Below are 69542 nucleotides of genomic sequence, written 5' to 3' on the forward strand. Positions count from 1 at the left end.
TATGGTGTGAGGTATGCATTTGGTTTCATGCCTGTGGTACTTATATAATCGTCAATTTGAGAGGATTAAGAGTGAAGGGGTGGAGTCTAGCCTGTCAATCAGGTGATAGCCAATGAGGCCTCTGTGTGGCCATGGCCTCCTGAGGATTCTGGGAACTCCATTATTCCTCTTTGGAAGCAGAGGCAGGAGTCTCTCTCTCTCTCTCTCTCTGGGTTCACTCAAGACATGCCTGTGAAGAAGACTCATAGAGAGAAACTGATGGAGCCAGATCTCTGGAGCCCTGCCATCTAGTACTGAGCTGCTTACAATGCCACTGGATCCACAAGACTTCCCACCCACTGCCCTGTGATCTTCCTGCATTTGGTGTCATTGCATGTGTTTCGTGAGTCTGAAGAGGACTTTATAGATTGGTATTGGACATATGGGCCAATATCAGACTTATGGACTTGATCTGGACTGGGTTGGGATGTTTTCTTGATATTCAATTGCTCTTTTATATAAACCTCTTTCTTATACACATGTGAGTGCCATGAATGTGTTTCTCTGGTCTACCTGGACTAACACATGTCACTGCAAACTCCGTTTTGCTGCACCATATGGTAGAACGATGATCTCATCCCATTGAACGGGTTCTGGCCCTTTTTCGACGGTCTGCCCTCCCTATCCAGCTGGATTTCAGTTTTCAGTTCTGTTTCCTGGGTCTGTGTCACTGGCCCACTTTGCCCTTTCACCAGGACCAACCTGTTTGGACTACACTGTCTTAGGGCCTCCCTCTCTGTTCTTCATCCTCAATAATGCATTAGCTATCCAGGGCCTCATTAGGACCCCCTACCTGGTGGTGTAATGGCTACAGAAAAAAGGGGGGGAAAGCTAGCATTTCCGCCCCCAAATAGCCACGCCCTCTGTAGAAGCCGGAAGTGACGCCTGTGGTCATCCTAGAGTTACAGTCTTGGAAAGGCTCTGCGTGACAATTCTGATCTGATACATTGGGGTCGTCCTGAGTCCAAATCTGTTGTTACGCCCCTGGTCTGGTTTGAGTCCGGAGATGGGTGGATCCCAGTCTGACTCATAGCCTTTCTACAGGCCTGAGAACTGCCCTAGACAGAGCTTTTGAAGGTGTAAATCTTTACAGAAGCGACACTGAACCCGCGGCGCCACCTCTGTAGGGCAGGGTAGAAGTGCCCCTGTAGGAAGCTACGTCTTTCTCCCGCGGATGGCTGGTGGTTTCGAACCGCAGACCTTGCGGATCACATCCCAACGTGTAACTACTACGCCATCAGGACTTCTGGCATCCTGTGCACATCTGGGAATTCAGTTTATTCAGAAGGAAAGAGGATGTAAGCCCGTGGTTCTGACTCCTGCGTTTGGGTGGGGAGAGGCGGGGTTGTCACCCTGTCTTCCTGGCGCTAAGCTGGGTTTCCTCCTGGGAGCTACCCGGGCCAGGGCCGCTGCTGATGAGAAACAGCTGCGGGGGCTCGGCAAGCGCCCAGGCCCCTCCCCGGCGCCGTAGGACCCCGCTCTGGGGGTGCGCCCCAGCCCCCACCCTCCTTTCCGCAGCCAGGCCCCTGGCCCTGGCACGTCCGGCGCGCCTGATGCTTTCCAGATGCGGACCTGGCTCCCCTCCCCCTCCCCCGCCGGGCCTGGCGGCAAGTGGGGCTGAGATGGAGGGGTGTGGGGAGGAAGCCAAGGGAGGAAGTCAAGGTCCCCTCCCCACTCCCAAGTCACCACAAGAGACCCAGGCCGGGGTCTCTATGCCCAGCCTGGTGCCCCATCCAGGCGGTCCAAACTGAGTTGGGAGGAGTCAAAATTGAAAAATGCACGGTCCTTTCCAGACCTCCGCCTCTTCCCAGGGCCCTGGCGGTAGCCTGCCAGCCCTGGTGGCCCAAGATCGGTCCAGCGACAGACCACGCCCACAGACACGCCCCCTCAGTGACCACGCCCCCGCGGCGCCCGGCTCCGTCTAGCTCCTCCCTGCGGCCACGCCCCTGTGGCCGTCTCTGCAGGTCCCGCCTCCGCAGGCGCGTCCGTCCCGCGTGCAAGCCGCTCGTCTGCATGTCACCTTGTTGCCCCACCTGCCTCCTCCTCTCTGTGTATTGTGAGGCTGGCTTCCTGTCTTTGAGGCTACACTCTTGTGTGTCTCTACCTGTACCCAGTCTCTATTTGTCTCATCTTTGTGTCTCTGTCGCTCTCTGAAATTCTTTCCCTGTCTCTGTCTCTACATTGCTTCTCAGTCGGTGTGCACTTCTCTCTGCAGCGGTCTCTTGTGTTTCTGTCTCGCTCTGCGACTGTCACCTTTTCGGGCTCTCTGAGACCCAAAGTTACTCCCCTTCTAAACGAGTATCTCTGGGTTCCTGTCTCCCTTGTTCCCCTGGACCCTAGTCTAACTTGTGTTTTCTCCCTCTAGTCTTTAGCTCCCTGCACCTCTCTTGGGTCTTTGCAGTCCCCCGGGACTTTGGCAAGGGCTGGAGGGGCGGCTCCGCGGCCCGCGGGCGCCCCCGTGTGCCCGTCAGGAGTTAGTCAAAGCAGACAGACCCATGGGCTGTGTGTGTGACAGTGTCTGATGGGGTGGCTTGGGTTAATGTGACATAGAGAGGTGATGGGTGACACCAGGAAGTCATGCGGATATGTGTAATGCTGGGGAATGTGTGCGACTCCCAATGATTGTGTGTGACATTGAGCGATTGGGTGGGACAAGGAGAGGGTGGGGGGGACTGTTGGACATTGGCGTGTATGACTCTGATGATGTGTGTGACACTGAGATGAGTATGTATGACTGTCAATGAGATGGAGATAACATGTAAGTGACTGCATGTGACAGCCGAGAGGGTGGACACTTGTGACACTGAGATTGTGCAGTTGGGTGTGAGAGAGGCCACACGTATGACTGTGTCACATGAAGCGATTCCGCATGACAGTGTATGGGAGGGAGGTGTGTGTGTGACTATCCTGGTCAGATTGGGTGATCGTGATGTGGATGTGAGAGAGAGAGTGTGAAATATAAAGAAGTGAAAGTGAGCTTGTCTGTGTCACCCAGGCTGAGGAACTGACCAATAGATGGCCTGAGAGGGCCGTGGGAGAGACATGGGGAATCTGGGGGTGACGGGCCAGGTGAATGTGAGACCGCATGCAACAGCGACACTGATGGTCTGTGAGAAACTGTCATCACGTGACCCCGAGATTGTGTGGCACTCAGCGTGTGGTAGTTACATAATCTGGTGTCAATTTGAGGATTCAGAGTGAAGGGGTGGAGTCTAGGCTGTCAAACAGGTCACAGCCCAATGAGGACTCTGTGTGGGCGTGGCCTCCTGAGGATTCTGGGAATTCCTGTATCCTCCTTGGAAGTGGGAGGAGACATTTTCTCTCTGGCCTCACTCCCTGAGTGTCACTCTACTGACAAGACACATGGCGCTACACTGATAGATCCTGTGTCCTGGGTGCTGGAGGAGCCATGTGGAGACCCCTGCCAGTGCTGAGATGCTTCTACCACCACTGGATGCACAAGACTTTGCACCCACTGCCCTGTGATCTTCCTGCATTCGGCGTCATCGCATGTCTTGCGTGAGTCTGTAGAGGACTTTATAGACTGGTATCGTACTTATGACTTGATCTGGACTGGGATGGTTTCTCAATCTTCAGCTGTTCTTGTATAGAAAGCTCTTTCTTATACATATATGAGTGTCTATGAATTTGTTTCTCTAGTCTACCCGGACTAACACAAAGTGATTGGTGCAAGTAGGTGCTTCCCATTGTGTTGTGTCCGTGTGTGAGAGACTCAGATTGCTCCGGACAGTGCAGGGATGGATGATGGGAGTGTCTGTGGGAGGGTGTGGGATGTGCATCTAGGTGAGGCCAGGTATGTGACCCAGACAGGAGACTGTGCTATGGAGCCGGAGAGAGGCATGGTATGGCTGTCTGTGGGTGAGCCTGCTGGGTCACTGTTGGCCACACAGGTTGTGTGGAACCCCAGAGACTGTGGGTGCTGGGAGATGTGCGTGGCTAGGGAGTCCTCACTGGGAGATGGTGATGGGGTGTCAGTCATGGAGAGATGGTGTCTGTTTTTGTGGCCACACGCCTTGTGAGATTGTAAGGGGCTCTGGGAGAAAGTTGACAGATGGCGTGTGGCTATGAGTGACACCAAGAGATGGCAGGTGTGTAACAGGGACAGACGGTGGGTAACCGTGTGAGAGGACAGTGGGTGTGAGACTGTGTGTGACAAGTGGAGGCAGACACATTGTATGGTAGCATGCTCACCTCAGCTCCTCTTGATGGACCACGTGGAACTGGGAGAAGATCCAGGGAACCTTTACTATCTTGGGACATTTGTAGGTAGCCTAAAGGTATGCATATTCAGGAGTTACATGCGTCACAAGGTGGGTGGCATCTACATTAAGGTCCCTGAGCTCACAGGTGAGGAAACCTAATACCTGCACAGGGGAAAGGTATGAGGGGGGTTGGGTAACACAACTTGGCATGGTGGGAGGAGAGAGATGTCTGCTTCTACAGGGCGATAGAATCAACCATGTGCTCACTTTAAGGCAGCAGAGCTGTTCAGGGGAGAGTCTGTGGGAACGATACTTAAAGCAGGATCATGGACTTGGACTTTGTCTCTAACTTACCAAAGTGGAGGCTTTCCTTACTAATGCTGGAATACCAGCTTTCCAGATTCCCTCTGTTGTTAGGGAATGTAGTCCTGGTCCTATTTCCCTCAGTGTTAGTTTACCACAATGTGTGACTCTGTGGAAGTCACTTGTGGCTGTCTGGACTCCATCAAACTATAAAATGCTGAGTGATGCGCCTAGAGCCCACTGCCTTCCAGATCATTCTGATTCATAGGGACCCTGTAGGACAGAGTAGAGAACCCCCCACACCACACACACATACACATGGTTTCTGAGGATGTCAATCTTGGCCGAAGCAGACAGCCTCACCTTTCTCCCATGGAGCAGCTGGTGGATTCAAACCTCCAAACTGCCGAGTTAGCAGCCGATTGTTTTAACCACTGCCCCATCTGGGATCTACACAGAGTGAGTGAGTGAGTGAGTGAGTGAGTGAGTGAGTGAGTGAGTGAGTGAGTGAGTGAGTGAGTGAGTGAGTGACTGTAATGGGTCTGAGGCTGAGGAAGAAGTTTACCAGGAGAGGAGGTTGTGCATGGACTGTGGGCACAAGCCAGCCCTTGAGAGGGAGTCCTTGGTATGGAGGTGACACCACAGTGGTGAGCCTAACCTATCTTGTGGGACAGGACAGGATGGGGCGGGGGTAAGGCACATGTGTCTGGAACCAGGAGAGACTGATGTAACCTGCATATACTAAATGCAGGGTGTGGTACACACGTTTAGAAAAAGTGCTTCCTCAACCCCCCTCACCCCTGAGCCTTTGTGAGAGAGACAGAGCTTGAGAGGACGGACAGACAGAGACCCAGAGAGAGAGAGAGAACGAGAGAGAGAGAGAGAGAGAGAGAGAGAGAGAGAGAGAGAGAGAGAGAAGAGGGCAGACAGAGATGGAACCCTGAGAGACACACTGATCGCAGCGGCAGAGTGGCAGCAAGTGGAGGCGGGCCCTTAGGGGCAGCGCCCCGGGGGAGGGGGCGGGGCTGGGGTGGGGGCAACACATTCTCTCCCGCCTGACCCACACCTGCTCCACATCCCAGCCGGAGCAGCAACAGGTAGGAGCCTCAGTCCTGAGGCTGCCCGCTAGTCCCTCTGATGGGTGGGTGAGTGAGTGAGTGAGTGAGTGAGTGAGTGAGTGAGTGAGTGAGTGAGTGAGTGAGTGAGTGAGTGAGTGAGTGAGTGAGTGAGTGAGTGAGTGAGTGAGTGAGTGACTTCGTATTCCTTTGTCTTCCATGGTCAGCCTGTCACCTCTCTGTCCCTGCATCTGGCCCTGGTTCTCCCACTCCTCGCTCCACCTGTTTCTCCCCACTCCCCAACCCAGCAGTCCCTACATCTCCATCCCCTGGCTCCCCTCCTCTTTCCCTCCCCTGCCTCTCCATCTAGGCTTCTGGATTCTCCCCTCCCTCCTCGCCCATCTCTCCGCCTGCCCTTTCCGCTACCTCTCCAGTTCACCCTGCGACCCTCTCACTCCACCTGACCCCCAACCCCTCCAACTCCCTCCCCCTGCGCCCCTCTCTTTCCCTCCGCAGTCCCTGTCCGTCCGTCTTGGGTCTCGGTCCTCTCCATCTTCCTACTATCCCTCTCTCTATCCTGGGCTCCACAGGGCAGGGCGGGGCTCCCGCAGTCCTCTCCCACCCTCCCCGCGGCTGCTAATGAGCAGAGGAACCTTTGAGGTGGCCAAGGCTGGGGTGGGGGCTCCCTGAGGGGGGTGGAGGGGGCAGCTGCTGCCAAGGGCCTAATGAGGCCCCCTCTGTCCCCCTCCCGCTGAGATCTTAATTCTCTGTTCTCCCCGGAGCAATGGTTAATTGGCCTGGGGAGGGGGAGGCCCCCTCCCGGCTCCTGTTCTAACCCTGGGGGGTGAGGACACCTGGGTCCCCGGATCCTGATCCAGCACCTGTTCCCCTCCCCATCTGCCTTCATCTATGGCCCCTCCCCCTGCCTCTCGGTACCCCCACCTGGGCCTCCCTCTACCCCACCCCCACCCCACCCCCACCCGCTCTTGGCTGTCCTGTTCCACCTGCAGCCTGCCTCTCGGACCCCGCGTCGTTGTCCTCGATGTCAGTGCGCCGCTACCTCCCTCCCCGTCACCCTCATTTCCCAGCCCCACCTACCACCTGCCTCTGGGCACCCACCCAACTCGGTGCATCCCTTCATTCAAGCCTCTGGACCCGTCACCTCCTCTCACTTCAGGGACCTATCCTATCCCTCCAGGAGTCCCCTCTCCCGGCCCCTGGGCTCTTAACCCCTTCCTCGCCGCAGCCATGTCCAACAACATGGCTAAGATCGCCGAAGCCCGAAAGACGGTGGAACAGTTGAAGCTGGAGGTGAACCTCGACCGCATGAAGGTGCCACCCGGAACACAGGGGAAGGGAGGCGGGGCCTTTGGGGATGGGGCGGGGCTAGATGATGCGATGCGGGAGTTGAGGTGGGGGTGGAGAGGTAGGACCTCTTCCGGACTGTGAAGGAAGAAGGGATGTGTCAGGGGCGGGGCCTGAGGAGGGGCGGGGAAGGTGAGGCTAGGGCGGGGCCTGTGGTGGGGAGGGCGGGGCCTGTGGTGGGGAGGGGTGGGGTCTTAGAGGGGGACTGGGAATGAAGAGGAGCTAGGGCAGCACCAGGGAAGGGGCGTGGTGTGGTGTTAGAATGGGGCTGGGAACGGGGAGGGGCCTGTGGGTGGGTGAGGCGGGACCATGAGGGGCTTGGTTGGGCAGGCCCAGATGAGGGGCGTGGCCCTGTAGTGGGTAGACCCAGGGGAGGGACCTGGGATGTTCCTGGACTTGGAGAGGAACCCAGAGGTGGGGGGGCGGGTCCTTAGAATAGGGCCCCCCCACACACGGCAGGGACGGGGCCATGTGTTTGGGGATGGAAGGCAAGGACTGATTACCCAATCAGCCAGGTGAGTCTGGGCTCTGGCCGGGCATCACACAAACGGGACTTGATGCTAAGCAGACAAGACACAAGCGAAAGTGAGTGTCGCAGGGCGGAGTACTGGACGGGGGTGGGCACCGGTAAAACAGCTGGTGTGCTGGGAATGTGTACAGCCGGAAATAAGGTTGGCATGGGTCACGCTGTGGAGCGTTGGGCACCCAAGCACAATATTGTTTCACTTATGAGACCCCAGCCACTTCAACCCCTTCGTTGGCATCTGTTTCCAACGGTCTTCTGGAAACTCCTGACCGGTGGAGTCTCTAGGGAGTAGAAGAGAGGAGGAGAGTGGGCCGTAGAAGCTAACTCTACATTCACCTCACATGCAACTGCACCTAACGCGACTTACTGGGCCGGGACTGTTTGGGGGAGACCCTTCCAGTGCATGAGTTAACATGAAGGGCATCCCAGTTCATTAGCACCCAAGACCCTCATCGGGAGCCCTGGTGGAGTAGTGGGTCACTCATGGGGTTGCCAATGATTAGGTCGGTAGTTCGAACCCCGTAACTGCTGTGCAGGAGAAAGATGGGCTGTCTGATTCTGTAAAGATTTATAACCTCGGAAACCCATAGGGGCAGTTCTACCCTGTCCTCTGGGGTCGCTGTGAGTCAGATGGCAATGAGGTTTGACGTACCCTAAGGCCGCCAGTTGGGGGGGGGTAGGTCTCAAGTGGGTGGGGCTTCATGGGACACCCACCTCTGCACCCCGTATCTGCAGGTGTCGCAGGCGGCAGCCGAGCTCCTGGCCTTCTGCGAGGCTCATGCCAAAGATGACCCGCTAGTGACGCCAGTGCCAGCTGCTGAGAACCCCTTCCGCGACAAGCGCCTTTTTTGCGTCCTGCTCTGAGCCTTCTTGGAAGCGTACTCCCACCTCAAGTCTGAATCCAATAAATGTGATAATTGTGGACTGGACGTGCCTGTCCTTTTGTAGAAAAGGATAAGCTGAGGCCGGTGCAGAGCTCAGGGTGGGGTGGGGTGGGGGGTGGCACCCGCTTGTCCTCATCCTTGCTGAATGTGTGAATGTGGATACCCCAGGTGTCTGGGTGCGGTGGGGTCGCGTCGGCCTCAGCGAAACCACCATGCTGTTGAATTCATTTCAAAGTCCCAGTATTCCTAGGAGGCAGCGGACTAGTTGCATGGTGCCCATTTTAACGTTGGCGGCCATGAGTGAGAAGTCCGTTACTCAAGGCGCCCCACTTTGGAGGTAAGGAGATCCGACCTGAGTGGTGATCTCAGGATCCATCCGCTGGCCCCTCCAGGTCCTCCTTCCTGCCAGCTTGGGGATTGGGGGTGGGCTGGCTTCTGTCTCCTCCCACATTTCTCCTCACCAGATGATCCCACCACCGGCTTCATTTACATCTGACTACCCCATCTCAGGACCACCAGTGATGTCTAGCACTGAACTCTATTCTCTCTTTCTCTCTTTCTTCCAATCACTCCTGCAGATCCTGCTTCCTACTCAGATACTGGTTAGGGCGTGGCCAATCACAGCCCAGTGTGTGTAGGTGGATGGAGGGCAGGGGTGGGGGGGTGGGGAAGACCTGCCCCCAGACAGGGATGACCCACAGTGGGTAGATCTGGGGCCGCGGAGAGCTCAGCCCACTGAGGAACCAGACTCACCTGACTCATCTTGGATGTCCATCAGGGAGGACTTCCTGGAGGAGGGGCCATCAGAGCTAGACAGCCAAGGGAATACAAATTGGGTACCAGGGAAAGAAAAGGCTAGAGGCAGAGGGAGGAGACAAAATCATGTCTTCATGTCACCAGTCAGCCTGCACTTCTGTGTTCTTGGAGGGCAGCCCTGGTTCCTGCCTGGAAACCAAAGAAACCCCAAAATAAAACAAAACCCCTAAGAACTGGGTGAAGAGAAAGGATTGGCCATTTTACATGCAGTGATTCCTGCACATTCTGTTCCATCTTCTGCACCGCGATCCCCTCCAGTCCCTCCCTGGCCCGCCCGGCCCGCCTGCGTCCCCCAGGTCTCCCTGGAGCACCCCCCATCCACCCCCCACCACCCAGGGATGACAGCGCCTGCAGCCTAGTTTTCCTCTCCCGACCTTTGACCTATATGATGTTTACCAAGGTGGTTGCCCAATGGAGCCGTGGTGGCCACATGGAAACCTCAGGGTGCTGTATTTAAAAGTAATTAACTTTGGACTTCATCAGAACTAGAGGTCTGGTGACCTCTGCTGTGCAGTGGCCATGAGATGCAGGGCGCCTGGAGGAGGGGAATGGGGCTTTCTGGCTTGCCAAAGTTCCCAGCATGCCCTAGGTCCGACCCCAACTCCCCCACAAGTTCATCTCATCTCCCTCCCGGGGTAAGGAGACTTAAGGTCCAGTTGCTGTTTATCCCGAAGGCTTGCTGAGGCCCCGGCTGAGGGAAGGGAAAGAAGGAATGCTCTAGAACCCTTGTCTCTGTTGAGTCTGCTGAGCTGAACCCTTGTCTGTTGAGTCAGCCTTGCGCATTATTTTGCCAGACTGTCGCCAGGGCCTCTGTGTTGGCAACCCTTTCCCGGAGCTAGTTCGTGGCTCAGTGGTAGAAAGCTAGCAACTGCTAACGGAATGATCAGCGGTTTGACTCCACCGGCTGCTGCTTGGAGAGAAAAACGAGGCAGGAGGCAGTGGGCCTGAGCCTTGGAAACCCTCCCAGGCAGTTATACTGGGGGTCCTTGGGGCCTCTTCTTCCCTCCCTCCCCCACCTCCTCTCCTGGAGAGCCTGACATCCCCTGCTCCCCAGTTTGGGGTTGATAGAGGGGGAAGCCTCCCCTCCTCAGGCATCTGCCTGAGGCTCCATTATTCACATTGGATTAAGCTCCCCTGGGTGCCAACACCGAATTTCCTGTTGGATGGAGGATAGAAGCCAGGCTGTAATTACATCCCACTCTGGGGCCTCCCACCTCTCAGCAGGCTCCGGCCCCTGGTTGCATCATGTCTGGGGGATCCCCAGGGGAGAAGGGGACAGGGAGCAAGCCAAGGAGGGACTGGGAGGTGGCGGTGGGTGGGAGGAGGAGAGATGCCGGATGACAGAGGTTTCTGGACTGTCCTAGAAGCAACCAACATCCTTGTGTCTAAAGTGGGCAGGGCTTGAATTCCCAGGACCTGACCCCCAAGTCAAGATCAAACCCACTGCTGGGCGGCCCTAGGGTTGGTTTCAGAGGCTGTCACTCTTCACAGGAACCGGCAGTGGCCGGTGGCCTTGAACCGTTGACCTCTCTACACCTACCCCGCAGCTCCATCGGGGACCTGTGAGGATTGAAATTCTGGAGGCTTTTCACTCGGTGTGGGCTTGGGGTTCCTCCTCCTGACCCAAGTAGGAATCCGTAAGAGTGCAGGGGGGCGGGGGTCCTAAAGGGCAGCGGAAGGATTTCTGGAGTTGAGATCTATGGGATTGAGAACCTCGAACTTCCTCTTTAGCGCAGCTGACTTTGCGGAACTGAAGGGGTGGAGAAGCCAAGGCGCTGCACTGGGGTCAGGAAATGGGAGGAGAGATTGGAGGGAACTAGGCGGGAGGGAGGGGTCCGCCTGGGAGAAGAGCAGGTGGGAAAGAGAATGGGGCCTGCGTGAGGGTGGACAGACAGATGGCTGATGCTGGAGAGGACAGAAGGGACAGGCAGGCACTGGGGACCAGCCTGCAGGTTCACAGGCAGACAGACCTGAATAATTTCATTAGGGTTATGACTGCCACCGGGTCTGGTCACCCACTGCTTTTTCCTGCCACCTGCCAGCTGTGAGATTAGGTTTGGCCAGGGCAGACTGGGGTCAGACTCTGGTCATGGGGCACAGAGAGGTTACAACCACGCCCAGAGCAGTTTCCTGCACATCTGCACCGTCACTGAACCCAGAGATTCTGTGGGCGGCCCCTGCAGCACCAGGCTGTTTTCCTGCCACCCCTAGCTACACTCAGAGCGATACTGGGCTAGGCTACGGGGTCCGGGGTCAGGGTGTAACCCAGACCCCAAGTCAGGTGTCCTAATAATAACCATTACCTAGAGCGAGTCCCCTTTCACAAATCCCATTCATTTTCACAATTACTGTTATTAGAAACTCAAACCTCACTGTCATGGAATTGATTGTGACCTGGAGTGAAGTAAAACTGCCCCTGTGCCTTTCTGAGACTGTAACTTTTTAAGGGAGCAGAAAGCCTCGTCGTTCTCCCGAGGGGCAGCAAGTGATTTCGAACTGCTGACCTTGCTGTTACCAGGCCAGTGCACAGTCAACACACAACCACTGGGCCCTGGGGGCCTCGTCATCATAATTAAATCCCAACCACACGACTCTCTTCAGTGATTGAACTACTGAATTGCATGATCTGTGTGTTCTATGTCAATAAAACTGTTTTGTTTTTAATTCCCAATCAAGCCTTTTCTGTGGAATCTGTGTCACATCGGAGAACTGCCCCACGAGGTGTTCCCGCGGCTGCCAGGGTTTCTCCTGCAGCTTCCAGGGGTCGATCCAAACCACCAGCCTTTAGGCCCCTCCTTTGTATCACCCAGGGACTAAAACTAGGAACTGAGAGATGACCTTGTATGACCCTGTGAAGTTGGAGTGTGTGTGTGTGTGTGTGTGTGTGTGTGTGTGCAGATTAGAAGGCTATGTGGGACATGCAGCAGGTTCTGGAGGGCTTGAAAGACGACAGGTGAGGGCCACCAGTGAGGGGCTCAGGAAACCAGGTAGTCTGGATGGGGTCAGGGATGAGAAGTACTAGCTGGCTTTGTAAACAAAGATTCATGGAGGGTGGAGGGGGGGTGAGCAGAGAAGGGCCTCTTGCTGCAGCTCCTGTGTTGGACCCAATAGAGCCAGTGTCTTAAATACCACAAGGGGGTGACTGTGTGGAACAGGACTTTATTTTCTCACAGTTCTGGAGGCTGGAAGTCCAAATGGAAGGCACGGCTATTACGGGAGGTCCTTCTTTGTCTCTACGCCTCAAAGTCAACCAAACTCCCGGCTATCCGGCCGATTCCAAACTCACAGCCCCTGTGGGTTTCCGAGACTGGGACTCGATCAGAGTAGGACTCCCTCCTCTCCTTGTGTTGGTGTGTCTGATGCCTTCAGGAGTGCTTGCTGTACCACCGAGTGGAACTCGTCTGTAGGGTTTTATTATTAGCATTGTTTTAATTCAATCAAGCTTGCAATGGTTTAGATCCGTTTTTACATGCAAACATGAAACCGATTTTTCCCATCTACTAAAAATATAAAAATAATTCAATTACATAGGGGGAAAAATTAGAACAGGGCAATAATAATAAAAGTTGAGCACAGAACCATATAATTGGACTGCAGCCATGTTATATATATATCCTAAAATGGTTCTGTCTAAATCCTAGGCAGTATGAGCAACTTAAAACAAATGATCTGTGCTTTGGTTAAGTCCCTAATAGTTTATAATGGCCATCTGTCACTTTATAATCCCTCCTCCTTCTCTTATTTTTTTGTAAATTAATTTTATTGGGGATTTAGTCAAGCAGGGGGGGCAGTTTACATTTCAGACAATCAATAGTTTAAACCACTCATCAGTCCCCCTTGCCCCCCTCACTAGGGTTTTCTTGATCTCTGTGGAAGAGCCCTTGTGGCGTCATGGATTAGTGGGTCATACGCTAGGCAGCTAACCACAACATTAGTGGTTCAAAACCACCAGCTGCCCGAGCAAGAAAGATGAGGCTTTTGTTCCCCATAGTTACTGTCTTGGAAGCTCACAGGGGGCCGTTCTACCCTGTCCTACAGGGTCAGTGTGGGTCGGAGCGAAGAACTTGGTGGTAGTGAGTTTTTGTTTTGTTTTCTGAATCTTCATGGAAATTGATCGCTAAACTTCTTCCCTCCCCACCATCCCCCACCCCCATCCTCAGGATACTGCTGGGCAGGTCAAAGCCACCAACCTTTAGCACACAAGAACAAACAGCTTGCATCACCCAAGGGACCTCAAGTAAAGGTCATAGTAGCTTCTAGAAGCTGTTTGCAATCCTTGGCATTAGATCCTTTGCATGCAGACAGATCCTGATGTAGCATCTCTCTCCTTCCTCTTGTGTCCTGCCTGTGTTTAATCTCATTTGGTAACTCAGAAGTGATAAGGTCTAGGACCCACTGGACAGCGGCACAATCTCATTTGCCTAAAAGAGAAAACAAGAAAGCCCCCACTTTTGAACCGCTTTACGCCTACGGTTACAAGGGCCCAGAGTTCAACCCACATGTCATCCATGGGAAGTAGTGGGCAAGTTGGTGTGCAATGTGAGGCCTTCTCCGGAGGGGGGCGGAGGTAGGCCCAGGAAGATGGAAAGTGGGGAGGCGGGAGAGGGTTGGACCTAGGGCAAGCCAGGATCTTCGGGCTGGGATCTATCCAGATGCAGGCCCCGGGCAGGCACTTCCTGCCTTGCTTGGCACTTGGCCTCTTGGGTTCACCCACCCAGATGGGAGATGCTTGTGAGATGACTCAGCCTGCCCAGGCTCCAGCCACAATCTTTGTCTCCCATCACATACCCCACGCTGCCTGGGAGCGTCCACCAGCCCGGCAGCTGGTGTCCTCGGAGACCCCCTTTGGAGCCCCTCTGGGTTGCCAGCCTTTGGCACATGGTAAGATGTTGCTTGACTCTTGTAGATGAGTCAGCAGCAGCAGCAGCAGTAGTTGAGGAATTTCTGAGAAACAAACAGGGTGAATTCTCTAACCTACACAAAAGCCCAGCCAAGTCAAGACGGACAATAGGGGAAGTGAACCTCACAAGGTCCCACATCCATGATTGCTGAGCCCCCTCCTTTCCCACCACACGAGATACACCAAACTGAACTCACTGCCATTCAGTCAACTCATACCAACCCTGTGGGTCAGGGTAGAACTGCCTCTGTGAGTTTCCGAGACTGTCACCCTTCACAGGAGTAGAGAGCCCTGTCTTTCCCAATGAGTGGCTGGTAGTTTTGAACTTTGTACGGACTTTGCGGTTAGCAGCCCGACTTTTAAACCACTACACTCCCCGAGCCCCTTACAGAGGTGTGTTAGAGCCGGTTGACTAGAGAAACAAATCCAGGGACACTTATGTATGTGTATGAATCCATTATACATCAAGAAAACATCCCAGCCCAGCCCAGCTCAAGTCCCTATGTCTGATACTAGTCCATAAGGATCCCTCTTCAGACTCACGAAGCCACATGCAATGATGCAGAATTCAGGAAGATCACAGGCTGGTGGATGCAATGTCCTGTGGATCCAATGGCGGTGGACACATCTCCAGGCCTTCGGCTGCCATCCGCGTGGCTTGAAGTGGCTCATCAACAGGAAAACACAGCAGAGAACAGGACGAAGTTCCCAGGACCCTCCTTATGAGAATGCCATGACCACCAGATGGTACCATCAGGCTGTGAGTTGGTTGACAGACTAGGCTCCACCCATATCTTTTTACGGGAGCCACGTTGGCACACACACACACAAACCAATCCTAACTATCACAAGTGGTAAAGAAATACATGATCACCCAGTCAACAGAAGCCCACAGACACACGAATAGATCCAGTTTCATCCTTAAAGAAAAACAATTGTCCATAAGGCTGCACCAAAGGGCCATACACACCCGTCAACACCAGGTCTGCAAAGATGCAGGATCCCGCAGTAAACAGACACACACAGGCATACAAATAGACCCAGGGATAGCCGTAAAGACACATGTGTTTTCCCACAAAGCCACACAGAGTGTTAGACACCCATGGAAACAAATCAATGCCGGCAGAAATACCCAAGTCCACATTTGCACAAATACATGTTGTTCACCCACATGTGCACACACACGTGCAGCCATACCCGCTGGCAATGACTGTTGTTGTCACGTACCATCCAGTTGTTTCCGCAGCACACAGGTCCCGACGCACAAAGAAGGAGTCACTGTGTGGTCCTGCACCATCCTCACCCAGTGCTGCAGCTTTTACACCCGTCCCTCTCATCGAGGGTCTGCCTCTTTTTCTCTGACCTTCCGCTTTGACCAAATAGAATATCCTTTTGCAAAGGACATGAGCCTCAGTCTTGCCGTCTTCCCTTCTAAAGAGTATTCTGGCTTTACTTCTTCCAAGACAAGGCCTCAAACACTTCCCAACTCAGAGTGACCCTGGGGGACGCTGTGGAACTGTCCCTGTGAGTTTCTGAGGCTGGAGGTATTTATGGGCACAGACAACCTTGTTTTTCTCCCTTGGAGTGGCTGATGGGTTTGAACCGCAGACCTTGAAACCTAATGCCACAGCCCGCGATGTGACCAGAGCCAAGGCATAGCAGCAACCAATTCACAGGCAGACACAGGCCACGATACATACAGACACACACACATGCAACACTGACACCAGCCAGGCCAGTAGAGACACAGCCCGCCCACGGTCATGACCACCCACCCTTACTACCACACACAGACGGATCCCGTGCGTGCAATTGTAGCCCTGAAGATATGCAAACAAAGTCACGCACAGCTGAAACACACACCACTCACTAAGACCCTTGAGGGCGTGTGGCTCATACCCACAGCCAGGTTCATGCAAAGACCCAAGAAGACCCGATGCATTCGGATTGTGGAGCCAGCAAAGGATGTAGAAATACCATGGCCCGCTAACAGGACGAACTAATTCATGGCTCCCTTAGAGGCAAGGATGGTGAGACTGTCTTACATACTTTGGACCTGTTGTCAGGAGAGACCGGTCCCTGGAGAAGGACATCAGGCTCAATGAAGGGGAAGAGCAGGGCATAAGGCTGCTATGGGATGGGGCCGACTCGATGGCACTTAATAAACAACTACAATGGCACCAATGCACACAGAGAGCCTACACACACACACACACTCACTCACTCAGGCTGATGATCAAAGGAACCACACACAGACACACACATACAAGTTCAAAAGTCCACCGTGCACCCCTGCCCTCTCTTGGTTTCTCATTTCCCCTTCCCTTCCTTGGGGTCCCAGAGTTTCCAGTTACCTCCATTTCCAGTTACCGCCACCCTCCGCTCACCTCTGCCCGGCCTTGATCTGGGGAGATCCCTGTCCTGGTCCTCTGGGTGACTGGTGAAAGGAAAACTGCTGATTCCTAGAACAGGGCCTTCCTACCGCCACCCACCCCACCTCACCCCGGAAGTCACTCTCCTACAGGGTGACCTTTCACCCCCAAATGCTGGGTTGAAATGGAGCCCCTTGCTTCTTTTCTAGCCCCTGGACCCTGGGTGGGGCCAGAGCTAGGCAGGTCAGGGGTGGCCCAAGAGTGGGCAGAGTACTGACACGGGGCCTAGGGGACCCTTAGCTCAGAGAGGACGTACTATCACTGCCACCACCCCCTTCCCCAGATCGTGATTTGGGGGCTCAGAGTGGACGCTGCAGGATCTCAAGGTCCTGCCCGTCATGGTACAGATGGGGAAACTGAGGCCAGGAGGAGGGAGGCCCACATGACCCAGGTCCCACTGGGTGAGGAGGAACTGTGGGACTCCTCCATGCTCCACACTCCCCGGTGGGGGCAGGGAGCCAGGGTAGGGAAGTTCCGGGAACCAGAGCTCCCCTCTTGCCCCTCCCTGCCCTCCCCATCCCCCTCCCTGACGCCAAGACAGGACAGAACCATGCCAGGCGTCATCCTTCATTAATATGATATGACTTCCTGAATTCCCTCCGGTCTGCCTGAGGAGTGACTGAAGAGTCCTGGCGTGGGGGGACGGGGGCTGTGTGGCCCCTATAGGGAGGAACTGCCGGAAGCTGCAGGGGTCAGCTGGGAATGGGTGATAGGGAGTGGGGGGGCAGGGAGTGGGGGCTGTGGTCACTGGGTAGTGGAGGGGATGGTGGCAGCTGCCCGCTAGTGCAGCCTTTGGGGTCAGGTCCTCTCTGGTCCCAGCAATATTCACCCTTTGTCACAAAGACACCCTCCACAAGGCCAGTGTCACCCATTGTGCAGATGAGAAACCTGGGTCTCACCAGCTTCCTGCTCTTACCCAGGACCACCACACACAGCAGGCAGAAGCCAAAGTCAGGAGGACTGGGCTACCCCCTCATAATCCTCATCTACACCTTAAGGACCTTTCTGAAAATGAAGGAGAGCTTGGAAGCCCCCCGAGTAGCACAAAGGGTCCGTGACACTGTCGGAGAAGCATTGGTCCACTAACCCCAAGGTTTGCAGTTCAAACCCGCCAGCTGCTCCTCGGGAGGAAAATGAGGCTGTTTGCACCCATGATGATTGACAACCTCCCCTAACCTCCTTAGACTGAGAGTACCGTGGGCCATCAAAAGAACAAATGTATTTGTCTCGGAAGAAGTACAGACAGAATGCTCCTTAGACCAGAGGCAAGGATGGCAAGACTTCATTCCTGTACTTTGGACAAGTGGTCAGATGTCCCCAGAGGAGGACATCGTGGTTGGTAAAGTCGAGGGGCAGCGAGAACGAGGAAGATCCTCAGCCAGATGAACTGACCCAACCATTGTATGAGGCGCCGTGCCAGGGAGTGTGTACTGTAATGTACTGATGGACTCTGTACAGTCCCAGGTAGGGGGTACTGTGATGTACTGTACTCACACAGGGGCAGCGGCAGTGGCAGTGAGGCGGACCTACAGGCTGGGGGTTCGATCCCAACCAGAGATCTCCAGAAGAAAAACGAAGATCTGTTTCCATAGAGACTGGGGGGTGGGGGTGGGGATGAGGTGCCGGCTAGGCCTAGGACCAATAGAATCGCTGCCTGATCCTGCGCCATCCCCACAAACTGAGTCCAGGGCTGCAGCCACTGTGCCCCTTTCCCCTGGAGGACCTTCCTCCTTAGCACTGACCCTCTATTTCCCCAAGCATGATGCCCCGTTGTTGGGTTATCCCCAAAAGGCCCAGACGGTACCTCAGGGACCTTTATTCAAAAACCCAAACAGAACAGTGGCCAGCAAATTGATTCCAACTCAGGGCGACCTGACGTGCGTGCATGCGTGCGTGCGTGGAGGTGTGCTCCATAGGGTCTTCTCAAAAGTCGGCCCCTCCTTTCCTCCATCAGGCCCTCCTGCAAAAGGGCTCCACAAGGTCCGAAGCCCCTGTGTCGGCCACTGGGAGGAGCCCGGCTGACCATGCTGGCCTCATGACCAGAATGAGCTTTCTGGAAGTCCGGTTCGAAGGAGCTTGGCCTGGGGCCTGGGAAAGCTGCGATGGGGAAGGGGAGGCCATCCCATTTGCAGATGCACCTTGGATGCCTTCCATCCTGCAGCAGCCGGTCCCCATAGGACAGGACACCCACTCTCTCTCTCCTCAGGCTGAGTGTGTGAGGCAGGCTCTGGGCTCCAGAGACTGGCTTTTCTCCCTCCCCCACCTCCCTCTCTCCCAGGCTTCTGGAAGGAGTGAACTGTGTCCAAGGAGCAGAATGTTTGGTGATGCCTGGAAAACGGTGAATCAGGGGGGTGGGGGTGGGGGGGGACTTCCTGATCATTTCCCAATCCCCTGGCAACGTTGGACAACCCGGGGGCCTGAGTCTAGAATAGACTCAGGAGGCCATCCCAGATGGATGGCTGGGTCACTCCCTCCAGGACTGGCCAGCATGTCCCCTTCCTGGCCGCCTGCTTACTGCTTACTGGTGGGCTCCAAATTCCTAATGGGCTGAGTCAGGGGTCGCCATTTGTCATCCCAACCCCCTCCCCCCCCCCAACCCCAGAGGTGGGGCTGGACAGGGTGGGGGCAGGGGAGAAGGGGAGGGCCCAGAGCTGAGGGTGGGTGGTGGCAGGTGGCTTGGTGGTGTTGGGGACCTGGGGCGGGGGGAGAGAGAGTGGTCACAGGGAGGGGACAGAGCTTCAGAGAGCAGTGGCAGAGGGGGGAGCAGGCCTGGGAGGGGAGGGAGGCTGCAGGGAAGGAGGGGCAGGGCCCAGAGAGGAAATGAGAAGCAGTGGGGAGGGCGAGATGAGATGCAGAGGGAGGGAGGGGGACTCCGCAGAGGCAGAGAACCCGGCAGGAGTGCTCGGGAGGGGACCATAGAGGTGCAGCAAGAAGAAGCTGGGAGAACAGAGGGGAAGAGGTGGGTGACATTGGGGGAAGGCTGGGGGAGTTGGAGGAGGTGAGCCCGTGGGAAGGGACCTCTCCTCACAGGAGGAAAGGATTAGGGGCACTTGGAAAGGAAAGGAGGGTGTGAGAAACAGACAGACGCAAGACAGCAGGGAAGCTGGCTCTAAGCAGGTCGGGAGATGGGCAGAAAAAGATAGAGTCTTTTTCGCTGCTACGAAGACCACTCGCATGCCAGTGGTGGGCGTCTGAGTGGACTGGGGCGGAGCCAGGCCAGGAGCCCAGGCAGGGCCCAGGCGTGTCCCCACCACTCCCCTCCTGGGAGGGGGGGGGCGGGCTCCATTAGGACAGCACCCGTGCGGGCAGCTGGAGGGGGCACGCGATGGCAGATTCCTGCCGGAACCTCACCTATGTGCGGGGCTCCGTGGGCCCTGCCACCAGTACCCTGATGTTTGTGGCGGGCGTGGCGGGCAACGGGCTGGCCTTGGGCATCTTGGGCACGCGGCGACGGGCACACTCCTCAGCCTTCGCGGTGCTGGTGACCGGCCTGGCAGTCACGGACCTCCTGGGCACGTGTTTCCTGAGTCCGGCGGTGTTCGCAGCCTACGCCCGTAACAGCTCCCTCCTGGGTCTGGCCCACGGCGGCCCGGAGCTCTGCGACGCCTTCGCCTTCGCCATGACTTTCTTCGGCCTCGCCTCCACACTCATCCTCTTCGCCATGGCGGTGGAGCGCTGCCTGGCGCTCAGCCATCCCTACCTGTACGCGCAGGTGAACGCGCCGCGCTGCGCCCGCCTGGCCCTGCCCACCATCTACGCCTTCTGCACCCTCTTCTGCTCGCTGCCCCTGCTGGGCCTGGGCCGCCACCAGCAGTATTGCCCCGGGAGCTGGTGCTTCATCCGCATGCGCGCCGCCGAGCCGGGCGGCTGCGCCTTCTCGCTGGCCTACGCCAGTCTTGTGGCCCTGCTGGTGGCCGCCATCGCCTACTGCAACGGCTCGGTCACCGTCAGCCTCTGCCGCATGTACCGCCAGCAGAGGCGCCACCAGACGTCCCTGGTGCCTGGGCCCCGGGCGGGCGAGGAAGAGGTGGACCACCTGATCCTGCTGGCCCTCATGACGAGTATCATGGTAGTGTGCTCCCTGCCGCTCACGGTGAGTCCCCTGAGAGCAAGGGATTGGGTGGGGGGAAGGGAGCGCACCCCGCGACACCCTCCAGCCACAGCACCCATTAGCACCCATTAGATAGGGACACTGGAGTCCAGAAGGGGAAATACCTGACTTGGTAGCCACAAGGGGCCCTTGGTAGCTAATCACAAGGTCCAGTGTTCGAATCCACCAGCCACGCCTAGGAAAAAAGACGCGGCTTCTTGCTCCTGTCAAGAGTTCCAGCCTCAGAAACCCCCAGGGACAGTTCCACCCAGTCCTAGAGGGTCCTAGAGGGAAATCGACTCGACGGCAGTGTGATTGGAGTTTGGAATTGGTCCCAGTTTTGCTTCTCTTGTAACCCTTGCCGCCCCCGCCTTCTCCCACACTCTCAGGTGTTTCCTGTCCACCTCCCCCAATCAAACTAACCTTTCCCACTTAAATGTTCCTTGTTTGCTCAATATTATCCAGTCGATTCTGACTCATGTCAAGACCCCCATGTGTTTGAGTGTAGCTGCCCCCTGGGCTTTTAGAGGCTGTGATCTTTGGGGACCAGGTTGCCAGGCCTGTCTTTCGTGGCATCGCCAGATGGATTCGAACTGCCAACCTTTCTGCTCACAGTCTAGCCCTAACAAGACCAGGGTTCCCATCCCACCCCACCTCTTATTGCTCCCTTCTATCAGATTCAGCTTTCATAGACTACAGGGAGTTCTGGTGGTTTCGCGTTGATCGGCAGTTCGAAACCACCAGCTGGTCTTCCAGAGAAAGATGAGGCTTTCTACTCCGTAAAAGAATTTCAATGTGGCAAGCGCACTGGGGCGGTTCGACCTGTAGGGTTGCTAAGAGTCGAACGGTGACTGATGGCAGTGAGTTTTCACGCACACCCTGGTCTGGGCTTGCCCCGCGCTTGCTGGGTGCCCTGTGAGAGTACTACCCCAGAGGGAAGCCTTCCCAGGCTGTCATTTCTTCAGCAGCAGGCGGTCGCCTCTCGCGGTTGAGGCTTCCCACCACAGACCTTTCCGTTAACAGAGGACAGTGCGTCTCGTGGCGTCAGCAGGGCTCCTCGCTCAAGGCGCCAAGGTTTACCGACACTCTCTCTGATTGGCTCCCAGACGATCTACCTAGATCTACCCTTTCCTCCCGGGCCCGCCCTGCAGCGGAGCACCCTTGCAAAGATCTGAGGTCCCGGGTCAAGGCCTCCCCCATCGCAGCCCCGCCCCGTTTCAGCCCCGCCCACCGCACATCAGCCCCGCCTCCTCGCGCCTGTGGCCGCTTGGTCCACTCTCCCCGCCCCCCCTCCCGTCCCCGGTTCCCCACCACCTCCTTCGCTTCCTGCAGCGGCACCAGCCGCACCCCTCCTGTGTTAAGACCGCGTGGTGGTCTTTGGCTGTCCGGGGTGTGGTGACACCCAGGCATCTCACCTACATGCGAGGCCTCAGTGGCCCTCGGCTGGGCTGCGCTGGGCTGGCTCTATAAGCTCCTCCACCCCCGACGCAGAACCTGGAAGATGTGGACCCGCCCCGGCCTCTCCCCCACCCCCACGGACACCGCAGGCCGGCAGGGGATTCCCGGGGACCTAGGAACCAGAGAAAGGAGCCCTGGTGGCGCAGCTGTCAAGCACGCGGCTGCTCAGGGAAAGGATAGCAGACTCAGTCCACCAGGCCCTGTTCTGGGGAAAGACTCCCCCGTTTCGTTCCACGAAGCTGGCGGGCTTGGAGACACCGTGGGATGGGCGGCACAGCGCTCTGTCCTCTGTCTCCCTTACTCTGAGTCAGACAGAGTCACAGTAGGTAGATGGCACAGTCTGGGAGCCACAGGGTGTCCCCCAGCTGGGAAGAGCTGAGAGACCCTCAAACCCAGCACACCCACCCCACTTCCCTCTCTCCAGGCCCGGTACGGGTGTGTGTAGGGGGGATGTTCCCTTCCTCATTGCCCGATTGGACTCCTTACTTCCCACATCTGACCTTCCTCCCCCCACCCCCACCCCCATGAGCTAATTGGGAGGCTGGGGCGCTGAGGTTGGGGGCGTTAGGGGCCAGTGGAGGGGTGCTGGGGTGGGCTGTGCATGGGGTAGGACGCACCTCATGTGAGGTGCATAGGAGGTAGGGGAGGTATATGAGAGTAGGGGACCAGGGGCGCCCAGGTGGCGGTGCGTGGGAGCGGGGCAGGGGGCGGGTCATGATCGGTGCCTCCTGACCTCTGGTCCCGCCCCCCACAGATCCGTGGCTTCACGCAGGCCATCGCCCCCGACAGCAGTGAGATGGGGGACCTCCTCGCCTTCCGTTTCAACGCCTTCAACCCTATCCTGGACCCCTGGGTGTTCATCCTCTTCCGCAAGGCCGTCTTCCAGCGCCTGCGCCTCTGGCTCTGCTGCCTGTGCTCCCGTGCATCCCGCCAGGATTTGCAGACGCCCCTTGCCGGGTCCAACGCCTCCAGCAAGGCCTCCAGGCTACCCCCTGGCCTGGGGGGAAAGGAGGGCAGCTGGGTGCCTTTGTCAGCCTGGGGCGAAGGGCGGGTGGCTCCCTCCCCTGCAGCGCCAGGCTCTGGCAGCCCCGTGGGAACGCCTTCCAAAGCCGAGACTGCGGTAGCCTGCTCTCTCTGCTGAACCCTTGGTGGCCAGGTGACCTGGGCCGTCTCCTGGAGAGTCCCTCCAAATTATCAGAGCCGAAGGGTTTTCAATGGCTGGTTTTGGGGGAAGTGAGTTGCTAGGCCTTTGTTCCCAGGCACTTGGAGGTGGACTTGAAGCTCCAGCCTTTCGGTTAGCGGCCGAGCGCGCTAATCAGGAAACGAGGGGCATGGCTGGCCCGCTGGCTGTGATTGGCTCCGCAGAGCCGCTCTCCCGCTAATTCGGGGGGGGAGCCGGGGGGGGGGGGCGATCAGCTGCTATTTATTCTCCTACCGCTGGGTGGCGAGTGTGGTGGGGGAGAGAGAACGTTTATCCCGGAGTGCAGAAAGTCTGGTTTTCTCAAAATAGTCAGTGGCCTGGGTGGCCTGGCTCTTCATCCATCTCACTGTCTAAATATTTAGAAGGCAGGAAAGTTCCCAGTAGCTTTTTGCGAGCTCAGGGCTGCCGGGGTTAGGTTTCTGGCTCCAATCCCTGTGTCCACAGTGCCCTGGCTGCCTCATCCCAAAGGGCCCAGAAGACAGAGGACAGCCACCCCCTAGGGGACTTTGTGAGGACCCCCCCACTCCCGCCTTATTTCTGCTCCAGGGAAGCCAGGGATGCTCAGAGGAGCGCCCTGAGGCTGTTGCTCTCTGCCTCCCCTTTGGGCAAAGAGACCCTGGCTTGGGGGAGTCACCAGACCTGGCACCCCAAGGAGAGTCAGGAGGCAGGGAAGACTGCAGTGTCATGGGCGACAGTGTTGGTCATGTGCCTGGTGGGAAGGACCCGAGAAACTCTGCAGGGATCATCGAAGTGGTTTATGAGTAAGGAGCCGTGATGGCAATGCAGAATAAGCCTTGGACTACTACCCCCAAGGTGGCTGGTTCAAACACACCTGCTTGCTCTTTGGGAGGAAGATGAGGCTGTCTGCTTCCGTAAAGATGTACTTTATATAGGTAGCTAAGGGTTGGAGTTATCTCAGTGACAGGGGGTTTGCCAGGGCATGGGTGGGGGCAGACGGAGACTAGGGTCAGCGGATGGAGGAGCGTGGATTGCAGAACCCAAATGTATTTATGTCTCAAGACTACCCTAACCAATTAAGAACACCTGAGTGGCTTCAGACAACAGGACTGCGTGGCTTCCCAATTCTGGAAGCTAGAAGATACAAATCAGAATGTCATCGGGGCCTCCACCCTCCGTCTGGAGGCATTAGGTGAAGCTTCTGGTCTCTTCCAGCTTGTGGGGTGCCTGCTACAATCCTTGGTGCTGCTTGGCTGGTGGCTCCACGTGCTGCCTCATCTGCACTGGACCATTTCTCTCCATGTCTTCATCCCTCCGTGTCTCTGCTCCTCTGTCACAGGATGCCACTCCTTTTGGATCACGACCCACCCTACTCCAGGATGATGACCTCCCACTGATGGCTCAGATCTTCTAAGACCCTATTTACAATCAAGTTCATAGTCACTGGTCCCAGGGACTAGGGCTTCCGCATCACTTTTGGGGAGACACCTGAGTTTGGATTCTTTTTGGTTTACTCAACCCATCAAAAGGAGCCCTGGTGGTGCAGTGGTTCTACCTTGTGCTGCTTAACCGCAGGTCAGCAGTTCAAAACCACCTTTCGAGAAAAGCGAGGCTTTCTACTCCCATAAAAAAGAACTGCGGTCTCAGGGACTCACAGGGGCAGTTCTACCCTGTCCTGTAGGGTCACTATGAGTCAGCATGGACTCGGTGGCAGTGAGTTTGGTTTTGGAGTTTGCAACCCATTGAAGAAGGGTGGACGTCGAATAAGGAAGACCGAAGAAAGATGGATGCATTTGAATTCTGGGGCTGGCCACAAATATCGCAAATCCCACGGACTTCTGGGAGAACATTCCAGCCTCTCTTGGGAGAAGTACACCCGGAACACTCCTTGGAAGTGAGGATGGCAAGACTTTGTCAACCAAGCTACGTATCCCAAGAAGGAGCTCTTGCTTGGCAAAGTAGGTCGATGAAGCGGAGCAGGACCACCTTAGCCAGGGGCTGGGTTGACGCAGTGGCCCTAACAACGGGCTCCGGCATTCCAGTTGTGAGGATGCCGCTGGAGCCAGGCCTTGCCTCCTTCTACAGTGCATAGAGTCGCTAGGAGGCACACCCCACTGGCCAGCACCTGACAACAACCACTCCACCCATAAGACTACGGTCACAGGCCTGCGGTTCCTCACACCTGGCTTTGCTTCGTGTGACCCTGGAGCGCTGACAGAACTTTCACTCATTCAACCAACACCCTGGGGGGCCACACGAGAGAGTCAGAGTGAGCAACAGGCATGAAGGAAAGGGAAGTGAACCCCAGAGGGACCCTCAAAGGGAAGGGAGAAAGTGCCTCCACGCTGCCAGCCCATCTGCGGGCCCCTACCGCCTGCAGAGCGAAGGTTGGGCAGCAGCAGGCCCCAGGCACCCTCTCACCCCATCCTCCCAAAAGGCCTATTCTTAGTTCAAAGAGTGGGGCAAGTCACCCAGAGAGGAGAAAGCAGAGGTGGGAGGCGGAGGCAGGCTAGCTGACCAATCTCATTTTGATCTGCCCTTCTCTGTACATTGGTTCCTTTATTCACAGAATGGTGATAACCATCTAGCGCTTGCCTTACAGCAGTGGTTTGCCGGTGTCGGTGTGTTTGTGTGTGTGTGTGTGGGGGGGGGGGGACTGCGTTCAGAGTCCCCTGGAAAGGAAGCTTGTAATAAATGGTACTGTTACTCCTCTGGAAGTAATTGCTATTGTTTTCTTTTGTTCGCTGGGCACAAGTGGGTTGAATGTGAATTGTTTTGAAGTTGTTGTTTTGTGTGTGTGTGTGTGTGTGTGTGTGTGTGTGTTTGGTTCTTTTCAGTCACCACTGTTTCAAGGACCAAAGGAGGGTTAAACCCTGGCCAAGAAGAATGCCTCCTGGGCACAGGCTGCTGCTTTTTGTTTTTGGAAGGGGGGGTGGAGGTGGTGGAAAATGTTCCGGAATGAACTCACCAGGGTGAAGTTTGTTTCTTTTTTGGAACAGTTCTATTGGCACACAATGCGCATAGCATCCGGCTCGGTAGTCCAATCACATCAAGGAGAGTTGTACCGTCAGGACCCCAATCAATTTCAGAATGTTTTCTTGTTCTGCTGTTGTTGTTTGAATTTTATTAACGCTTCATCCCCGTGGCTTACGATTCAACCATTCAGCCACATCGAGAAGAGTTGTCCAATGGTCATCACAGGCCATTCTAGAACATTTGCTTCTTCCTTCCTTGTGCTCCTTGTTATTCGGGTCACTCGTTTTCCCCCTAACCCCCCACTATCATGATCCCAAGTCTATCTTACAAACCCGGCTGGACCGGAGGATGGACACTGGTACAGATAGGAACTAGAAACACAGGGAATCCAGGGCAGGTGATCCCTTCAGGACCACTGGTGAGGCTGGTGATACTGGGAGGGTGGAGGGAAGGAGAGGGAGAAAGGGGAGCAGATTCAAGGATCTACATATAACCTCCTCCCTGGGGGACGGACAGTGGAGAAGTGGGTGAAGGGAGACGTCGGATGGTGTAAGATATGACAAAATAATAATAATTTTTAAATTATCAAGGGTTCCTGGGTTAGGGGGAAGCGGGAAGGGAGGAGAAAAATGAGGAGCTGATACCGAGGGCTCAAGAAGAAAGCAAAAGTTTTGAGAATGATGAGGGAAACAAATATACAGGAGTGCTTGACCCAATGGATGTATGTGTGGATTGTGGTAAGAGTTGTACAAGCCCCCAATAAAATGATTTAATTATTAACAACAACAAAAAAATGTTCCCCCTGATTGTGGCAGAACTATCCACAACAAAACTTTCTCCAATACCTGTGCTGTGGAGTCTCTTCTTCGTGTTGTACAGCCATGATTGATAGTCTTTCTTTTTTTTTTTTTCGCTTATTATCAGTTTTATTGACACAATTCACATCACATATGATTCAGTCGTGTAAACATATTTAAAGAGTTGTGCAATGGATTGTGATAAGAGTTGCACAAGCCCCCAATAAAAATGATTTTTAAAAATTTAATAATAAAAAATGTTTAAGTATTTTTTAAAAAGGGGTGCAATCATCACCAAAAGCAAATTCTATAACAATTTCTTCATCCTTGTACTCATTCTTCTTATTCTAAAAATCACTTTACTGGGGGCTCTTACAGCTCTTATCACCATCCAACCTATATCCATTGTGTCAAGCACATTAACACATAAGTTGCTATCATCATTTTCAAAACATTTCCTTTCTCCTTGAACTCTTGGTATCAGCTCCTCTTTTTTATTTCTCACCCTTTTTCATTCATGAACTCTTGATAATCTATAAATTATATATATAATTTGTAAATTATATATATAATTTGTAATATATATTATATATATATAATCTTACGCCAACCTCTGTCTCCCTTCACTCACTTTTCTGTTGTCCGTGCCCCTGGGAGGGGGTTGTATGTCAATCATTGGGATCGGTTCCCCCTTACTTCCCCCCTTTCCTAGTTCCCCCTTACTTCCCCCCTTTCCCTTACCGTCCTAGTATTGCTACTCTCATTATTAGTCCTGAGGGCCATTCTTTTCCAAATGATTCCACCACCATTGACAAACACTCAGTGCCCTTAAGCAAAAACTCTTCCTCCTTCACCCATGTTAACTGTTGGTCAGATTATTTTTTTCTGTTTCAGGAGTTTTCATGACATATCCTCCACTTCCAAAGTTGAATCGCTTTTTAAATGACTTGTATCGACATCATCATAATAAGTTCTAGTGCTCCCCCCATTTTCTTCTTTCTTATCCTCATTGTGATTAGCTCCCCATTTCCCCCCAACACCCTCAGGAGCCATTCATGTAGTCAGTGTCTCTGTAGATTTACCTGTCTTGGATTTCATATACAGAAAAACATTTTTAAGAAAAATTTATAACAGTCTTATTGGCACAATGCATAATAACATACAATTCAGTAGTTCAATCACATGAAGAGAAGTTGTACAATCATGACCTCAATCAGTTTTAGCACTTTTTCTTCTCTCTTGTCCTCACTGTTGTTAGCTCCCGATTTGTGTTCGTCCAGCAGACTAGAGCAACAAATCCAGGGAGACTCATAGGTGTATAAGAGAGAGTTTTACATCAAAGAGTAATTGTACAGTAATAAAATATTCCAGCCCAGTCTAGATCAAGTCCATAAATCCGGTATTAGCCCACATGTCCGAAACCAATCTATAACTTCCTCTTCAGACTCATGCGATACGTGCAGTGATGCTGAATGCAGGAGGGTCACAGGCCGGTGGGTGGAAAGTCTTATGGATCCAATGGGGTTGTAAGCAGCTCAGTGCTGGCAGGGGTCTCCATGTGGTTTCTCCAGCTCTGAGGTTCTGGCTGCCATCAGCCTGTCTCCATGTGGCTTGTCAACAAGAATGTCTGGTAGGCACTGAGCTTGTGTCCTGTCTCCAACAAGCTATTTATCTCCTTATCGCCTCCAAATGAGGTCATGAAGCTGTGATCTGATTGACTGACTAAACTCCACCCCTTCACCCTTAATCCTCTCAAAATGACAACAGATTATGTAACTACCCCCAGCCTCTCCTGCCAGACCCCAAGGAAACGTGAAAGCAGCTATGAGCTCTGTAGATTTACCTAGCCTGGATTTCATCTACAGAAAAAACATACAGAAACAAAACAAACAACACACACAAACAACAACAAATAACAATCCAGTGAAACGGAGATATACTGCAATAGAAAAGAGAGCAGAAAATACAAAAAAACAAAACCTAGAACAAATTTAAAATGGTTCTAAAGGGAGATCAAATAGCAAGGAGCTACATGCTCACCTCACGGCCTTTGCAGTCATTTGCTTTGCAATGCACTCTGCTCGGCTGTGAGGCTGTTCACACCCCTTGCCTGGGGTCAGAAGGAATTCACCGGAGGTTTAATCCATGGGTGTATTCCCCTGCACCCCCACTTTTTAAAAACAGAAACAACTTTTAAAGGGCTCAAAAGGGAGATCCAATGATAGGGTATCCCACCTGACCGTCTCTCCAGGGCGAAGGGTCTGAGGGCCCTCTAGTCCTTATCAAAAGGTCAACTTGATGTTATCAACTTGATGTTAAAGGTCAACTTGATGTTATCAACTTGATGTTAAAGGTCAACTTGATGTTATCTGACCACAGTTCAACAACACCCTCGCACTGCTTAAAAAGCAAAGGAAGATGAGCGTTTACAACATTCTTTTTTATAAAAAAAGCATTGATTTTTATTGTGAATTAAGGGCAGGTTTAGACATTGGATCATCAGTTTGGCAGCCAATAATCCGTCACACCTCCCAAGGGCTTGTCCTGTTTCCACAGTTTCCGCTCCCGTCTCTCTCTGGTTGGACTTCATCTTCTCCTTCATCCAAGAGAACCCACCTGTCTGGTCACCAAGTCACCAGCTGCTCCGTGTGAGCCAGACGAGGGTTTCTACTGGCACCAAGAGTTACCGTCTCAGAAGCTGTTCCTCAGGGGCGCTGTGAGTCAGTCAACATCGACTTGATGGCAGCGAGAAAGACCCTAGCCCATAGTTTCCCAAACACATTTGTCCTGCCCCCACCCTCCTTAAAGATACTCGGTACCAGCTTGACAACTAAAACCCTTGTATTATAAAGTGTAGGTATATGTTTTTGCAGCGTCCCCTGGATCGGTCAGCGTCCACCCAGCAAAGTATTGCCCACTTTGGGAAAACAAACTCAAAACACACTCAGTGGCACGAAATTGAGGCTGACTCACAGGACAGAGTAGAAGAATTCCCCAAACTGTGCCTCCTTATGGGAGTAGAAAGCCTCGTCTTTCTCCCATAAAGCAGCAGGTGGTTTTGAACTGGTGAACTTTGAGATAACAGCCTGATGCTTGAACCACTCTGCCATCAGGGCTCCTTTTGGAAAGCATGGCTCCCCTCCCTCCTTTTCCTGCCTGCCCCTGATGACTAGAGAAGTCTGTCTCTTTGGGTAGGTGAGCCTTTTCTTGATTCTATGTTGTCTTAATCACCGTGGTCTCCTATGAGATTTGTCCTTTTGTGCTTGGCTCCTTTCAGTTGCCGTCATACCCTCGGGTCGATCGTGTCCTGGGTGTTCCACAGATACTCTGTTATTCTCAGACGTGGCCTGGTTTTCCACGGGGTTGGGGCACCAGCGTTTATGTATGCATTCTTTCACTGATGGGTCTGTGGTTGGCGCTCTGGATAGAGAGAGATGATGTGGGTCGGATCTAATGACAAAGAAGTTGAATGGTAAAAACGTAAGCAGAGATCAAGAAACTCAAACCAACTGAAAAACGCCCTGTCATGCTGCTGATGCCAAGTCATAGCGACCCTACAGGACAGGGTAGAACTGCGCGGGGGTGGGGTGTGTATGTGTGGGTGTGTGGTGGGGTGTCTGAGACCTTTTGGAAGTAGAAAGCCTTCTCTTTCTCCCATGGGAGCTGCTTGTGGTTTCAAACGGCTGACCTTGTGGTTAGCATCCCAATGCATAAACACTCCGCAGCCAGGGCGTCTATGACTGAGGGATATTCAAATGGACCCATGTTGTATGACCCATGACCCCGCGCTTCTAAGAAACATCCATCGTTGGGGACCATTGAGGGGATTCCGACTCGGCGACATTGTTAGGCAGACTGGAATGGCCCCAGAGGGTTTCCTAGGCAGGAGCCTTTATAAAGGAGACCTGGCAGGTTTGCGTTGGGCTGCGAACGGCAGAATCAGCAGTTTGAAACAGCCAGCCACTCTCATCAAGAGTGACAGTCCCAGAAACCCCCCCAGGGGGCACTTCTGCCCTGTCCTAGAAGGCCCCTAGGAGGCAGAATCAACTCGGTGGCAGTGAAGGGAGTAGTGAGCTTTCATGGGCGCAGATCGCCAATTTGTTTTCCCATCCTCCAAAGAGCAGCTGGTGGATTCGAACCGCCGACCTTTGAGTGAGCATTCCAGAGTTTAGCCATTGTGGCTCCTTCATGAAAGATCTAGAATGGGTCCATGCACAAAGAGAGAGGCCGTCGGTTACCCGGGGTGGGGGTGGGGAAGAGGGGTGGGGGTGGGGAAGAGGAATGGGGAGGGTCTATTTTAGGTGCATGGGTGTTTCTGTCCCAGGTGATGAGGACGTTTGGGAAGTAAATGGTCGGGTGATGTGGGAATGAAAGGAAAGAAAGAAAAGGGGGGTGGGTGCAAAACAGAAAGAGCCTTTGGGTGCCTTCTGACGCTTGTGGGACATGGCATGCTTATTCCTCTGCTCAGCTTCTGGGTCACCTCTTGTTGCTGTGGGGCTGGGGACACGGCGCTGTCACACAGCCCTGTCCTTGCCCTCTCAGCTCACACAGTCCAGCCAAGAAGACCGATCTCACTCTGTCCAGGCAGGGAGACCCACGGCGGGCAGGGCCTTGGGTGAGTGGGTAGGGGCAGCCCAGGAGGTCTCCAGGGAGGGCTGAAGGAGGAGGAGAAGGGCCAGCTGAGCACAGGGACTTGAGGTTTGAAAGAAAGGGAGCCCCAAAGAGGTCATTTCTGTCTTGCTCCCAGTTCAGATTGTGGTGACTGGTGTATGGTTCGTAGACACCATTGAACTTGCTGCTGTCTGGTCAGTCAATTCCAACGCAGTGCAGACGGTTCAGAGAGGAGGCGGAATGGAAAGGGGAAGCCCCGGGAGGACACAGGATGTGGGGTCATGATCGCAGTGGGTGAGTTGAATCAGCATGTGTACCAGCAGTTGACTGGAGAAACTCAGGATCTGCCAACCTTGACCTCATTCACAATCAAAAGGTCTCTCTCTCTGTCTATATTTATTATATTTACGTATATATCACCGAACGATTGCTTCTTCCAGAGCACCTTGTCCCGTTGTTGTTGTTAGTCCAACAGACATCCTCTGGAGCGGTCACAGTTGTAAAGAGGTACAGCCCTCCGAAACTCCCAGGGCCAGTTCTGCCCTGGCCTCGCGGGTCACCATGAGTTTGTTGGCGGACTTGATGGCAGGGAGTGAGTCCAGTCTCCGGGATCTGGCTCTGGGAACTGCTGGGGACAGAGTGGAGAGGGAGGCAGCCCTGGCCCTGCGGGGCTCGCGACCCTTCCGGGGGAGGGTGGGGTCGATAAGGTTAAAATGCGGCACAATCTGAGATGGAGCAGCTAAATGCTTGGAGCATTGGGGAAATGTACCCAGGAACTGCACGGGGAGGTCTGTGAGCACACACAGGGGCGCCTGCCCTAGTCCGCGGCCAGGAATGGGCGAGTGACACCCCTTGGGTCCGCTCGGTCCCCGTCCAAGGCACCTGGAGACCTTATTCTTTTCTGTCCATCACAGCACCACGCCTGGCCAGAGAGGGGCTTCCTCACACACGCCATGGCTAGTTCGGGAAGCTTCTGTGGTCATTTCCCCACCTGCTGGCCACACTGGGAATAACATTTAGGAGTGGCCCAAGAGCCGCTGCACAGAGCAGGAACTGAGCTGAATGGAACCCAGATGTCTGGGGGTAAGGATGGGGTGAAGTGCGCGGCAGGGGTCTGGAGGCCACCAACAGCATGCCCTCCTGTCCAGTCCCTCCTCGAGAGCCAGGCCCAGCGGACCCGTAGGTTTTCAGGTAGGACACATGATTCGCCCTTGACCCTGGCTTGAGGCCACACGGTGGCAGCACGGAAATAAGGCCTGACGATCTGCTTCCACAAAGGACGCTGTGGAGTCACTTCCGACGTCTAGCAACCAACCCCCAGAGTAAAACCTCCCCAGGGAGCTTTCTAGGCCGCCAACTTCAGGGACACACCTTGGTCTGCTCCAGTGGGTTCTGTGTTAGGTTGGTAATCACAAGGTCAACAGTTCAAAACCACCAGTTGTTCCTCAGGAGGAAGATGTGGCTTTTCCACTTGCGTAAGCAGCCAAGCACATGTGTTCCTTTCCACAAAGGGAAAGCCCTGGGGTGGGGTGGGGGGGGGGAAGGCAATTCTCTGCCGCAGCCAGGTCACCATCAGCAGCAGAAGACGTCAGTCACAGCAGCCGCAGTCCCCCCACCCCATGAGTCTGCAGGGACAGGATTTCCACCCTATGGGGGTTTCCGGTGAGGAATGGGGAAGAGAGGGGAGAAGAGTGACTTAGCCACCCCAACCCCCTTCCTGCCCTGTGCTGGGTTGGAATCAGTACCCCCAGAGTCCATTAGCAGCTCGGAGGGCCGGCTCTTTCTTTGTCTTTGATTAATAAAAGATGGAGAAGAGAAGTGGTGATTATTTAATGAGGTTTCTCCTCGTCCAGAAGGAAGAGTCTTTGCAAACACAGGGCCCAAGGGAGCCGGCTAAGCAGTGGTTAAAAGCAGGGGCTTTGTGGGAGCTGAGCCAGCTCGGATGCTTCCCAGAAACGTGGGGGATGAGGCTGGCGTGGGTGGTGGGTGGGGTGTGTGCGGATGCAGCAGTCTCATGCACCCAGACCTTCTGTTCTTGTTCTGGAAGGTTGCCTTCAGAACTTAGCTCAGGCTCTCCTTAACTATCACAGTTGCCTCCCAAGGGGGCCAACCACACACTCCATAAAGAGCCCCAAACTGGGTCTCTCAAGACCCTCAAACCCGGTTTCCCAAGACACTGGCTTCCGGCAACCCTGAGTGTGACACAGCAGACTTTTTCTCCATGTGATGCTCGATGGCTGTTTCCCCCCCAGATAACCAGGCCTTTCTTCTGAGGGACTTCTGGTGGTGGGGGATGCAGGGTGTGAGAACTCACATGTCCAAGCATTTGCTTCCTAACCCAGCAGGTGGACCATTGGGAACCACCCAGGACTGCCACACCCGAGGCATTGGCTGCAGTTTGTGCTGGTTGGTTCTTAGGTGCCGTCCAGTGGTTTCTGACCCATTGCCACCCACTGGGCAATAGAAGTAAACACTGCCCGGCCCTACCCCATCCTCACAATTGTGCCACACCTGAGCCCAGCGCCGCAGCCACTGCGCCAATCCATCTCCTTGGAGGCCTTCCTCTTTGTCACTGCCCATCCACTGTGCCAAGCAGGACAGGGACTGGCGGTTAGCAGGGCAAAATCTGGCTCTGGGGGACCCAAAGGAGACAGTGCCTGTAAAATGCAGGTGGCCAAAGAACCTGGTTTGTTTTTTTAAAAAATAACTCTCCTCCTACAGTTGGTTATTGGCCCCCATGTTTCAGAGGGGCAAAACTGAGGCCTGGGGATGCCCGAGGAGGGGGTTCACGTGGGTGAAGCTCGGCAGAGCATGTGAAACTGGAAAGCCAGAGCCAGGACTGTCAGAGGCGCCCCGCCGTAGGGTTTCCAAGGGCTGACTCCGGGAAGCAGATCGCCAGGCCTTTCTTTCGAGGCACCTCAGGTTGCAAGCACAGCTTTACCCTTTCAGTTGCAACCAGCCAGAGGCTTGTTAAAGGCGGAAGCACCAGGTGGTTCAAGCTCGGTCTCATCCAATCCTCACCTCAGCCGGAGAAGCAGGCACTGTCATTACCCTGATTTTACAGACAGGAGCACCGGGGACCAGAGACGCCCGGGCTCACAGTTAGAATGGAGACTGAGGCAGGCGACTGGCCTGGACCTGAGCTTCTGTCTACTGTCCTGACCGGTTACCATACTGTGCTGCCCCACAGCCGGGAAAGGGTAAAAACGCCAGACTCCAAAGTCACTGCCATCGAGTCACTGCCGGCTCCCAGTCACCCTACAGAACCAGGTAGGCCTGCCCCTGTGTTTCGGAGACTGGGCACTGTTTTTGGCAGGTGGTTTCAAACTGTTGACCTTGAGGGGTACAGCCCAAGGTGTTATAGGCCATCAGGGCTCAGGAGAGGGGAGGGAAGTGGCAGATAAAAGGGCTATGAAGCTGAGGCCCTGAAGGGGCTCTCCTCATGCCAATATCAGGGGATCCCCCCGCCCCCCCCCCCACTTGGTATGGCTCAAGATCAGCTGGTGAGGCTTCATTCCTTCTTGTTGTCCCGGCCCCACTCTACAGCACTCAGCCCCGCCCCATAACTCCCGGCCCCGCCTCATGACTCCCTGCCCTGCCCTATAGAGCCTTGGCCCTTCCCACCACTCCCGGCCCCGCCCACAGCGCCTTGGCCTGCTGGGTTTCTCTATTTGTCTGAGTTCAAGGCCAGGCGAATGAAGGAAGTTGTTTGGCATTGTGGCATTCTTTGGTGAGTCTCTGTGGTCTCTTGAGCAGCTGGGCCCGTGAGAGGCTCAAAGATTAATCCTTCATTGCCCACCTAAGGCAGGCAGAGCAATGTGTAGGGGCAGGGCGTGGCCAGGCATCTGACACAGCCCGCCCCCCCTCCGTGGCAGCACCCCTGGGCTGGGGGTCTGTCTTCCCATTCCCCTGACCACCCGGAGGTTTATGACCATTCCTGTGTTTGCCACTCTGGTGGAGAAAGTAGGGCCCCAGACACCCCCAGGGGAGGTTCTCCCATCTCCCAGGCTCCACGTGATCCAGAATTGACTGGGTGGCAGTGGGTCTGGTTGGGTCTTGGAACCCTGGTGGCGCGGACGTTAAGTGCTCTACTGCTCGCCCAACCCGCCCACCGAGCAGAGGCAGAAAGACGTGGTTGCAGGTTTTCATCGTCAGGGGCGGTTGCGCTGGCCCTGACCTCTCGCAGCAGCACGGAACACTGTTGGCCCAGCCGCTTCCTCACAGTGGCTCTTGTGTTTTCGTCCACTGCTGACCCTCTACTTTTCTGAGCACAATGTCATTTTCCCAGGATTGGGCGCCCCCCTCCTGCTAACATCCAGAGTCCATCAGAGAGCATATCTCACCATCCTGGCTTCCAGGGAACATTCTAGCTATACTTGGAGCCAGGTCTATTCTTCTCCTGCAGTCCACATAAAATGTGCTCAGTATTCCTCACCAATGCCATCATTCCAATGCAGCGATTCCCTGTCCTTCCTTACTACAGCCTGGGGTACCCACCCTCTGGAGGAGCTCAGTCTACTCTGTCCTACAGGGGCCCTAATGAGAGGGACTCGGCAGTTCTTTTTTAAAGGGGTCACCAAGACTGCTGGCAAAGAATATTGAAAGTACCATGAGCTGACAGAAGGACAAACAAATCCATCTGGAGGGACATGCAGCCGGAATGTTCCTTAGAAATGATGGCGACTCTGTCTCACTTCACTTTAGACAGGTTATCAGGAAAGACAGTCCCTGGAGAAGGACCATCACATGGTGTGAGGGTCGCGACTGACTCCATGGTGGAGTCTGTACCAACACTGGACAGGGCTGATTCTGCATCAGTGAACAGCACCCCCTTGCTTGAAGCAGCCTGTCGGGGCTGCCCAGGATGCCATGTTCTCTGCTGCTCCCACCCTACCCCATGGCTGCTCCCTGCCTTCCACTCAGTCTCGTCCCTTCCTGACTGGGGCCAGCCCTGCTCTTGGGCTGCAGGCCTACTGGGCCTCCAGTCTTCTCCCCATGCACTCCCTGGAATGAGTGCCCCCAGCCCATGACCACCACCAGCCAGGAAGCACCCTGTCGAGCAGGAGAGGAGAGGGCAGCCTTCCATGGACCAGTGTCTGACCCACCCAAGACAAGAGGGGTGGAGCCAAGTCAGGTAGTCACTGTATTTTATTGGAAAACATTGATATATCTTTTTCTTCACAGCTTGAACTGAACACAATATTGCCCGGTTTAAAAAAAAAAAAGGAAACAAAACAAAATCAAGAAGAAAAACAAACCCCAAACATTGGAAACATCCGTAGCCTCCTGCCTACCTGCTCCTGTCTGCAGCACAAGGCTGCTCTCTCACTAGGGCCCCTTCTGCCCCTCCCTCGGAGGCCAGGGCCAGCAGGTGAAGGAGGGGATTTGAAAAGCTGAGCAGGTCCCAGGAAAAGCCACTTGATTGAACTGGGCAGTGGGGATGGGGGGGATCGGGTGGGATGGGGTCGATGAAATGAACCGAAGGCAAAGAAGTAAAAATCAAAAGAACAGAAAACCTCAAGAAAACAGAAACAACCCAGACGACTGAACTGCCACACTGACTTACTTGTCCCAGAGGCGAGAGTCAGAAGCAAGGTCACGGATCATGCTCTCCGCTGGGGGGTGGGGTGGGGTGGGGGTGGAGGGGGCAGGCAGGGGGGCCAGGAAGAGGAGGGCACAGATGGGACAGGGCCACTAGGTCACCAGGGTCAAGTAGGAGGTGCCCGCAGGCCCCGGGGGCAGGGGCTGCCCCTGGATGTCCTGTCCTTATTGAAGGTCCTGTCTCTGGAAGCTTGGTGGGGGGTTCGCCTGCCCTCCCCCCACCTCTTGGCTAGCCCGTGTGGTTTAGGACAAAATGAAAACAGTTTGCAGGGGCATTAAAAGAGGGGGAGGGGGGATGAAAGGCATGCCGGCCCCTGACAGACCATCCAGCCCCACATCTCTGTAGAGCGGGACCCCAGGCAGGTGGGAGTGCAGGACTGGGGGTGGGTGGGGATGGGACGTTAGCACCAGGTATTTACACAAGAGCTCCAGGCTGCTTAGGGATTTGGGTGCGGCCACCCCTCAGCTGGGCCACAGAGGGCTAATCCTAGGTGGCCTGCGGGGGCTGAGCAGGGTCTGCGCTGCGCAGGCTGCGCGGGAGTCCCGCCTCGGAGCAGCTCCTCTAATGGAAGCCAACACCAATTCCGGACACCACCCCCCACACACCTGCCTTGCGACCCCTTCCGGGCCACACTCAGAGGACATGGCCACCCCGGTCCCCTTCCTCCACCCTCTGTCCCCCATTACCTTTCTGGGGGGTGACCCTGGCCCAGGAGGCTGCTCGGCTTTGCCTGTGGGCTTCCCAGGCTGTGGGGTGCCAGCAGCAGGGGCCTGTGCCCCTCCCCAGTAGTCCCCAGGACTGGGGTGGTCACCAGGACGGCATCCAAAAGGTGACAAGTGCAAAGGAGACAAACTGAAAGGTCGCCCAGGGCGGAGGGCAGGGGCTCTTCCCTAACAGGGTGTGGGGGAGGGGCAGGTGTGGCAGGCTCGGGGAGAGGCCAGGAGCAAAGGACAGCAAAAGGCAGGGGTGGGGGGCATAGAGGAGGGGGAGAAAGAGCAGTCATGCAGCTGGGACATATCTTTTGTTGCTTTATCAGACGCTCAGTCAGTCCCTTGGTGGCATCTGGAACCGGGTACTGGGGGGAGTGTTGAAGAGATAGGGCGCGCGCGAGGAGAGAGATTTGAGAGAAGGGGCATCGCCAGCTGCCCGGCCTTCACTTTGCAGTCATCATCTGTACGAACTCTGCAGGCGGAGGGACAAGAGGTGGTCCAGTCAGGGCGGGCGGGGCTGCCCAGGCCCCTCCAGGACCCCCGGTTGCCCTGGGGCCTCACCTTCATAATTGACCTGGCCATCGCCGTCTATGTCGGCCTCCCTGATCATCTCGTCCACCTCCTCGTCCGTTAGCTTCTCGCCCAGGTTTGTCATGACGTGGCGCAGTTCGGCGGCGCTGATGTACCCGTTCCCATCCTGCCGGGGTGGGGTGGGATGGGTGGGGGATGCGGGGAGCGGTGAGCTCTGCACTACCTGGGCTCATGGCCTCACCTGGGGAGGCGCCATCAGGCTGGGCCGTGTCCCCCGGGCCGCTCACCTTGTCAAAGACGCGGAAGGCCTCCCGGATCTCCTCCTCGCTGTCTGTGTCCTTCATTTTCCGTGCCATCATGGTCAGGAACTCCGGGAAGTCAATGGTCCCGTTCCCTGGGGGGCACAGGGAGAGGCAGGGGTCACACTGGTAGCCAGGGCCCTGCTCCCTGACCCCAGGCAGGCCCTGCAAGCTCACCATCAGCGTCCACCTCGTTGATCATGTCCTGCAGCTCGGCTTCCGTGGGGTTCTGCCCCAGCGACCGCATCACCGTGCCCAGCTCCTTGGTGGTGATGGTGCCATCGCCATCCTTGTCGAACAGGGAGAAGGCCTCCTTGAACTCTGCAGGGCAGAGAGTGGGGGCTCAGGGGGCTGCAGAAGGTGAGGAAGCCAGGCCCACCAGCCCTTCTCCATCATCCCCACTCCCAACTCAGCAGATAGCCCAGCCCAGCAAGACAGGGGACCCAGGGTGCTAGATGTCCCAACATTGTCTCATTCCCTCATACCACGGCCAGGCCACGTCTGGGAAGGGCCCCACGTGAATCCTGCAGTTCCATGTCATGCCTGGGGTTGGCCATTAGAGAAGCCAACAGAGGCACAAGAACCCCATGCTGGTCAAGAGCCAAGTCTTTGGCAGCCTCTGGGGTCAGGAGCAGGCCCACCTCTTGACCAGGGTCTCAGGGTACTAGTACACTCAGGGAGGGGAGGGGTACGTTGCCCCCAGACTGCCCCAGGGCATGGGTGTCGCTGCAGCCTGACCCAAATCCCCACTCCCTGCTGGCTCCTGGTTCCCAGAGCCGATGGGAGAGTCTGGTGCAGTGTGGGGGTACCAGCGGCAGAGCCAGAGCTGGTTGACTGCTGGTGCATGGGGGGTGAGGGTGGTGGTGGTGGAAAGGGCACAATGCCAAGCCAGGTGGCTGAGGTGCTGGGCCGTGTTGTTTGCCGACCAGGGGGAGCAGCCCGGGGCACCACCTGCTTCCTGGCCAGCCTGGGGCCCTCAGAGAGCAGGTGCCCAGCAGCCTCCTGGCGGGCGTGGGGGCAGCACGAGAAGGAAGGGAGTGGTGGAGGGTTTGCTAATGAGGACAGGGTGAAAGGTGGGTGGGTGTGCCTTGGTGTGTGGGTCGCAGCTGTGACCCCGTATCTGGCCTGGGGAACTGGGAAGAAACTTTGGGGGATGGTCCCCATACTGAAGCCTGGTTGCTTTTGTGTGTTTGTGTGTGGGGGGGCAGGGGGCAGAGAGTAGGTCTATGGGGATGTTGAACTGCTCTTGAAACCAGGCCTTCCCTGGTGGGCCTTGGGGGGTGGGGTGGGGGGGTGGATAGAGGTGGGTAAGTCCATGCTCTCCTTGCTGGGCACAGACAAGGGGAGGCCTTGAACCACCTCTCCAGGTCCCCGTGGTGCTGCCTCCTAGCTGCAGCACCACATAGGAGCTGGTCTCTGCCCCAATCATCCGCATACTAGCTCCTTCCAGGTCTTTGGGGCAACAAAGCCTAATTCCATTGGCCGAGGGGAAGGGGAGCCCATTCCAGGTTCCTGGGGCTTAGTGGGTGGGACATAGACGATGGATCCCTGTTCCTTCAGCTACTCAGTTGAGAGAGTCAGGCACTGGGAGAGAGCAGCCACCAACCGAACTGAGTCCCCCCAAAGTCCAGGAGCACACGCCTAGGCTGGCCGGACAGGCAACAAGTATGGTTCTCAAAAAACACTGGGGGATGGAGACGCTCTGAAGGAGCTGCCAGGCAGAGGGCGGTTGCCCACATGGGGGCGGGGGTGGAGAGGGGTCAGAAAGGCCTTGCTTAGGGCGGAGACCTAAGGCCGAGCAAATAGGCGCTACCAACAATGGGGAGGCACAGGGCAGGGGCAGTGAGTGGGGGCCTGGGTCCTTGCTGCCAGGGAGGCAGGGGTCACCACCTGGCAGGGAGTGGGCCAGAGAGCCAGCTCATCTTGCCACCAATAAGCTGAGACCCAAGTGACCCAGGGCCAGAAGAGGACAGCCTCTGCCAGGACAGACGGCTTCCTCTACAGAGGTATCAGTATTCTGAGCAGGTGGAATGGTGCCAGGGGACAGGAGGGACACACAGGTGTCACTCCTGGGGAGAAGGCCGGGCTGGGCCAAAGTGGTCTTGGGGAGGCAGGGTGGGCTCACCTGCGATCTGCTCCTCGGTCAGCTGGTCAGCCTGCAAGAACCAGAAGGAGAGAGTTAGGGCCACCCCACTGCGGGAAAGGCTGGCTCCACAGGGTACCCTCTAGATGAACCAGGCCAGAGCCTGGTTCTTTTGAGCGCTGGGGGCGAGGGTGGGCCGGGCATGTAGGCCCGCCTGACAAAGCCACCCAGGCCCATGGGTGTACTGCTGCAGCAGGCAGCCGCAGAGACTGAAAGGGATGGGGGTGGGGGGCCGTGCTGATCAAGCAGTGCTAGTGCCTGTGTCCTCCCCAGCCACCTGGAGGCCCAAGGCCCAGGCAGGGCAGAGCCCCACTGGCCCAGACCCTGAGCTGCTCTGAGGGCCTGGGAGAAGCCGGTCAGCCGCTGGGCTCAGCCTCCCCTGGTTCAGGGACACAGGCTTAGGTGCAGGCCACCACTGGCGGGAGGGACGACGCATGTCAGGGAGGGGACTGCAGCAGTGGCAAAGGCTGCAGGACAGATGCCAGTGTGCCCAGCACGCTGCAGTGTTTAACTCTTTCCAGCCCAAGCTGCATGCGTGCAGCTGCATGGTGCCTGGGACGCAGTCATGGAGAGGCCTCCTAACCGATGATGAGCCAGAACCCTTCGTGGGCCGCAGCCCAACATGTCGCCTGCAGCAGCCAAGAGGAGGCTTGTCCTTGGTGTCGGCAGGTGCTGCCTAGAGGGCGCCTGGTGCCCCCTGAACCCTGGGGGTGCACTTGCCCCTGCTCCTCTTCTTCCACTTTCTAATTAGGGGGAGGGGACTGCAGGGTCTGGTGGGGGGGCACATGGGACTTTCAAGTCAAAATCAGATGCCTACTATCCTGTGTGTCTGCATGAATCTAAGCTGCCCTGTGCAGTTGCCCTGTGCCAACCCCCTACTCAGCCCGCCTGTGGACCCCTCTGACCCACCACTGGCTGCAGTGTGTCTTATCTCACCTCTCCCCTGGAGGGAAATGGAACTTGAACCAGGCCCCACAGAGGCTGACCCAGAGGGACATCAAAGAGATGATGGCCATGGAGGGGAAGAAGGAAGGTGGAGGTGGGGAGGCCAGAGGGCACATCGGAGGTCCAGTGAGGAGAGCTCCCCATTGCCTTCCAGAAGACCAAGTGGCCCTGGTTCCCACAGGGCAGGAAGCTTGGTCCTGCCACCCCGGAAGCTGCATGGTAAACATGAGACGCCCATCCACTGACTCCCAGACCCTCCCCAGTTCCAGTTCCACTTCAGGGCAGCCCAGCTGGCTGCCTCAGTGGCTCTGCAGGCTGGGATGTGCCCCTCCCCCAAGGCTGCTGCAAACAGGCGTGGCTCTGCCAGCACTGCCTCAGGAGACCCTAGCCCCTGCTGCAGGGGTGCCTGAGAAACTGCCACCACGGAGGGAGCCTGGCTACAGACCCCAAGGCTGTCAGCAGCTTTCGCTCCCCAAACTGCCTCCACCCCACTTAGCTGGTCTCCTGCTTCCCTCTCCCTCCCTGAGAGGCTCCAGGGCGGAGCTGGAGCAACATCTTGGGGGTGGAGAGGCTATGATTTCAACCCAGCCAGCAAGGAGTGTTAGCTGAGACCAGAGACCAAGGCCAGGGCCCCTCACCCGGGCCAAGGAGGAGCCGCAGGGCACAGGCCAAAGTCCAAGGCTGGGCAACAAGACCCGGTCCCACCCACACCTGGCCAATTACACAGTGCAAAACTAGCCTACCTCCAAACTAGTGGTGGCTTTGAGAGGTGGGGGGCCCTTGGCTCAGGGCTGCCCAGAGCACAGTTCGGATGGGGGACACCATGGGGTGGTGGCAAGAGGAGCCGTCCTGTCTGGGTCAGCACGTCTGAGATCTGATACACATGGCGGCTGCCGGGCGGCCCCAGCCCTGCCAGGGGGGAGGCTGTGCCTGGCGGGGTGGTGGGTGGCGTTCTCGCCAAGTCCCAGCTGTGCCAGTCAACGTTCTCCCTGCAGACAGGGCACCCGGCAACAGAACAAGCGGCCCTAGGGCCAGTGATGGGGGTCCCTCAGGAGGTCCTGGGGGCTCAGGTGTGCGTCCTTCAGTGACATCATTTGGCACCAGCTACAAGTTGCGGAGCGTGGTGCTGGCAATGGTGAGAAAGCGGGCCTTCTCCCCTGCCCTGGGGAAGGGGCAGCAAGTGGTGAGGCTCTGGTCTCCCTCAAGCCAGGCTCTGTGACAGCACCCAAACTTGGACCCCCCCCCTCACTTTATGCAAGCTTCCCAAGCAGCTCCACCCACCTGCTCCCCCCCCCCCCCGCCCCTGCCTGAGGAGGAGGTGGGGGCTGGTCTTCCTGGGTGGTGGTGGGGGCTGATCTTCCTGGGTGGTGGTGGGGAGACATGGGGCTGGGGGCAGCACAGCCAGACTCCTTCAGGTCTCTGTGACCCCCTCCTGCCCCCAGATGAGCAGTCTTTATCCCCATCTTTCGGGCCAACTCCCACACCCACCGCCACACCTAGGCCCACCCTGGCTGCCATTCATTTTCCTTATCCCCCACCAACGTGCCCCCCAGCTAAAGTCTTCCCCCACCCATCACCAAGGGGAACCACCTCCTCCTGGTCCAAACACAACACGTTCCCCTCTCCCAAACCCCTCCTTCCTGGTGCAGCAGCCTTAACCCACCAGAAACCCCAGAACATTCTCTAGCTGTCCCCCCATCCTCCAATGCAGGGCAACCCCCCCACCCCATCTCCCTACTACCGACACAGCTTCCCCCAACCACCTCCACACCTAGATCCTTCCCAGGCCCGTCCCCCACCCCAGGCTCTTCCACCCCCTCACCTCTGCAGGGTTGGTTTTCGGGGAACCCCTTCCCTCCCCACACTCAAGGAGCTAATCTGCCGGAGTGAACCCTCACCCCCCCCATCCCTTCCTCTGCCCTCCCAAAGCCGGCTGGTCACCCCTTGGCACCCAGTCGCAGCACCTCGGCCTCCCTCGGCTCCCGGCATCAGGATTCCATAGCCCCTGCCCCCCCAAGGTTCCTGATATGCCCCCCTGGGGTTCACACACCACACCCTACACGCCGCATCATGGACTCCAAAGACCTCGATGGGGTCCAGACGCCCACTCTGCGGGTCCAGATGCGCCAGCCCGGGCTCAAACGCCTCCCTTCTGGGGGTACAGACACCCCATGCGGTGCTCAGTCACTTCTGGAAGCCCCCAAACCCTTCCTTGGGGGATCAAGACATCCTGCTCTGGGTTCAAATGCCGCCACAGGGCGTCTTTACGGGGCCCCAACTCCCCCTTGGGCCGGGAGCCCCCCAGGCTCGTGGGGCCCTAAGGGTTCCTATTCCGGGATCAGCCACCCGCGTTCTCGGGGGTCCTGTCCGCCTCGGTGGCCCTCACTTACCATGGCGAGGCCCGGGGTGTCCGGTGCGCGGGGATCAAGGCTCCTGTGGCGGCGGCAGCAGCTGCAGCAGCTCGAGCTCCGCCGCGCGTCCGCGCCTCCACACTCACTGCCCGCAGCGCGCGCCGCCGCCGCCGCTGCCCGCCCAACGGTCCCTCAACGGCCGCCGCGCGCGCCCCGCCTCGCCCGGCCCCGCCCCGCCCGGCCCGCGCACCACCGCACTGCGGCCCTCACAGATCCCTCCGCAGCCCGCTCCGCGCCGACGGCCCCGCGCACGCTTCGCCCCCCGCCCCCCAGAGGCCTCGCGGCTCCGGCTTTACCACGGGCCGTGCGCGCGCGCTCCCGCCACCGGACTACTTTCCGTCGCCGCGTGCCCCGCCCCCTGTGCCCGCTCCACGCTGCTCCCTGGCGGAGGGGCACGGCTCAGCGGAGCGTGACGCGTCCCTTTGAGAGCCGCGCCACGATTGGGCGAGGGCCGTATAGGAAATGAGAGCGCGGCGCCGATTGGTCCAGCCTTCCCTGCAATGCGTCAAACTGGGGCGAGCCACTGCGTGGCGGCGCTGGGGCAGCCTGCGATGTGTGGGTGCGTGGGGCTGCGAGGCGCAACGAGCTGGAGGGAGAAAGCTGCGTGCTTGGATATCGGTGGGATCGCCAGAGAGTGGCGGTGGGGCCGACAGGAGATACAGACGGACTCTTACCGTGCTCCCCTCTGAGAGGTGGACGGTGGTTCCATCCAAAATGCTGGGTTCCGGGAGCCCCGCCCGCAAGTGGCCTAGCATAAGGCATAGGCCAGGGCCCGGGCTTGCATAGTGGTCCCGCCCCTGGGTGGGTCTCTAATCTTATAACCCTCCCCCCTTCCCAGCCCCCAGCCCCGACCCCCGCTGCGCGCGTGTGCGGATTGGGTTAGGGTCTGAAATCGAGCCGTCGCAGGACCATCTCTGGAGTCCGGAATGCAGCCATTCATTCCATCAGTATGCATTAGGCTGTTACCTGAAGGTGCCCAATGCTTGGCGGGGCTGCCGGGGACCTTCCTTCCCCACCGCGGGGCACCTGACTTTCACACCTTACTGCACGGTTCCAACCAGAGGAGGCAGAGGCCGGGAAGGTTCACTGGCGTTTAAGTTAATACAACCCCCTGGTGTCCTAGTGGTTAGGCTTTGGCTTGCGATCCACAAGGTCAACAGCCGTTCCGGTGGGGGAGGAAAAAGATAGGGGGCTTTTTATCCCAGTAAATGGTTAGCATCTTGTCACAGGGGCATTTCTACCCTGTCCTACAGGGTCGCTAAGAATCGGAATCAACTGTGTGTGTAAAATTATGTATAACACAAAATTATATAACACATTTGCCAATACACTGTTTTTCATAGGTGGAAGGTAGTTAGCTCAATTTCATTGATCACCTTCCGAAGAATTTTCACTGGCTGATTTCTCAGAGGTAAGCGCGCCAGTCCTGTCTTCCGAAAGCGTCTCTGGGTGGCCTAGAACTCCACCCTTCCCCTCAGCAGCTGACCATCTTAAGGGTTTGCATCATCCAGGGATTCCACCCACAGAAAACCCACCCACCAGAAAAACCCCCATGATCACGGGGAGAAAGCAGCGCAACTTCTACCCAAGGAGCACTGCTAGGGCTGGGGAGCTGCCATTCTCTGCTGTGCGCCGCTTTCCCCACCATGATTGGCTGAGGGATGAGCAGGTGAGCCAAGCCGGCCAACTGTTTTCCAAACTGTTAAGGCCCACCCCCAGCACTCAGCGATTGGTCAAGAGATAACAGACGTTAGTCTACGCCTATGAGAGGCCTTCCCTGCATTTTTCTGCATCCGGAACCGGGTATAAGAAGCCCAGGTGGCCTGGAGATAGGTTTTCCTATTTTGAGAAGATATCTTGAGACCGTTTTCCCCACTCCCTTCTTACACCGTATAGAAGAAACTGTTAGAGGGAAGGAGAGTAAAGCCCATAAAAGGGGAAAGCAAAGAGGAACTGGGGAAAGAGGAACAAAAAGGAGAAACGTAACTTCTGTTGGCGTTCATTTGGCTGCTTCCTGTACTGTTGATACGAACAGCATCTTACCCTGCTGGGATTCCCAAAGGCATGAGCGATGATGCTTTTGCTTCCATGGTGAGTTAGTTTGTATTGAATTTCTGTCACTTGCAACCAAAGAATTCCTGGTGAAGCTGAGCAGGACTAAGCTCTGGTTTAAATTCAGCATGATTTAAAATCAGGGAAGGAGCGTGTCAGGGTTGTGTCCTCTCAGCATGCTTATTCAATCTGTACGCAGAGCAAATAATCAGAAAAGCTGGATTGTATGTAGAAAAATGGGGCATCAGGATTGGAGGAAAACTTATTAACAACCTGAAGTATGCAGATAACACAATCTTGCTTACAGAAAGTGAGGATTTGAAGCACTTGCTGATGAAGATGGAAGAACACAGTCTTCAGCATGGATTACATCTGAATGGAAAGAAAACCCAAAGCCCCACAGCTGGACCAATAGGTAACATCGTGATAAATGGAGAAAGGATTGAAGTCCAGGATTTCATCCACAATCAATGCGCATGGAAGGAGCAGTTAAGAGATCAAACGTATACATCAGGACAATCTGCTTCACAAGACTTCTTTGGAATATTGGAAAAACTAGGATGTTTCTTGGAGGACTAATTGGCTCATATGCATATGTAAGTTGGTCATTGAATGAGGAAGACCAAAGAAGAATCTGTGCATGTGAATTGAGGTGCTGGAAAAGAGTATTGAAAGTAACACGGTCGGCCAACAGGACAAAGAAAATCTGTGTCTGAAGAAGTACAGGGTGCTCCCTGGAAGGAAGAATGCTGTCGCAGTTACGTCATCTCCTGTCAACTTGAGCAAAGTGGTGGAGTCAGCCTGTCAATCAGATCATAGCCAATGAAGCTTCTATGTGGGCATGGCCTTCTGAGGATTCTGGGACCGTCTGTCTTCCTCCCTGCAGGCAGGACACATACTCTCTGCCTTGCCTTCCTGTTGACAAGCCACGTGGAGCCATGTTCATGGCTGCCAGAGCCCTGGAGATGCATCCACTGCCATTGGATCCACAAGACTTCCCACCCACGTGCCCACGATCTTCCTGCATTTGCCATCATTGAATGTGTTGTGTGAGTCTGAAGAGGAATTTATAGAGTGATATTAGACAGATGGACTAATATCATCGGACTTACGGATTTGGACTGGGTTGAGACGTGTTCTTAATATGCAGTTACTCTTTGATATAAAGTTCTCTGTGACACACGAGTGTCTATAACTTTGTTTCTTGAGTCGACCCAGACTCACACAGATACCAAGGCTTCGTCTTACAGACTTTGGCCATATTGTTAGGTAAAGCCAGTTTCAGGAGAAGGGCTTCATGCTTGGGAAAGTGGAGAGGCAACAGGCTTCCTAAGGAGATGGATTCACACAGGGACTGCAACAGTGGGCGCACGCATAAGGACAATTCCGGGCAGTGTTCTGTTCTGTTGTGCAGAGTCACTGTGGATCGGAATTGACTCCATGGTATCTAATTAGAACAAAAAGCTCTTGTGGCATAGTGGGTTGCAAAGTTGGGCTGCCAACTGCAAGGTCAGCGGTGTGAAACCACCAGCTGCTCCACGGGAGAAAGATGAGGCTTTCTACTCCTGTAAAGAGTGACAATCTTGGAAACCCACAGGGCCAGCTCTACCTAGGCTTAGAGCAGCGGTTCTCAACCTGTGGGTCACGACCCCTTTGAAGGTCAAAAGAGCCTTTCACAGGGGTCGCCTAAGACCATCAGAAACCACATTTCGGGTGATCTTAGGAACTGAGACACCGCTCCTCTATCCGTCTCCAGGCAGGTCTGTCCACAGCAAATACATCCACATACAAGTGCCCAGCGCAAAGACCCATGCTACACCATGCTTCTAGACAAAATTTCATTGATTTGCCATTAGAAATAAATATTTCACAATAGATGATGGCATATTGTTTTGGCGATGAATCACTCTGCTTTAATTATGTTCAATTTGTAACAGTGAAAATGCATCCTGCCTATCGGATAGTTACATGATGATTCATCACAGTAGCAACATGACAGTTATGAAGTAGCAATGAAAGTAGTTTTCTGGTTGGGAGTCACCACATGAGGAACTGTATGAAAGGGTCACCGCATGAGGAAGGTGGAGAACCACGCACTGCCCAAGACAGACCTGTTTGTTCTCTTGGCAGTTCATGGGACTTCCAAAATTCTTCACTAGCAGCCCAATTCAAATGCAGCGATTCTCCCTCAGTCTTCTAGATTTGTGTTAGACAGGGTTCTCTAGAGAAACAAAAGCAGGACACTAATAATGTTATATGTATTTATATAGCTAGATGACATAAGAAATGAAGTTAATCTATAAAGCAGTACAAATGGCTCAGTACAATTCACTCCTGTGAGACAGTTGTGAGACACTGGCAGTCCTTCAAGTCTTGAGTCCTCTGTAGAGCAATTCAGGCTATCCGACCACAGGCAGGAACAAGGCAGGTCACCCACTGTCAGCCAGATGACAGGGTCTGACAGTCCCCAGCTCAAGAGATGTACCTTCCAGTGGCGTGGTGAACCAGGTTTTGAAGGAACCTCAAACCACAGCGACACAGTCCACGGGTTAGGTGTCCCAAAGGTAGTGTAGCTTGCAAATGGAGGCACAGAACAAGCAAGGCAGCCGCACACTGGTCCAATGAGCAAAAAGCAAGAGAGAGAAAGGCGAGGCTCACTGAGCCATTTATCGCTCCACCCTTCAACTGATCTCACATGTGTTCATTGGTCATGTTGGCACAACAAATCTACCTGTCACAAGATGCAAGGTCCAACATCCACAGGCATCGGAGGCCCCCAGAAACACAACTGGCGTCAAGTGAGGAGAATCATGTCACATTTCCTTCTGTCCCTGCTGCCCATGTGCAGACTTCCTCAACTGCTGTCCAGCAGGAGGCCGCCCCTGTGCCACCAAGCTGCTTGAAGGAACAGGTGATGGTGCCTGGTAGAAATTCCTGCCCACAGAGCCAGGGCCTGCTATTGCGGTGGCAGTTGTGGGCTCAGCTCTTCATTATGAATCTGCTGACGGTTTACAGAACAGCTTCGTTTTCCATACAATCGTTCATACCGCCCAGGTTGTTCAATGACGTGGACCGTAGGCGCAGCAGGGGGACAGCGATGGTCTCCCCTCCTCTTGGCGTTTCCTGTTTCCATTCGACCCTCTTGCCCGTTCCTTCCAGCCTTCTGAGCTTGGGCTCCTGCGATCTCACGGACTCCTGCTTATTCGCCACTTGCTTTCAAGACCAGGGCGTTCAGATCCCAGGCCTGTCATTATCCCTGCTGCCTGACAGCCGCCGTTTCCTCATCTGTGAAACCCAGTCAACGGTCTGAACAGGTGAGGCCCCATGATGCGCGGAGGATGAAGCCGAACCGTCAGTGGCCTGGATTTCCGCTGGGCTCGAGCTGCGGCTAATGTGGGTCCAGTCAGAGTCCAGCAGTTTCTCAGTCCGTGTCCCCACTGACCTGCACAAGCTGGGACGGAGACAAGCCCAATGGGATAAATGACATCCATGTAACCAGAAGCCACCACCCCCCTCACCAGATGGAACATGGGATGAGCTCTGTGGTCGTTACCTAACCGTGTGTCAATTTGAGGGTATTAAGAGTGAATGGGTGGAGTCTGACCTATCAGGTCACAGCCGGATGATGCTTCCTTGTGGGCATGGCCTTCTCAGAAGGATTCTGGGAACTTCTTCTCTTTCTCCCTGGAGGTGGGCCACACACACACTCTCTCGGCTTCACTTCCTTGCTCTTGAGACACTCCAAGAGCTGAAGGAGCCACCTGGAGACCGGCACCAGTGCTGAGATGCTTCCACCGCCACTGGATCCACAAGACTTTTCTTCCACCAGCCTGTGATCTTCTTGCATTCGACATCCTTGCCCGTGCTGGGAGAATCTGAAGAGTTTATGGACCAGGATCGGACATATGGGCTAATGTCAGACGTAGGGACTTGACCCGGACTGGGCTGGGATATTTTCTCAATACACAACTGCTCTTTGATAGAAAGCTCTCTCTTACACACATAGGAATGTCTCTGGATTTCTCTAGTCAACCCTCCCACCGAGCTGCTGGTGGGTTCAAACTGCTGACCTTGCGGTTAGAAAGGGAACTACGTAGCCCACTACGCTACATGCATTCGAATGGACTTGATGGCAGTGGTCTGGGTTCTCCAACCTGGAGAGATCATTTTCCGGCAACGTATCAGCCAATGTTTTATTGTGCTCCACAGGTGACGGTGAAGGAGGCCTGGGGGTGCAGTGGTTAAGCACTGGGCTGCTAACCACAAGGTCAGCGGTTTGAAACCACCAACTGCCCCTCGGGAGAAAGAGGAGGCTTGCTATTCCCCTGAAGAGTTACAGCCTCAGAAACCCACCGTGGGTGGTGGTGGGTGGTGGCAATTCTACCCTGTCCTGTAGGGTCGCTATGAGGAAGGCATCAACCGGATGGCCATGTTGATAGGTGGTTGTTTTTTTATAAGTCAAATACATTTCCATTTAAAAAAGAATATTTCACCGTGTTGTTTGGTGAAGGTCGACAAAGCAGTTGAGGCTCCCGACCCGCCACAATCTCTACCCAAGTGGTCCAGTGATGTGGGTCCTGTTCTTCACCATGTGTGAGTGTTCTCACAACCTCCCTTCTGGTTGTCCCATTTCCCTTCATCTAGTCTCCCTACTCCCTTAACGCTCCATCCCTGTTTTAAAGTCATTGCTGACTGGGAGACGGGAGGGATAGGTTATTGTGGTGGAAGGGAGGAGGTGCAAAGTGGGGGGAAGAGACAGAATGGCCTAGTTGGGGGTTTTAACAAGCTATTGTTGATTTCATTTCTTGAGATGACCGGTGTAATATATATTATATATTTTATAAACATGTAAATATATTTATATATAATATATAAAAATATATAGATAACTAGATAGATTTTTTAAATCCCTCAAACCTAAATAGTGTCTGAGAAGCTTTAAAAAAAAAAGGTAAAGGGTTGGAGTCTAACCTATCAATCAGGCCACAGCGTGGTTGTGACCTGAGCGGAGGAAATGGAAATGGATTTGGAGTCTTAGTGACAAACAAGTTCATCTCAAGCCAAACAACAAAATGAAGTCACTGCTGACCAGCTGGTCTCATCCAGGTGGCTTTTTTCAAGGCGCAGGACGGGGCCGTATTTCATTCTGTTGGACATCGTCTGGTCACTAAGAGTCAGGACCCACTTGAGGGCACCGAACACCACCAGTGTGATAGCTAAAACGGCTGTTCTTTGGTGAGGCATGTGATGCTAGCTAGGTGACTCATGATTTTGTGGGCTCTCTGTGGCCCATGGCTGCATGTTCCCCACACCTGGTTTAAAGGCTGTCCCAGGGCAACAGTCTTGGGGAGACCTCCAGTTTTGATTTTCTGAAGCAGAAGGTCAGAGCTTGCTTCTGAGTCTGGCTTAGTCTGGAGGCTCCACTGAAGCCTGCCCACTTGGTTGGCCTGCGGGTGGTAAGGAAAGCAGCAAGCACTTCCATGGGCACAGCAACATGCAAGCCACCATAGTACATCATCCAGTGAGGCCAGAATTTTCATATTTTTCTTTCATTTTGCCCCCCCCCCGCATCTTCCTTCCAACGGAGCCCTTAGTGGTATAACGGTTTCACATTGAGTTGCCAACCACAAGGTCAGCAGTTCAAAACCACCAATCATTCTGTGGTAGATAGACCAGGCTTTCTACCCCCATAAAGAGTACAGACTTGGAAACCTACAAGGGAAATTGTACCCTGTCCTATAGGGTCACTATGAGTCGGAATCGACTCAATGACTGTTTGGTTTTCCCTCCAAGGCTAGATTTTTAAAAAATTTAAATCATTTTATTGGGGGCTCGTACAACTCTTATCGCAATCTATCTATCTATCTATCTATATATATATCCATGGAACACACTTGTACATTTGTTGCCCCCATCATTCTCAAAAGTTACTTTCTACTTGGGCCCTTGGAATCAGCTCTTCATTCCCCTCCTCCCTCACTGCTCCCCCCTCTCCCAAGGCTAGATTTGTGTGTCTGTGTGTGTCTAAATTTGTGTGTCTGTGAGTGTGTGTTAGTCTGGGTGGACTAGAGAAACAAATTCATAGACACTCATATGTGTACAGGAAAGAGCTTTATATAAAAAGTAATTGTATTAAGAAAACATCCCAGCCCAGTCCAAATCAAGTCCATAAGTCCGATACTAGCCCATATGTCCGGTACCAGTCTGTAAATTCCTCTTTAGACTCACACAATGCATGCAATGACACCGAAGACAGGATGATCACAGGCCAGGGGGTGGAAAATTATGTGGACCCAGTGGTGGTGGAAGCGTCTCAGAGCTGGCAGGGATCTCCACATGGCTCCGCCAGCTCCAGGGCTCTAGCGTAGCTCCATGTATTTTGTTAACAGGGATGCCTCCCAGGGAGTGAGCCTGTGTCCACCTCCAGTGAGCTATTTATCTCCTTAGCTCCTCAAAACCAGGTCATCCAGCTGCGACCTGATGGACAGGGTAAACTCCACCCCTTCAGTCTTCCTAGTCGCAAATTGACAAGAGATTATGTAACTACCACAAAGAGTAAGTGATTTTGTTCCACATCCCCCGCCCCAATGACTAGCACTTCCCCAATTAGAAGAGTCAGTAGTGATAGGTAGGCACCACCAAACAAAAGCAGAGATTTTTATCTGAGTGCTATTCTGCGTTGAAGACCTTTTTTCCAAACAAGATCACCTTCACAGTTCCTGGGGGGTTAAGACTTCAACAGATCTTTTCAGGGGACAAAGTCTGACCCATAATTACCACACTTTGCAGAATCTCTGGGGATCCCAGGCCCAAGGCTGTTGGCTGCCGGTTACCCCGGAGATGGAGGGAGCTGAGAGGTCCTCCTGGCTGGACCAGCCCTGCTGTTCCCGCGCTGACCACCAGCGGGCGCTCTGCAGCGGCGCTGCGGGCGCCAGGCCATCCACCACCCAGTGCATGTCTTCCTGCCCATAAAACAGGATTTTCCATGACTTTTGTTAAAAACAAGAAATGAAACAGAGGCCTGTGCCTCTTATTTCCATCCTGTTTGTGGGAGAGGAAAAAAAAAAACAAACCAACATAAAGCCAGGATTCTCTAAACCAGCTTTAGCCAGAGAAAGGGACCAGCCTTGAGAGAGAGAGAGAGAGAGAGGAGAGAGAGAGAGAGAGAGGGAGGGAGGGAGAGAGAGAGAGAGAGAGAAAGCACCCCTGGTATCACCATGGCAACAGATGACCGGGAAAGCAACCGACCAATCAGAACCCCAGGTTGCCTAGCGAGGTGATTTTCTTCAGAATACTGCAGCAATTTCTAGCAGCCTCTCATGACTCGTTTCTTGTTCAAATTATTCTTCCGAGGACAGATTTAAACAAGCCGACCACGTTGGAGGCGGGTTCACGAGCCTTCTGACTTCTCTGGAAGACAAGGGATCACTGTGACCTTCTTTGACTATTTTCTTTTTTATTATTTTAAATGAAAATTTTAGACCAGCCCCCCACCCCCACCGCAAAGACACGCGCTCTATGAACAGCAGACCTCTAGGCGGCACAGACGACCAACACGCCGGCGGTTTCGAACCCACCCAGAGGCAGCCCACAAGAAAGGCCTGGTGATTGGTTGCCGGGAAGGTTCCCGAACCCCCAAATCTCACTGCCTTTCAAGTCAACCCTGACTCACAGCGACTCCTTAGGGAGGACAGAGGTCGAGCGCCGGCCCACAGAGTTTCCAAGGTTTTCACGGACACTGATGACTACATCTCTCTCCCTCTGAGCGCCTGGTGGGTCCCAACCACCTGTTTCTCCATCAGCAGTCAAGCTCTTAACCACTGAGCTACCAGGCCTCCCCTCTGTAAGATCATTGCCAAGCAAACCCCAGCGACTTGTGTTAGACAGGGTTCTCTAGAGAAACAAAACCAGGGAACTTGTGACTATAGATATGTAGATATATACAGCGTGGCGGAAGAGGAGGCCCAGATGGGAGACCAAACTCATGAAATTCAAGACTCCAGGACCTGCCAGCCTCAAACTCAAGCGATGTGTACGCCAGCAGCGTGGCAAAGCAGGTCTCAAGGGAACCTCAACTTCTAGCGACCCGATCCATGGGTTGGCAGTCCCACAAGTTGTGTAGCTCACCAGTTGAGGCAGAGAACTAGTTAAAGCAGTCACACGCTGGTCCGATCATCAGAGAGTAAGAGAGAGGGGCGCAGGTCTTGCCGACCATTTATCTCTTTGTCCTCCAATCAAACTGTCACCTTATTAGTCCCACATGATCCTATTGGCCAGGTTGGCATAATAAATCTGCCTATCACAGCACTTATTTGCCTTTGCAGCCCAGCCACCTTTCTGTCACGTTTCTGCCCATCTTGGGCTCATTCGCGCAGACTAGGATTTGTCTGCTTCTATGACGGTAGAAGCATCACTGTGAGGTGGCAGGGCTGCAGGTTCTGGGTTCCGCGATGGGGACATCTTTATTATCCTTCGCTGCTGAGGCGTTGCTACTTGGCTCCTGATGGCCCCACGTACAACCGGGTGGACTGCTGCCTGGCCCTGTGACATCCTCACGATTAACGACCGATCGGGTCATTAGCTGATTTCCAGAAGTCGATCACCCGGCCTTTCTTCCTAGTCTCTCTCGGTTAGGAAGTTCGGCTGGAGCCTGTCCGGGTATCGTACATCGTAGTGACCTAAGGATCAGTGGTGTCTATGTGTGGGAAGCATTGGCCGGCAACCAAACCCAGTTTGGTGGGAACACTACCACTGACTAACCACTGCTCTTATACAGAGGGGAGGGGACCCCCTGTTAGCAGCAGCCACCCGTGGGGAGACTAAGGCCTCTCAGATGCTCATTGGCATTTCCCACCTATTGTGTCTGACCAGATCTTAATATCTCTGACCCCACCCCCACCCCCGCCACCCTGCTTCCCTCATGTCCCCATTTCAGTCGCCATCCCTCTCCCGAGCTCCCCCTCCTCATGAACTGTTGGGGCCTGTGTTAGTCCTGGTGGACTAGAGAAACAAATTCACAGACACTCTCATATGCGTATAAGCAAGAGCTTTATATACAAGGGCAGTTGAATATTCAAAAAACGTTCTAGTCTAGTCCAGATCAAGTCCAAAAATCCAATATTAGCCCATAGGTCTGATACCAATCTATAAAGTCCTTTTCTGACTCATGAAACACATCCAATGATGCCGAATGCAGAAAGAGCACAAGCCAGTGGGTGCAAAGTCTTGTGGATCCAGTGATGTTGTAAGCATCTCAGTGCTGGGAGGGGTCTCCACATGGCTCCTACAGTTCCCAGGGCATGGGGTCTCTCAGAGAAGTGCCATGTCTGTCAGCAGAGCGTCTCAGGGAATGAGCAGAGAGAAAGAAGTGTCTCCTGCCTCCAAGGAGGAAGTACAGGAGTTCCTAGAATCCTCAGGTCCACACAGAGGCCTCGTTGGCCATGAGACTCCACCCCTTCACCCTTAATCCTCTCTCATCCCTCACTCCCCAGTCAGAACACCAAGCTTCTTTAAGCAACGTGAATACTGCTTCTTCAACCAATGAGCACTTCTTATATGCCAGGTGGTCTTGCAGGCCCTGGGGGGCTGCAGCGGTGACCCTTACCCTCCTGGAGCTTTTATGCTAATGACACACTCAGATGACCAGGGACCAAACAAGGTAACTGTGCTTGCCCAGTGTATTGCAGAGAGTCCCTACGGGGGCCAGTGAATGGACTGTGGTTGGCCGGTAGTTCCAGGCCACCCAGAGGCACCACAGAAGAAAGGTCCATTCCAACTCATAGTGACCCTTTAGGACAGAGCAGAACGGCCCCCGGGTTTCAGAGACTTTGAATCTTTACGAGCTGCCCACCTAGTGGTTAGCGGATCAGTGGGTAGCCCACTAGACCACCGGGACCCCAGGTATCGCCCACCCTCTGGGGTGCAGTTCTATTCCAATATACATGGGGGCACCAGGCGAGGACTCGACTGGACAGCCGGGGGTGGTGGTGGTGGTGGTGGTGGTGGTGCAGGCGGAGGCTCTTTTATGGTTTGTTACAGTTTTATAATGAAACTCAGTCATATGTCCTCCCCGCTCCCCCACTCTGCTTAGGTGATTTTGAACCGCCTACCTTGTAGTTAGCAGGCCCATGCTTACCCTCCAGGACCACTACCTCCTTACAACCATAACCCTCAAGTAAATGCATTATTTAAAACAAAACAAAAAAACCCCACTTACTGCCATCCAGTTGATTCTGACCCATAGAGACCCTGTAGGACTGGGGAAAACTGCCCCTGTGGGTTTCTGAGACTTAACTTTTTATGGGAATGGAAAGCCTCGTCTTTCTCCCGAGGAGCAGTGAATGGTTTTGAACTACTGAACTCTCGGTCCATTATACCCACCAAGGCTCCTTACACCCGACCCGTAAGGGCTCACAGTCTCTTTTCAGGAGCCCGTAATGTTGAGCCTTCACCCTAACCTGCTGGTTGGCCTCAGTACCCGGGTCTTTAGCTTAGCTTCATCTACTTCCACCTCCCCTCACCCTGCCCCACGCTCCACGCTCCAAGCTGTCAGAGAGGAAAACAGTGCTCTTCGAGTGGGCTCCAGTTCACCGTGGGCCCACCTGGCTCAGAGCAGAATTGCACTGATTCATTTCTATCAATTCCAATGCACAGCGACCCTGCAGGACAGGGTAGAACTGGCCCTATGGGTTTCCGAGGCTGTAACTTTTTTTTTTTTTTTTTGAGGCTGTAACTTTTTACGGAGGTAGAAAACCTCGTCTTTCTCCCAGGGAGCTGGCTGGTGGTTTCGAACTGCAGACCTTGAGGTTAGCAGCCCAACAGGGTCATAGATGGAGCAAATGAAAATATAGGCTGTCCCGTTTATGTGTGCACTTCGGATAATCAGCGATTGATTTTTTGAGGATAAGTACGTCCCAAGTCTTATGTTGGATATACTTATACTAAGTAATGATTGTTTTGGGGGCGGGGAGAGTTTACATGAAATTAACATTTAACTGACTGGTCTGTATTGACCTGGTGGCGCCTTACTCTGAAGTCAACATCAACATCACTGACTGTGATTTACCAGCATTTACCAGCGGGGGAACCATGGTCACAGTCTCAACATCCTAACGCACTTACTGGTCACCCAGTGGGTTCCGTGTGGGGCTGCTAACCTCAGGGTCAGCGGTTCAAAAGCAGCAGGTTCAAAAGCAGCCGTTCCGCAGGAGAAAGATGAGGCTTTCTATCTTTGTAAAGATCTACAGTCTCAGAAACCCTTGGGGGCAGTTCTACCCTGTTGTATGGGGTCGCTGTGAGTCAGAATCAACTCTACGGCGGTGAGTTTTTTTTTCAAGGCATGCATGTACTCGAGGATCGTGGTGGCAAGGAGGTGGTGGCCCTGGAGGTTAAGCGTTGGACTCCTAACCTCTAGGTCGGCGGTTCAAACCCACCAGCCAGTCCGAGGGAGAAAAATTAGGTTGTCTGCTCTCTGAAGAGTTTGCCGACATCCGATATAGGCTCACTATGAGCTGGCCTTGACTTGATGGTGGTGGGTGGGTGGTTCGGTGCTGTGGAGTTCATTTGGACTCCTGGCTCCGACCCGGCAGACCGCCTCCCACCTCCCCTGTTCAAAGCGTACCCAAGCTGGGACCTCTCAGCCTGGCCTGTCTTCTGAGTTAAAAACTCTGATCATTCAGCTCGTGGTTGGGTGATTAACTATTTGTGCCATGGAGGGAATCCTTTATTTGAGATAGGGACCCCTGAAGACAGCACCCCTTGCCCCCCAGTGTCCTCACCCCCAGATAACCACTGCTAGCAAAGCAGGGGCTATTCTGCAGATAGACGCAAGCGCACGTATATCATATGCATACACACAGTCCACGTCGACTGGGCATACATGTAGACTGTGGTTCCGTATATGTTGGTGTTTTGTGTGTGGTCTTGGCGATACCGTGTTTGCACAATGGCCCGCTAATGGAAAGGTGGGCAGTCTGAATGTGCCAAGACACACTCCAACCCCCTCCCCCTTAAGAAATTTGGGCTAGAGATTGTTTCTTGGCAACGCTAGCTGGGGCAACAACTGAACAAACACTTTATGGCTCAGGCACCCCCTCCAATTCACGATTTCTCCTTTGTTATTGTAAGATTCGAGGAGATGGCGTTGAGGGAAAGGAGTTAATGCTCCGTGGTGGAATTCCCTCCTTCCAAGAGGGGACACGCGCTCCAGTCCCAGGCACCATCTGTCAGGAGGAGTTTGCATCTGCAGGCGTGCTGAACCGGGATCGATGGAGCTGCTGGACTAAAACGGACTAGGAGGTGAAGTCCTGGACGCTGTGGGGTGGCCACGAAGCAGGATGGCGCAGGATGGCCCTGACACTGACCTGCTCTCCTTCGGATGGCCACCAGATGGCGAGCTGGGCATAATATTGAGAATTGTCAAGTACGCAGCCACTGGCAGACTGGGCACCGTGCTAATTAATAAACGCTGTTGATAAAAAAATAAATAAATAAATAAACGCTGTTGTTAATTTAGATGAGTCCGATCGCTCAATTTCTCTTCTTTTCTTTCTCTCTCTTTAACATGTAGAAGAGTCCCTGGCTATTGTTTCACCCGGCTTCCGGAAGGAGAGAAACGGTTCTCTTGATTTCTTCCTTTTCAAAATCTACCCACTGGCTACAAACGCAGCAGCGCTGGTGCCGTGGGGGGCTTGCACATCGAACCGCTGATCTCAAGGTCAGTGGTTCAACGCCCCCGCCCCCCAGCCCTCGGTGGGAGAAAAAGGGACTCTGTGTACTCGTGTAAAGATTTTAAGTCTCAGAACCCCCCAGGGGCAGTTCTGCCCTGTCCTGTAGGGTCACCACAAGCCAGGGTGGCCTCGATAACATAGCGAGAATCGACCTGTCTCTGGGGGTTCCGAGGCGCAGACGGGCCCATCTTTCTCCAGCCCCAAACTCACGCCCCTGCATCCCCAGGGCTCCTTTTTCAAAACATGCACACAGAGAGGTCACTGAACCTGTTATCACCATGGCAACTCTGATGGGGAAAGACAGCCAATCAGAATCGCAGGCTTCTTGGGGGAGATGATTCCCCCCCCCTACAGTATTGCAGCAGTCTCTAAGAGGTTCTCACTGTTTCTTTTGTTCTCAGTTTCCTCCCAAGGACAGACTCAAAGTGAGCAGAGAACAGATCAGGTTGGCAACAGGAAAATAGACTCACGACTCCTGGCTGAACAGGAAAACAAGATGGGGGTGGGGGGACACCTGGAGAACATTCTAGAGGAGCTAGTTAGTTGGGGGTTGTTTGCGATGCCAAATGGACTCTCTCCCTCTGTAGCTGCCGGAGAGAAGGGATCGTTCCTTTACATCGCTCATTCTCTTCAATACTTTAATGGCGTTGTGAGTTACTCCTTGGGGTGTGAACCGCAAGGGCAACGGTTCGAATCCACCAGACTCTCTCAGCCAGAGAAAACAATGAAGCTTTCTACTCCTAAAAGAGTTACCGTCTTGGAGGCCCCCAAGAGCAGTTCTTACCCTCTTGAGGGCCCCTGTGAGTCAGAATCAACTCAGTGGCAGCGAGTTTTGTAGTTACCAACAAAATTAAAACTCTTTTCTTCACCCGGGTCCATCTTTTGTGATTGTTTTTAGTTGCCCTGCATTGGCTGTGACTCGCGGTGACTCCGGACACAACGGAAGGGAACACTGCCTGGTCTGGCGTCGTCTTCGGGGAGTGTGGTGGCGATGTGGTGACACGCTGGGCTGCCAACGGCAAGGTCAGCAGTTCAAAACCACCTGCTGCTCCATGGGGAGCTGGGGGTGGGGAAGGCAAGGCTTCTGCTCCATTAGAGAGTTATCGTCTCAGAGACCCACAGGGACAGTCCTATAGAGTGGCTCTGGATTGGAGTGGACTCAATGACAGCGAATGAGCAGCACCGGCACAATTGTGGCCAACTGTGGGTTTTGAGGGTCCCCTAATGGGGTGGGGGGGGCGCACCCCTCAGCACTGTATTTGGAAATACTCTCTTGTGATCTATGGGGGTTTCTATGGGATAATTTTCTGTGGTAGATCACCAGGCCTTTCTTCCGTTCAGCTCTCCTGCAACCCGTCTGCCAGGTGTGACCTTGCTGCCATTTGCGGTGGTGACATAGCTTCTGCCATCTGAGCAACAGGCCAGACACCACAGTAGGACAAAGGGACAGAGAGGTGATGGGCACCGCTGTTTTAAGAAAAAGATGCTGTGGAGTCAGTGCCAACCCAAACCCACCCTGTGCCCTCTCACAATGGCAGGAAGGTCTGAGCCCGTTGTGGCAGTCCCTGGGTCTGTCTGTATCGCCGAGGAGAGTCCTCTCTTTTGCTGTCCTCTGGGGACTGGCCCCTCCTGATCACATGCCCAAAGTCTGTGACACCCAAAGTCTCACATCCCTGCTTCTAAGGAGCTGTACTTCCTCGAAGATAGAGTTGTTTTTTTGGGGGGGGCAGGCCTAGGTCTACTCAATATTCTTCACCAACATGATGACTCAAAGGCATTCATTCCTCTTCCAGAAGCGCTGGTGGTACCATCAGGTTAGCACTGGACTGTGTGTGAGTCTGGGGTCGACTAGAGAAACATTCATAGACACACTCGTAGGTGTGCAAGAAAGAGCTTTAGATACAAGAGCAGTTGAATATTGAGAAAATATCCCTGCCCAGTCCCAATCAAGTCCATAAGTCCCATATGAACCTATATGTCCGATACCAATCTCTAAAGTCCTCTTCAGACTCATGAAATGCATGCAATGACGTTGAATGCAGGACGATCACAGGCCAGTGGGTGGGAAGTCTTGTGGATCCAGTCGTGTGGTAAGCATCTCAGTGCTGGCAGCAGACTCCACGTGGCTCCATCAGCCTCTCTCCATGTGTCTTCTCCACGGGCATGTCTTGCAGGGCTTGAGCTGAGAGACAGTGTCTTTTGCCTCCAAACAGGAAATACGGGAGTTCCCAGAATCCTCAAGAGAAGGACATGCCCACACAGAGCCCTCATTGGCTATCCCCTGATTGACAGTCTAGACTCCACCCCTTCACTCTGAATCCTCAAATTGACACCAGATTATGGAACTACCACAACTGGTAGTCTTAAGGAAGGCGGTTCAAACCTACCCTTAGCTGCTCCTTAGGACAAAGATGAGGCTTTCTACTCCCATAAAGATTTACAGCCTCAGAAGCCCACAGGGGCAGGTCTACTACATCCCATAGGGTAGCTCTGTGGAGCAACTGACTTGGTGGTGTTGGGTTTATTTATTTGATTTTTAAAGTTCTTTGGTCTCTAATTTATTTTTCCTTCCACTGTCCAGTTTTCTCATGCAGATAGCTACTTGAAAGTGTCATGGTTTGAGTCAGGCTCACCTTAAAACTCAAAGTGTCATCTTTGCTGTGGGGCATTTCTAGAGGCATTTTGCTGTGCCTTTGCCCAACGCAACATGTCACGTCCGCTGCCTCCATAAGGTGTTGGCGGTTGATCTAAGCAGAAGGATAACCTTGGCTGTTTCCAGTGTTTGCTCTGTTGATCATGACGTTGCTTATCGTCCAGTTGGGAAGAGCTGTGCTTCATTTACGTTGAGATGTCATCCATAAAGAAGGCCTTTGGTTAATGGTAAAACTTGCATTTTTAGAACACTGGTCCTGAGATTTTATGAATTGGCATCTGGGGTAGTTCCATAATCTGGTGTCAATTTGAGGATTTAGAGTGTAGGGGTGGCGTCTAGCCTGTCAATCAGGATATAGCCAATGAGGCCTCTGTGTGGGCATGGCCTTCTCATGAGGATTCTGGGATCTCCTAGATTTCTTCATTGGAGGCAGGAGACACTTTCTCTGAGCTCACGTCCTGCAAGACATCCCTGTGGAGAAGACACATGGAGAGAGACTGATGGAGCCCGAGCTCTGGAGCTGGAGAAGCCACGTGGATCTGCTGCCAGCGCTGAGATGCTTACAATGCCACTGGATCCACAAGACTTCCCACCCACTGGCCTGTGATCTTCCTGAATTTAGCATCATTGCATGTGTATTGTGAGTCTAAAGAGGACTTTACAGATTGGTATCGGACCTATGGGATAATATTGGACTTATGGATTTGATCTGGACTGGGTTGGGATGTTTTCTCAATATTCAACTGCTCTTTCCTATACACATACAAGTTTCTATGAATTGGTTTCTCTAGTCTACCTGGACTAAAACAGCATCTCAGGAAAGAAAATCAGGTTTGGGGATTTTTTTTTTCTTTCTGAAGAAAAGATGGATAAAGGAAGAACTCAATAGAATTTTACTTCAGGAAGATTATTTTCAGGGGAAAGACCAGGGGTGGGTACAGAGAATAGAAGAAATTTGAAAGACATCACTTAAAGTTGCACCACTCAGTGACCCTACAGGACAGAGAACTGTCCACATGAGTTTCCAAGACAAGACAGTAACTGTGAATGGGAGTAGAAAGCCTCATCTTTCGCCAGCAGAGCAGCTGGTGGTTTCAAACTGCAGATCTTGAGGATGGCAGGCGAACGCAGAACCACTACGCCACCAGGAGAATATAATCAAACAAACAAAGCCAAACCGACTGCCTGGAGGCGATTCTGACTCAGCGACGCCCCAGAACAGGCTAGATCAGCTCCTGTGGGTTTTCAAGTGGGAACGGATGACATCATACCCGGGATCCTTCCTCCCCCCAATACTGACACGGGCGTGGGCTGTGGTACCGCCGTCACAGGCTCAGGGGGACACTCGTCCGGATCCGGTGGGTGGGGTGCGGCGCTGCGAGGTGGCCCGTGGGAGAGTGGGGACCATCAGGAAGTTTGGAGGGGCCACCGCCTGGGGTAGGGATTGGTTGGACACCTGGGTTTGCGTGAATGGCCCCCTCGACGGAGACCACCGGCAATCTGCAGACCTTTGCGGAAAGCGGGGAGGGGCGCCCCAGCACCCCCAGCCCAGTTGCGTCTTTCCGCGCGGACCCAGGCATCCGCCGAGACCATGGCCCCAATTCACGCCCCTTCGCGTCTCGCCCTCTCTCATTGGCCCGCCGAGACGGTGGTCACGCCCCTTCGCGTCTCGCCCTCTCATTGGCCGCCGCGTTCCCATGGCAGCGCATGGAGGCGGTTGCCAGGGGGCTGAGCAGTTTCCTTGGAAGAAGCCCAGTGAATATGTGAATGGACATCTTGGTTGCCCGCTGGGTTTTTTCTACGACCGGGGAGACGGGCCTCACTCCGGGGTGGGGCGTCAGGCATCGTTTGGGGGGTTCGAGAACGCTCCTTAGAAGTGAGGATGGGGGAGACTTGAAACACATAATTTGGATGTCTGATCAGGAGGGGGCGGTGCCTGGAGCAGGGAAACAGAGTCAGGCTCTTCCGGAACTGGATTGCAGCCGTGGCTGCCACAAGGCACCCCACACATGACAGTAGAGAGGCTGCCGCAGGACCGGGGCAGTGTTTCATTCTGTTGTGTTTTAGGGTCGCTATGGGTCGGAACCCATCAACAGTGTTCGTTTGGGCTCAGGGATGGGGCAGGCAGAGGCGGGGAGGAAGCAAGGCTGTAATGAAGGAGCCCTGGTGGCGCAGAGGAGAGGAGAAGGCACGGAGGTCCAAACTGGCCCAGCTGCACAGAACGACCCCACAGGGCGACTCTCAGGAAGATGACAGCTTAGGAAGATCTATGGGGACAGTTTTGCTGTCCTATAGTGTCTCTGTTCATCAGCATTTGACTCCTTAGAACCTAACAAACACTGGCTTTCAATGGGGGCCGCAAGCCCCAGGTAGCTTGCTTTAGTTTTGGGGGACCCGTTCTAAAACAGATTCTAGGGTACCGGCCTGGGGTCGGGGGTGGTGGTGGTTAATTTAATGTTAGGAATCAGGAGTAGGGAGGTCTTGGGAAAGAAGATGCGTGATAGTTGACAGGTATTGATGCAGGTGAAAGGGAGGGTGAAAGTCCACAAGAAGGAGAAGGGAAGTCAGTGGAGGGGCTGGGATAGAAGGTGTGTGTGTGTGTGTGTGTGTGTGTGTGTGTGTGTGTGTGTGTAATGAGTGATTTGAACAGCTGGATGCTGAGTTGATGGTCTGAAGTGTAACACATGCACCGACTAGATTCACAAGAAAGAGGAGGAGGCTGAACAAAGGACAGGGTTGGTCCCTAGGTGAAGGTATAGGGGGCAGGGTCCAAGTATTGATGTGGAGGTCTGGGGGGAGGGGGTGGTGTGGTGGGAGGGTGGGTAGATCTTGGTGACAAGGGATGGAGGGGGTGGGGTTTGGGTCTAAGGTGTGTTCCACAGGTGGATTCAGGGCTGGAAGGTGGAGCTAGTGTAGACGGAGGCTGGGCTGGGCTATACAGGGAGCCAAGCTTGAGGTCCTCTGAATATTCAACCTGCTTCTCTCCCACCCTTGACTTCTTCCAAGACACTGCAGGAGTGGGGCTCCCATGGTGTAGAGGTGTCAATGTGCACAGGGGACCAGGACTGCCCATAAGAACAGCCCCTGAGACACCCAGAAACCATCCCATGACACCAGAAGTTTCATGAGATCTCAATGGCTGTCCCATGGATTGAATGGGGCAGTGGTCGGGGTGACATCAATTGTCACCCCAAGTGCTACCCCAGGGTGTTCCTAGATTGTCCCTCTTGGTACCTCCAGATTCCCCTCAGTGCCCTAGACCCTGCTCCTGCCTCCCATCTGGAATATGGGAACACTGTGGTGTTGAGCCTTACTCTCACTCCCAGATAGTAACATCCATTCATTCATTCCCTGCTCCTTTCTGGGCAAACACAACTCAACACAACTCAGCACAACTCAACAGAACTCAACACAACTGAACTCAACACAACTCAACACAGCTGAACTCAACACAACTGAACTTAACACAACTCAACACAACTGAACTCAACACAACTCAACACAACTGAATTCAACACAACTCAATACAACTGAACTCAACACAACAACTCAGCACAACTCAACACAACTCAACTCAACCCAAAACAACTCATACTGCTCAATTCAACGCAACTCACTCCCCTGGAGTCCATTCCAACTCCCAGCAACCCCATAGGGTAGAGTAGAACTGCCCCTGTAGGCTTCCCAGGCTATACATCTCTATGGGAGCAGAAAGCCTCATCATCTTCTCACAGAGCAGCCGGTGGGTTCAAACCACTAGTTAGCAACTCCGTGGGTAGCCTACTCTGCTACCAGAGCCCCCAGCTGGCAGGATGGAGATAAATTTTGCTATTCTACCACCTGCAGCCCTGTCGCAGCTGACCTGCCTCTCAGTGCAAGCTCGGGCTGGTCTTGTAAACACCGTTATCAGGGAGCCAGCCCCTGACAAATCATCACAGCCCCAGCAGGCGCAGTGTGATAAGTAAAGATTATAATAAAGTCATAGAGAATAAGAGAGAAGAGAGATTGAAATAATGGAGTCAGACACATTTCATAGTAGCATGCTCACCTCAGCTCCTCTTTGTGGTACACATGGGAAATGGGACACTGGATGGCTGGAGAGAGCGAGCAGGAGAGGGGGAGGGGAAGGAGGACAAGGTGATAGGGGAGCGAGGACCAGGGGAGAGAGAGCATGGGGGAAGAGAGGACGGGAGAATAAGGGAGCTCTTTATTTCTAACCAAGGCTTATATATCTTTGGGGTATGTGCAAGCCCCCTAATTACAGGTAAAATCATACCTACTATAGGTACTACAGTAATGGGAGGGATTTACACACAATAGGAAGGGGATGTATTAGGGACACACATACGACAAGATGGGTGGACCCTAGATTCATGATGGTGGCCTAACCTTGATTGCCCTTGAGCTGGAGACTCCAAGCTTTCAGGGGAAGTAATCCATTGTCCCTATCAGCAGGGAGTGAGCCCCACCTGTGGTGGGACAAGACAGTAGTCTGATGGCTGAATGCCTACAGGGAGAACATCTCTAAGAATCTGGCCTCCCACCCTGTTCTGGCAAACAGCCTCTAATGTTTGGTATATCTTTGGGGGAGACAAAGCTGAGGAAAAGTCTCTTTATATCCCACACTCCGTGACTTGTTTACTTCAGGTGAAGAGTGAGTTGGCATTGAGACCACGTTTACCCATTTTGCCCCTCTTTGCAAGAGACCCAGAGCCTCAGGACGGAGATGAGAAGCCTTAGGAACCTATGAAGCCAGTTCTGAGAAATCAGAAGACCTTTGTCCTTGCTCCCAAGCTCTGCCCAGTTCTTGGAGCCTGAGGCCCTGTCTGGCAGAGTCCCGAGAAGCCCCCTGAGGCCCTTCTTTGGGGCTTGGAGAGTGCTGAATGAGGCTTGCCCTTTTGGGTTCCAAGCACCTGGCTTAAGCAGGAACATGATATTCATTGGTTCGTGTTATGATGAAGTGCAGGACTCAATGGCTTCAGGCTGATTCCAGGCCCGCTTCGCTTACTAATTCAACCAAACGCTCAGGGCCAACTCTCATCAGTCAGCTGGGTCATGTGGCTTCACTTGCACCAATCACAGTGGCTGAATGTGAACCGAGTGTCCTAATTGGCTAGACTTGGGTCTTGTGTTTGCCGGGTGAGCTCCATAGGAGGCAGGGGGAGGGAGGGGGTTCCCCAGAAAGAAAGGGGGCTAACACACTCAGGAGAGGAGGCTTGCCCAAAGGGGCCATAGTGAGACTGAATTGGAAAGGACTGAAGGGCCTTGAACCCTTTCCTGGAGCCCTGAGGTGTTGGCCCCCACCAGCCTCCTGGTGGCCCCGTGTGCCGGTGTGGGTATCCTCTGGCCCTGTGTCCTCTGCTTGGTGGGTGTTTTGTTTTGAGAGGCTCCAGACTCCCCCTGATTGGGGCGGGGAGGACAGGTTGCCATTCACATAATCACTTGTTCACCCTGGGAGAATAAATTCATTTATTCAGTATTTCTCCAGCACCTGCTCCAGCCTCAAACTGGGCAAGGGTGCTGGGGACCCACTGATGACTGAGACAGACAGATAGACAGGCCCTGTCGTTTGGACTGACAGCCTCCTGCGATCCCAGTGATGGGAGGGTATGCTCAGCATTCTCAGGAGAGGTGAGCCGGAGGAGTTGGAGCTGGTCTCTAATCAGGGTAGGCTTCCTGGAGGGGGTGAGACTGAGCCAAGCGAGGGGGAGTTGAGAAGCTGTGGGAAGGGAATGTAGGGAATGGGAAAGACCCAGTGATTGGACAAAGATGGTGTGTGCTGCGTGCGTGCGTGGTCTGGGGCGTAGAGGGCAGTGAGCGTGGCTAAGTGGGGGGCATGGGGAGGTGGGGGAAATGACAGTCTCAGGCCCACAATGTGCCTTTGAATTAGCTGGGTCATGTGCCTGCACTTGTACCAACCACAGTGGCTGCAGAGGAAGTGCATGTTCTGATTGGCCAGGCTTGGGTCTTGTGCGTGTTGGTGGGAGTCTTGGGTCTTGTGACCTGGAGTGTGTGGCTGGGGTTACTGAGGCTGGGATTGGAAGCTTCTCTGCGGCATAGGTACTGTGTAACCTTAGAAAAGTTCACCAACTTCCCCAGTCTCCCTTTCCTCCTTGGCTATGTGGCACAATGGCTGTATTGGTTTAGAGGTCAGGTATGCTGAAGGCTTGAGGAAGCAGTTATTGGTGTTCGTCTTTATCATCTTCATTAAACTGCCCTTTTGTTCCTGTACAGGAGCCCTGGTGGCATAGTGGTTGCACATTGTGCTGCGAACTGCAAGATCAGCAGTTCGAAACCATCAGCCTCCCGGAGGGAGAAAGATGAGGCTTTCTTCTCCCATAAAGAGTTACAGTCTCAGAAACCCACAGGGGCAATCCCTGTAGCATCCTGTAGGGGCGCTATGGGTCAGTGGCAGTAGAGTTCCGTCTTGTAACACCAGGTTGAGGGTTTGCAGGATCAGAGCATCCCCTCCGGCGGGTACAGGTAACCACAGCTCAGGGAAGCCTTCAGATTTCCTAGGAGCCCTGGTGGCACCTTGGTTAAACTAGCTAAACCGGCGGTTCAAACCCACCAGAGGCCCCGGTTAAGATCGATGTAGCAGTTGACTTCCAAAACGATGTACAATCTTGGAAACCCTAAGGAGCAGCTGACTTTCACAAGACGGAAAGGTGCCCTGGTGGCATAATGAGGTTTATGTCTTGGACTGCAACCGCAAGGTCTGAAGTTCAAAACCACTGGCTGCTCCAAGAGAGAAAGATGAAGCTCTCTGCTACTAAAAGAACTGGCTTGATGGCAGTGAGTGATTTTAAGTCCTTTTATGATTTTAAGTCCTTATAGATTTTATGAACCAAATGAATATGAATCTCTACATCCCATTCTTTATCTCTAGGAAAGATAAAACAATTCCCCCCCGCCCCAAAGATGAGGGGTTTTTTTTGTTTGTTGTGAGGAACATTCTGGCCGTGTTTCTTTCTTTTTAAAAATCATTGTATTGGGGGCTCATACAGCTCTTATCACAATCCATCCATCCATCGTGTCAAGCACATTTGTACATTTGTTGCCATCATCATTCTCAAAACATTTGCTTTCCACTTGAGCCCTTGGGATCAACACCTCATTTTTTCCCCTCCTCCCAAAGGTGGAGTTTTAAGTGTCCATATTTCTTAGTCCACATTTAAGGCAACCATCTCATCATTTGGAGGCGTTGCAAACGGAGGAAGAATCGATGCGTTTGAACAGTAGTGCTGGTGGAGAATATCGAAAGGATCCTGGAATGAACAGATCTGTCCCGGAAGAAGTACAGCCGGAATGCTCCTAAGAAGCGAGGGCGTTGGCCATGCTATCAAGAGAGGCCGGTCCTTGGGAAAGGACATCATGCTTAGCGAAGTCCAAGGGCAGTGAGAAAGAGGAAGACCTTCAAGGAGGTAGTCTGGTCCAGCAACTACCACCCTGGGTTGAAACGGAGCCTCTGTGAGGATGGCAAAGGACCAGGCAAGGTTTTGTACTGTTGCAGGCAAGGTCAATGTGGGTTGGAATCCACATGACGGCATTGAGCAAGTCACTTTTGAAGTTTTACATGAAACGCCAGCACTTCAGTGTTCAGCCTCACAGAGATCAAGATTTCGTGACAGCATTATGAGAAAGGAAAAAGCAAGGTGACCATAACCCAGGGCAAGGGGGGCGGGGCAGAGGGAAAGGCCTGCGCGGGAAGGAGGGTGTGTTAGTCTGGGAAGACTAGAGAAACAGATCCACAGAAACTCATATGTATATAAGAGAGTTTCATATAAGGGGTAAGTGCACATTCAGAAAGCATCCCAACCCAGTGCTGCTCAAG

At 54.2% G+C, this 69542-nt stretch overlaps 3 protein-coding genes and 1 long non-coding RNA gene across 4 annotated transcripts; 3 read left to right on the forward strand and 1 right to left on the reverse strand.

Moving 5' to 3' along the window:
• The first annotated feature begins 977 nt into the window (after positions 1-977).
• GNG8 (G protein subunit gamma 8) lies at positions 978-8411 on the forward strand. The gene is made up of 4 exons (XM_075536527.1): positions 978-1337; positions 3421-3558; positions 6819-6952; positions 8247-8411. Exons 3-4 carry the CDS (start codon positions 6869-6871, stop codon positions 8373-8375), a joined length of 213 nt encoding a protein of 70 aa, XP_075392642.1. The 5' UTR covers positions 978-1337; positions 3421-3558; positions 6819-6868; the 3' UTR covers positions 8376-8411.
• An 11060-nt stretch (positions 8412-19471) lies between these two features.
• Positions 19472-23478, forward strand: PTGIR (prostaglandin I2 receptor). Its single transcript, XM_075536760.1, has 2 exons — positions 19472-20636; positions 22846-23478. The coding sequence occupies exons 1-2, from the start codon at positions 19869-19871 to the stop codon at positions 23230-23232; spliced, it is 1155 nt and encodes a 384-aa protein (XP_075392875.1). The 5' UTR covers positions 19472-19868; the 3' UTR covers positions 23233-23478.
• Positions 23479-23506: 28 nt separating this feature from the next.
• On the forward strand, positions 23507-25967 carry LOC142431808 (uncharacterized). Its single transcript, XR_012780850.1, has 2 exons — positions 23507-24442; positions 24590-25967. It is a non-coding gene; the product is annotated as an uncharacterized LOC142431808 (long non-coding RNA).
• A 10797-nt stretch (positions 25968-36764) lies between these two features.
• On the reverse strand, positions 36765-44420 carry CALM3 (calmodulin 3). Its single transcript, XM_075536307.1, has 6 exons — positions 44255-44420; positions 40902-40932; positions 38954-39097; positions 38765-38871; positions 38508-38643; positions 36765-38418 (listed from the first exon to the last, which is right to left on the reverse strand). The coding sequence occupies exons 1-6, from the start codon at positions 44255-44257 to the stop codon at positions 38390-38392; spliced, it is 450 nt and encodes a 149-aa protein (XP_075392422.1). The 5' UTR covers positions 44258-44420; the 3' UTR covers positions 36765-38389.
• Between the last annotated feature and the right edge of the window lie 25122 nt (positions 44421-69542).

Source organism: Tenrec ecaudatus, chromosome 18, assembly GCF_050624435.1.
Source record: "Tenrec ecaudatus isolate mTenEca1 chromosome 18, mTenEca1.hap1, whole genome shotgun sequence".
NCBI lineage: Eukaryota > Metazoa > Chordata > Mammalia > Afrosoricida > Tenrecidae > Tenrec > Tenrec ecaudatus.

Excerpts from the sequence above, each read along its gene's own strand:
- PTGIR (XM_075536760.1), top strand. The coding sequence starts at position 19,869 with ATGGCAGATTCCTGCCGGAACCTCACCTATGTGCGGGGCTCCGTGGGC. Across the intron at positions 20,637-22,845 it reads TGTGCTCCCTGCCGCTCACG|ATCCGTGGCTTCACGCAGGC; the intron begins GTGAGTCCCCTG and ends CGCCCCCCACAG.
- GNG8 (XM_075536527.1), top strand. The coding sequence starts at position 6,869 with ATGTCCAACAACATGGCTAAGATCGCCGAAGCCCGAAAGACGGTGGAA. Across the intron at positions 6,953-8,246 it reads TGAACCTCGACCGCATGAAG|GTGTCGCAGGCGGCAGCCGA; the intron begins GTGCCACCCGGA and ends CCGTATCTGCAG.
- CALM3 (XM_075536307.1), bottom strand. Across the intron at positions 39,098-40,901 it reads GACCGAGGAGCAGATCGCAG|AGTTCAAGGAGGCCTTCTCC; the intron begins GTGAGCCCACCC and ends TCTGCCCTGCAG. Across the intron at positions 38,419-38,507 it reads TGGCCAGGTCAATTATGAAG|AGTTCGTACAGATGATGACT; the intron begins GTGAGGCCCCAG and ends CTCCGCCTGCAG.